At 33.4% G+C, this 72,089-nt stretch overlaps 1 long non-coding RNA gene across 1 annotated transcript; it reads left to right on the forward strand.

Moving 5' to 3' along the window:
* The first annotated feature begins 3,320 nt into the window (after window positions 1–3,320).
* LOC136034203 (uncharacterized) lies at window positions 3,321–58,408 on the forward strand. The gene is made up of 3 exons (XR_010619140.1): window positions 3,321–3,411; window positions 13,590–13,669; window positions 58,238–58,408. It is a non-coding gene; the product is annotated as an uncharacterized LOC136034203 (long non-coding RNA).
* Window positions 58,409–72,089: the final 13,681 nt, after the last annotated feature.

Genomic DNA, 72,089 nt, shown 5'->3' on the forward strand with positions numbered 1-72,089 from the left:
AGATGCACGAAGGATGATAATCTTTGTGTGGTAAACATAACATTTCTAGGGAAAAAATCCTGTTTTGATGAAACATTTTTAATTTTTTTTTCTTAGACAAGAGTGATGTTTTCCGCTTCCGAACTAAGTTGAAACTGCTGAATGATGAGGTGCTTCTTGTCCTATTTAAACCTTTTCTGCTTTGTCGTGATTTCAGTCGCTCATTGGGAGATCGCGCCCAACACGAGATTTTGTGAAACTCTTTCTTTAAAATCTTTCCCAGAGAACCAATCGTGTAATTTAGAGGACGCAAAATCCGTGGCCACCGATGCAATATATTTTTTAGTCAGAGGTAAGGCAGGGTGAAACAACTTAGCAGACTAATTGCCATTATTGGAACCGGACATTGACGAGTGACACCATGTAATCACAGCCAAACCTTTTTTTATTGCTATTGTATAGCCCAATTCATTTTTTGATGTTAATTGACAGGGCTCAAAATACGAAATGTTGACTGGAATATATTGAAGTTGCTTTATATTCCAGCGGTAAATTTGCTCTTCAGTGGTTTTTTATCCAAAAAACACCTTGGAGAGGCACATTTCTATTGCCAAGTCTCGATGTTTCGACGAAAATAACACGAACCATACCACTGGTGCTTCGAGTGCTTTGACTATTGATCTTCTTCCGTTTAAAACCGATAACATCTCTCAGATAATCGTTGAGAATAACCTTCTTATCGTCAATTGGAGAATTAATGCAAATTTTACCGTGTTCTATTGAAGAGTAAAAGTGGAATGCACCGTTGTTATGAGTGGAGATTTTTCTATTAATAGCCCAACACATATCACTCATACTACCCAATTCCTTGTATGGTAATGTGATAAATGGATGCTCACACGAGTTCACTGATTCCATCCATGCCTCACTAACGAGTGGCTTATCCTGAGATCTTACTTTAGTCTCATAAGTACGATCCTTTTCCAGGATATCGTATTTATTTTAAGAATACCATCAAAAAGAGGAACTTCATACCTACCTTCGAATTTGATGGCGGCGGAGAGTTCTATTCAGAAATAACTTGTTTTATTCAAATCATTGTAGAGGGGGTCAAAAACATTGGATAAGAATGTCGCATAAAAATCATAAGGCGTTATTAACGTCTTCAGCGGAAATCCAATTATCAAAATCAGAGTTGTATCCTAGTGAACAAATAAGCAAGTGCCTCTCACCCTTACGAGAAGAACTTTTTAATATCTTTTCAATTTGTTACATTCTAGTGGTTTTAATTTTTGTAATCCATAGTAAAAAAAAGAATCTCTTCATCTTTCATATCATGTGGACTATGCATTACAGGTTTAGTGTCTAATACTTTTGACACTTAAAAAATTTAGTGGACCATAATAGATCTTATTTTCAAAAATATTAGTAGTTCAATTCATTCGAACTGTATCAACAATATTACAGTTTTCCAAAACCTTTTCATTAGAATTTTGTTTAAGAAAATTCTCAAGTTTATTGTTACTGTGATAAACTTCAAGACAACTATGATTGTCTTTATGGATGGAAGAGGGTTTTGATTATAAATTCTCATGATTTTATATAAATTTTGAAAAAAAGCAGCAGTGTTTTTCAATGTACAATATCTCGAGACTAATAGTGGAATTGTTCTTATGAAAAGTTTAGCCAATGTCGCCTTTATGAGACTTTGATTATGATTGATTATTGTATCATGTTTCAATAAAACCTTTTTACATGTGGATTAGCAAATCAACTATCTCGATTCGTTTGAAGATTTCAATCTTGTCCAAAGATACATTCATGGGCTCCAGCAATCATCACCTCTCTTTGAACTCAATAGAAGAGAATATTCATAGCAACTAAAAACACTGATTGCAAGTAAAATATACTTGTGTGGGTTATTATAACCTGTTCGAGTCTCGTCTAGAGTCAAAAGATCTGCTTGTCATATATACAACAGGGAAAAGGTTTTAGTTTTTTCGATAATGATTACTGTAAACTCTTTGATTTCGCCGAAGAGTATAGCTGGGTTTATTCTGTAAATGCTTGGCTGCCAACTTCTTTTCAACTCTATCGACTGGAGGATGTGTGGTGGAGGAGCTTAAGCTTCTCGCTTCACCAAGATTTTCATAATGTTTCAAAGCCTGAGCCATTTTGAACGTAAACGCAGTGCGAAGTGTCCGCTACTCTTTTGCATATTAAATGTAGGGGAAAGACGCCTTCGTTTAATATCCTTTGAATCATCAGCCCCACTTGGCATACTATCTGAAAAAGATATGTCTTTTGATATTTCTCCCTCTTCTCTTAATCGATTTAAATATGTTTATTTCCAATAAGACGTTTTGGAAAATTTGATGACTATGAAAATTCACATAAGTGAATATCGAATGACTCAAGTCTATTACGATTTGCAATCAAATCTGATATCAAATCAATTGAATTTTAACTTTTACCATGAATTATGGTAAAATATATACCAGTTTTTGCAAGTTTAATTTTCAGCGACATAAGTCAAGAGTCTTTTACTTTGCTTACGATATGATTGAGGCATTAAGTATACAACGCTTTCCAAACGTTTAGATAAATCTTCTTCTTGTTTTGGTGGTGATGGCGGTTATGTTTAATTTTTATAGCTTTTGAAGTTGAAGGTTAATCAATGACATTTACTTTGAGTGGTCTTTCACGGCAAATTTTACGCTTGTCGACATGTAAGCGCATTTTAAAGGAAATTTAATTTTTAATTATCAGCAATTGTTTCATTGTTAATATATTTATCAAGATTATTTTCAAAGTACTCTTTGGTAAAGAGCGAGTTCTATTGGTGTAAAATTATACGGCTTAGCTATTTCTAAAGGAAAGTCAATACAATTCCTGAGAATATCGGTATAAACGATGAAAATAAAACTACCACCCCCTTGAATAAGTCGTTTTCTTTTAAAATCTTATCCTTTATTTTTGCACCATAGGACGCGTACAAATAAACTATGTTGCTTTGTCTGTTTCCCAACATCTTTTGGCAGTTGGACATTGCCTTCAGCTAAACTAAAACGAAGCTCAGATAGGAGATAAATGAATTCACTTTTATTACCGTATTTGAGCATAGCCTTTATTTTGAAATACCCAGAAAGGAAATTAAATATCTGTTTTTATTTAGTTTCTTCAGTCTCTTGATGACGACTAATGACCCTTTTTAGTATTCACGGGTAGACATATGGTAATTCAGTAACCAAAAATACCCGTGACCACATGTAACACTTTGGGTGTGTTTTGATTGATATCCTATAGAACGTATCCATAGAGTTTATTAGTAGCTTTATTGTGTGCAGAGAGTAAAAAATGTTCACCGTGATATATTTGCTTGCTTAAATTTATTAGGAAACTTAAATCGCGAGCAACTATATAAGTGATATAGTAAGTAAAATTCATTGTGAGTGTTTTCATTCATTTGCTTCGATGAAATAGATTATGGAGAACAACATTTACGGAATTTTTTCATGATTAGACTGGACGTGAATAACTAACACCTCCTGAGACCATTCTTCAATGTATTCAACTAAATCATCAATGCTAAACCACGAGTTTGGTTCAATAATATTAAGCACATCAAGTCCGTGTATGAATTTTATGTCTGGTGCAATAGTCTTTATTGCATCAAGTGCTCTTGCATCACACAATAGTAGTAAAAGATATTTTTAGTATTTTCTAAACAAAAACATTTTATTATGATTTTTAATTATTTTGTTAAAAGTGTAGTCTTGCCTGACATTGATGGTCTACAAAGAAATGATCTGAATGAAGTTTTAATTTGATGCATACTCTTCTCACTGTCAAAATACAACTAAACTAACCTCAATCTGTCTTTTATATATTCAAGGAAATAGAATGCATGGTTTCTTTTACACATAAATAAATGCATAATAAATTAAAAGAAACTGCAACAAATTTACACAAAATAGACACTTGAATATATGTACATAGACATTTAAAAACACTTAGGAATTAAAAAAGAAACCACTTGGACATGTCGTTGGGTGAGGCGGCCGGTGAGGCACGGACGGAAGGCTTGACTGTTTGTTAGTACCTTCCCACTCCTGAAGCATGCTTAGACTTTATCCAATATGGCCGACATGTCATTTGTTTGGGACTCGAATTGTACAAATCTTATATTTTAAAGAGTGAATTGCCATGACACTCGCTCTTGGAACTAAATTGTTTTCTACGCAGTTCCTATTAACACTTATATCGAAATTTTCCCTTCACATAGCGTTATAGCACCCCTTTGCAGACTTTTTGATATACTCATTGTGTGTTTGCACACAGTACACCTTCAAACCTTCAAGCAATCCTATGGATTGAAGTTCCTCCCCGTCTCAGATTTTCAAAATGACAACTTATTAGGGGCCTGGCCCTTCACTAGCTCCGGATAAATGGACTCGTCCCTGTTGTTGTAGTCCATTCGAGAGCTCATGTGGTTACCATTTTCCAAATAATCAAATAAATGTTCAGTTTTGACCTTCAACAACAGTGAATCTGTATCCCCATAATAAATTTGTATATTCTCCCTCCCCTGGCCATTAGAGCTTACACATATTGTAATAATATTCCAACTCGAGTTTTTTTGAAATTTCTAAAATTGTCGTGCCGACGGTAATGTTTTTATTTAATATTACGCTCCTTTTTTTCTATATAAAACCATATATTTGAGTCTATGATCGTGAAGGATGGGAAATTCAATTCTGCAATGATTCAGGTTATTCTATTAGGTTGGTAACAACATCACAATTGCTCCTATTGCGCAAACTCTCACACAGCTTGTGGAAGGCTGTATTTATGATGATTTTAAAGATTTCTTTTTCAGCCTTCCTTTTTGCCTCAGATGGTTTACTTACAAAAGTGTTAATAAAAGTCATTTTTATCTGGCTTTTGATCGAACTGGCGGACTCTGCGAATCCTAGTAACCTCGAAACTATTGGCTACCATCCACCAGAAAACAATGTGAAGTACAATAATATTCTGTTTCGGGTGAAGGTTGGCAGTAAGCTTTTGTTTCGAAGGTGTGTGCTTACCTGGATTTTCTACCAAAGATAAATTACAAGAAATCGATGAATCAGTAGGCACCAGTCTTTTTACGCACAAGAAAACAAAGTTCTTTACTGAGTTATGAAGCTCCATTGGAATTTCACCATGAAGTTCGAAAAACCATCTTCGTTGTCATTCTTATCAACAGCGTAAATGTTAGTGAAATTTGGAGCAGAAGCATTGTACAGCCATGTTTAATTCCCACGCGGTAAAGAGAAGTGAGAAATAACCAAGGGATAAAGAAAGTTCATATCCAAGAATTTTTCATTCAACTTTTCACCGGTTTGTCTACGTATTACGATTAGGTGCTGATCCACGTCAGTCATCAGACCTTTTTTTTCATTGCTGATTTTAAGAATTAAATCCATCACTAGATGAGAAGTTGAAATAAAATACCAAAAATCTAACCCAAATTCTTCTAAAATTTTGTCCATTTTTTACTGACAATATCCAACAAGGTCAATACACCATTTGCCAGGTACATTTTACAATCATCCTCCCCGTTTACACCCTCCCTTTGCCCATATTTTTTAAGCAATTCCTTAGTCATGTTCATTGGTGATCGTGAAGTGAATCATAAAATGTTTTCATGAATTTTTCCTCACGTAGCCTCAAGAAAGAGTTGCAGTACTCATATAGGTAAATTACTTTACATGTTAATAGCCCAAATTTTTTCAGCCAATTTATAGTCGGCAGCGGTTCATTGACAATCGTGAGCTGAATCATAAGAATCATGGATCAGTGGCAATTTTTTCTCAAGTAAACTCGAGGTGGGGCTTTAGTGCTCATGCGGATATATACCGTTACAAGTTAATCAATCCTACATTTCATCACTTCGAACGTGCTGTTTGAGGAGGGAAAAACTATTAAAATCGTCATTTTTTGTACTTGAATAAGCTAACTAAGGGACTTGGGTAAAAAACTATAGGAATCTAGTAAACGTATTTTATTAAATTACACATAATTATATTCATGTTTTTCCTTTTGAATTCTAAGAGCAGCAACTCTCAGATTATTTGGGTATTATGCTATAAGAGCTAGGCCCATTTACCCATGCAATATCCACAACTTCACCTTTCTGCAAACGTGCAAGAGCTGGTAATATGAATTTCAAGTCATAGTTGGAATTGTACAAGTAAGCCACTAGAAAGTATTGCTGTCCAACATTTACATTAAAAGAATTTTTGTCACCCCCTGACAGTTACTCCCTCCCGATAAAGTAAGATTGCTTAAGTGATCATGGTCGTATACTACAAAATTTACACTACCTTCAACAAATTTTTTCCAGCATACCCAATACATATCTTTATTTTCAATTACCAACTCGTCTTCTGGTGATAGAGTCTTTGGATATTTTTTATTGAGCAGCAAAGAAATTGACTTAAGGGCTGTTTTGATCAATACAACCATAGCTGCACCTAAGCAACCTTCCCCGAACCATATCTCAAATTTATCTTCCAATTACATGATATTACTCGAGTCTCTTTGTGAGCGGGCATAAGAGACTGCAATGTATTCGTGTTCCTTAACACGATTCGAATTTGATGGACGTACACATCTATGAGTTTTGTCTCGATTTCTTTTTATGTTTAAGTTCACCCTCTTAATATGTATTATAGTATATATAATTACTTTACCCCCTTCCACCCCTTAAAGCATTTTTTTAATTTTTTAGCTTTTCCACCTAAATCTTCTATATACAAAACTACTGACCCGCTTCCATTATAATTGTGATTTTTGACCCTATTAAAATAACTCCCATCCAATCCGAAAAAACCTCAAAATTGTTTAAGTCTGGGTGACTTAAACATTTTTTGAGCGATGGATGCTTTCACGCTGCCTCGTCTTCCTGCTTCCCGAATTCGTTTTTCAAGAAGTGCCCGAATCTCGCTGACATAGGAGTGTTCTATGTCTACTGGATCCGTATTGATACTACCACCTATAATAGTGTGAAGGTGTTCTCAAAACTCAGCTCTAGAAACAAAAAAAAATTACACAAAATGGAGTTTGCTAAAAAGAAGTCAGGTAATACAGGGGTTGAGCTGGCACATCTTTGTTTTGGTTCCCCCGTATTGTTGTGAGCCACAGGCTCCTTTTCATCTTGCACCCTCTTGACCTCGCCAGATGGCACTTGTTTAACAAATTATCTAAAAGCTCCGCGTCGAGACCAAAATTCCTCACGAAATTGCCTACATCAAAATTTGAGCTGAGGATACTAATAGGGCTCATCCTCAAACTGTAAAACCCCTCACATTCACTTTCCACTTGGGCCCTATATAAACTTTCACGAAATTGCATTGGTGAAATTGCATTACTAATCTGAAAAAATGTCTTTTATAGCTATTTTCCTCTTAGGACCACCAAGAGCAACATTGACAGGGGCTCTTTATTAACCCAAAAAGAATGCCTTACATTCTAAAGATGCAAATAATATCATCAATATTCTTATTCTCGATAGTTCCCATAAAAATTTAGTTTTAGTGAAAAGCCCTTCAAAGGTGGAATAGAATGGATTTTTTTTTTTTAGGATAGGGTAATACCATTTAACCCCCCTCTCAGAGTCATCGAACAAAGGCTCTTTTATTTTACAAATACCTCAGGTTTTTTCCTTGCGTTAGATCCTAATATTGAAGCATTCGTTTGAACAAGAATATACATTAGTTCTTGGTCTTGCATATTGGGCAAAGAGGCCCTTACGTCATGGCCTTGCATTGGGAGCCTAGAAGTCTTTGAGAGCTTCACTATCATCTGGCGTAGGCCTTGAAATCCCAGCGACTTCACCATCTTGCATGTGGAACAGACATGGGCCAGCATTCTTGCCTTGGGGTTGGGAGTTGAAGAATGAACTGAAAAACTAAATCTTATTTTCAACACGACACCCCCACTTAAATTTAACTCGCCCCTATCGAAACCTGCACCCCTTCTATACCGATGCATGAAAATCATACTTTTAACACCCCTGCGGTGATAGGGAATAAACTTTTCCAAAAAACTAGCTTTTTAACGAAAAATAAGGGATTCAACTAACCAAAATTAGTATAAGAAAATCTATACAAGTATTTTTTATATCTCAATGAAAATTTTGCCTTTATTATCTCTGTAACATAGTAAAGGAAATTATTTGTGCCATAAAAGTTTTATACAAGGGCCTTTAAATACTATAGAAGAACATTCTGAAAAATGCCCTAGTGCCTATATACTTTCCCCCTTCTTTAACATTGTCAGAAATCTTCCCTTTCCAACGTAAATTGTCAACTTTATGTGCAGGTTTTTAAGTATAATAGTAGTTATCACGTGAAACGTAAATCACGTTATGTGAAGCAAGTTATGTCACGTTATGACTTACGTGAAACGTAAAACACATCACGCTATGAAAAGTAAAAGCTTTAAAAATTTGCCAATAATCAGCCGTCTGAGAATGTTGTGCTTCAATTCCAGCTTAAGAACCGGAAATTAAGGGCAGAATGGAATAATCAATTGAAAATAGAGAGTTTTTTGGATCCAAGTACAATGATTTACAGTTATTTTCTCAAAGAGCGATAAAAAAAGCCCGGTACATGGCTCAAAATACCTTCTTAGGACAAGTTTGTAGCACTATCCCTTCCGTAACCTAATCCCCTTTTTCGAGATAGAAAAAGTTACTAAAATTGAATTTTATAAGGAATATGTAAAATATGTGTATAAGAATACTATTTTCTCCTTTCATTTAATGCCAAAGTAAAAAATATATTCATATAAACGTTTTTCGCTAAAATCAAGGATTATGTTTAACCATGAAACCCCAATTTGCAATACACGTATAATAACATAGTGCTCAAACTTTGCCGGCTTGTGAGAAATTCTTTCACAATATTATCAGAAAATAAGCTGTTTGCTATAAATTTGAAGCTACAAGCTTCAAGTATTTTAGTAGAAGTCTTTACATTATTAACGGTTTAACATATGTTGGTGCATATGTCTTTTTTAGCAACTTGCTTGAAAGCAGTTTAATAGCGTTTTAATGAGTTTTGCAGGAAAACATGATTATTCTATCACTGAGATAACCACACAATAGTAGAAGGGAGGAGGTTTGAGATGTTTATCTAATAGAGTGAATAATAGTAGGTTAACTTTGGGTATACACTCCTTATTCTTTGGTGGGGGAGGGGGTATATAGGCTTACCAGCATATAAGAAGAGGTTTAATCTTTCTTCAAATTTTCACAGGAATCCATTTTTAGAAGGAAGTGACACATTCAAGATTTTATGTAAGACTAATGCCATTTTCGTTCTAATGACCGTTTCTATAGCCTCCAGGAGACAATAGAAAATTTCTCAATTCTCGCTAGATGAACAGCAGATGATGCTTCTGTTTTTCTAGAAATAGCAGTACGTCAGCAAGCCTTTGTTTATAGGAAAATGAATAGTTTAACTAACTTTTCTAGTCATAGGAAATGGTAGCAAAAACCGATGTTTACTAACACAAAATGGTGGAAAAGCATGAAAATATTAAAATGTTGTAAGAACCATATCTTATTTGAGGGAGGACCCTTACGGGTTTCTTTAAAGGAAATCCTGATTTGATGGGGTCTCGTAGGTATTTGAAAGAATCATTGAAACTGTTAGGTATGAATCTTATAAGTCCTGATTCGCTGGGGTTTCGTGGGTTTCAATTAAAGAATCAAAGAAACTATTAGATAAAATCCATAGAAATCGTGATTTTGCGGTGGCCCTAAAAGTTTTTTAAATATCAGAGAAAGTACTATGTAACATCCAAAGAAATCCTTGTTTTACGGGTACCTAAGGGTTGTCTCCACCTTGCTTTCGTAGGTATTGTAAGTAATTGTGTAATAATCAAGGAAAACATTTCTTATTATATAACAAACACCTGCATCTTGTGTAAAACATTTGCTTAGGTAAACAAAAAACTCCAATTACGTAACAGATACCTGCATCTGATAGGAAACATTCCGATGTTCCAGAAACTTGTATCTCTTGGAAAATTAGTAACACCTGGGTCTTGATAAAATCGCTTTTTAACTTAAATCATTAAAGGAAGAAAGGAGTAGTGGCTATGGCTCATTTTAAAGTAATTAAGGGGATACTACTGTCACCGAATCAAAACTTTTTAGATAGCCACTCTGTTCAGCGTAGTTGAAGAAACCTATAACTATGTCTTTGAGGATAAATTCAATTCCACACACTCCATAGGAGAAGGGCTGCTAGTTATGGACTTTGCCCATTGTTTACATATAGGCTAGTATTGGCTATTGGGAAGTATACAGACGTTTTCAGGATGAATTTCCTCTGTTGGTGGTATGGGGGGAAGGGGCTACGTGGGACAATTTTTCATGGAGGATTTTTCCATGGAGGAAGGGAATTTTCCGTGAAGGGGGTGCCGGATTTCCCAGCAGTATTTAAAAAATGAACAGAAATTAAAAAATAAAACAATTTTTCAAATGAATGTAAGGAGCAGTATTAAAACTTACAATGAACATGAATTATTATGTTTATGGGGGGGGGAGTTCAGCCCCTTATCAATACCTTGTTCTTTACGCTTAATGGTGTTGCGGAGAAACACTACTGCTTTCGTAGTTTGTTTTTTTTTTACCGTGATCAGCGACCTGTAGCTCCGAAGTGGTAAGAGTTAAAAACTTGAGATTTTTCAGAGGGAAGGGAAACGTGAAACAGAGTAAAAAAGTTCCAGAGAAGTTCCTAAAATTTCTAAGAGTTTTCCATAAAAAAAAATAAAACGGTTTTTTTCTTAGAAACTGTGCGTTCGATGTTTGGCGTCAAGTTAAGATGACTTTAGCTTCGGAAATAAACTTGTTAGAAATAGAGTTATGCTGAACTCATGTAGAACTTTCATTTGTCTCTTCGAGAACCGGAGCACAAAATTTCGTAGCTCTTACAGATTTTCCGGAAATAATTCCGGGAAAGTCCATCTCGTTCCGATTTTCTTTGGAATTTTCTCAAATTTTCGATTTTGATGTTTCTTATATTTTTATCGAGTAGTGCTATGAAAAGTATGCAAGAAAAAGTGAAGTGTTCTATATACCAAGTTGCTTCGTTCTCTAAGAAATAATTTCCGAAGTTTCGACGTTCTAGAGGTAACTTCTGTTCTGGACCAGCTAGATTTTTTTTTCCAACGCGGTTCGACAGGTCTCGATCTCCTAACAACTGGAGCTTACAATAGTTTCTCCGAAATAAAGTTCCTTCTTTGGGTTTTTCTATTTGGAAGTTTTGTCATGCCCTCGGGGCAATTTAAATTTTTTGGTGAATTTGGTTTGTTTTATATTTTCCTAGTTTAGACCATCAAAAGTTAATCAGAAAACTATAAGACGTTATTTCCGTATCTCTTTCAGATTTCCCGAAAATAGCAACTGTGTCCCGTAGGGCACAGTTGTACGTGTTGCTCCGCAACTGTGCCCTAAGGAACAGGGCACAGTTGCTGCAAAACTTCCCGTTGCACAGGCAACGGAGGTCTAGTTTTCTTAGTATTTTTTAAAGAGATGTTTAGCTAATTAAAAAGTCTTTGTGATTCAGGGTCATTCTTAAATAATTGGAACAAAACACGAACTTTAGTGTAAAGAGCGAGGTATTGACGATTGGAAAACCCCTTCATATACGTAATAATTTCTATTCATTCTAACTTTTACTTTTGCTCCTTACTTTTAGTTGAAAAACCTTTTCTTATTTAATTTTACACAGCAACAACTTGTGTAGTATAGTGTTTTTTTTCTTGGATGCACAGACCTCATTCTAACTAAAGTATTCATGCATTGCCTGTGTTACAATTTTGTTTTAAAAAACCCTTTAATATAATTTTTCAAGGTCTTTACATTATAGCTAGTTCATTCTTACTTCATCTTATTCTTTCCTTGTATACCTGATCATTGAATAAAACAAAACGAAGTACTTTTCTTTTCTTAGTGCCACAATGGCAGATATAATTATTAGGGATGTTTTCCACGTGCTGCTTAAACAACTATACATATAAAAAGATGCTTAGTTTTGACTCTATCTAGAATAATTTACACGTATTTCAGAGTAAGAAAACATTAGTTTCAAAATGAAGAAACTTCTTGATTTAAAAAAAAAGAAAGTAATATAAAAGTGAGGTTTTCAGGATCGTAGCGTAAATAGTAGATTAATATTCAAACCATAACAATAATATTGTAACCTCCTTGTCAACCCTTAGTCTGACTTGTATTAGTGACCTATAGGAAATACATACAATTAGTAACTCCGAAAGTCAAATCTTAAAGTCTAAAAAAAGAAAACGTAGTTCACAAATACGAAGATGAAAGTTGAAAGTTTTGAGAATTGAAAATCCGTTATGTAACATTTTCCTTATACCAACCTTCACCCTTTCTCTAAAACTTTATAAGCTTACTAAACTTACCTTGCTGCTACAATCTTTGCCACCAAATGGAAAAATTGATGTAAAGACCGTGGTTGCCAACCACTGACGTCTTTTTGCTCAAAAGAGCGAAAGTCAAAAAATTTGCACGCGCACGACTGCCACGGTTTGCGTATCACCTTTAAAGTATAAAAGAATGAATTTCAAGTCAGAAGTGTGTGAGTTGATAACCATTTCCCTTGGGTAAACTACACTTCTGACAAAGTTACCGAAGTCAGTAGTTACGAATTTCACAGTGAATGAAAATTAACACCCAAAAGAGTTATTTTCACGCTTCTTCTTCCCCTATAAGGTAAAAAAGAGTACATTTCACGCGAAAAGTGTGCAAGTTGGCAAAACTGATAGGAACTGACAAATTTGCTTATTTACTACGGTGCCTTATTTGGTTACCAAGATACTCCGTTAATTATAGCTGGTCGAAAATGTTTTAGCTTTTGGATTAAAATAAATGCAATGGTATTGACGAATATTAAATTAATAATGATAGTTAATTATGCGTAAAAAACTATAATAGTTAATGATTAATCATATTTACATATTTTTAAATGAAACGCAATAAGCAAAATTATTTTTCTTGGCTTGTAGAATTTAAGCTTTTAAAAAGTTTTTTTTTTTATCTTGGTTTGCCGCTTTAATTTCCTCAACTTATCGCTATATGACTAATTTGTAACCAGCTTTGTTGAATGTATAGTTTATATTTGACGCCACCATAAGAAAGAACCAATAATTTTTAGGACGGTGAATAAAAATACAGATGTTTACCGTTAGAGAAGTTAACTGAAAAGTAGCCTAAGGGAAGTATCTGAGTATTAGTAACCCTAACTCTAACCCTCATAGAATCCCTGAGAAACTATGGGAATCCATAGAAAGTAGTAGGTTCGTACGAGTTCGGAGAAAAAGAAATTCAATTTGTACATATTCCTATGATTCAAATTTGATTTTCATTTTCAAAATTGTTTTGAGTCTTTTTTCTGAAGTTTGGTGCATTCTTGTCAGGAATCAGGAGCGAAAATACCGCCTAATACAATGTAAATAAAGCATTTTGGGGGAACACGGTGCGCTGTCAGAACAAGGAAGATCGTAAATATTTATAAATAATTTATTTTTAGTAAATATGTTACAATGTTCCGAGTATGCTTCAAGCTGCGCTGAAAAGGTGGTTGACACAACTGGAGGACTTTTTCTAACGGTTAGTGCATGCTTAGGTATATATTTTTTTTTTTTTACATAAATTTGATGTTATTAAATCATAACTATGCCAATTTCAGGTGATAGAAAATCAGGAGCATATGGACATACAGAATCTACTAAAAGTTACATGTATATTATTCGGAATAAATTAAGTTTTTATTTCAATTAACTTAATTGGTTCCATTCCTTGCGATTGAATTAAGCAGTTTTACAAATTCTGTTTTTATCTTTTTTGCTGTAGATTAGGTATTCATTTTGTGAGTAAGCTTATCTCTAATCCAACTAAAAGTTGTCAGCAGAGGTTATATAAAAAAAATTACTCCAAAACTTTTTTGTCATGGATTTTTCGTTATCGTTAAAATTTTGTTGCAAATAGTATTAGCCTTCTTCTGTCATTTGTCGAAGTGTCATCGTTTTCTCTATCATCAAGCAAAGTGTCTCTACCCTTTTTTATTTTTTTTTTATTGTATTTAAAAAAACAAAAAAAAACGTAAATGTCTTGTTTCCTGTCGTGGTAGATACTGAAATTATTTTGATGTCTTTGTAATTCTTTTTTGTCACCGGATATGAGTTTCTACGTTCTATTAAAAACGTTGCCATTTCCATGTGCACTCATTTTTCTGATCATGTGACGTTTGTGCAGATGTGATTTTTCGTTGCCGGAGTTTTCAATGGATATATTCTTTCATGGGTTCAATCTTCCTGGCTGCAACGGTCCTTGGAACCACGAAAACGGTTCCCTGGTTGAACAAAAGTTTGCGATGAAGTGACATTTTTCTTGATTATGGGTGGGGAGGGTATCGGTTGTAACTTTACACACAAGTGGATTTTGTATTAAAGGATTTAATTTATACAAGACATAAAAGAAGAATTGCTCTTCGTCTCTTGTATAAAAAAAAAAAATTGCATTCCTTGTAAAGACAAATAAATTTTTTCTACGATATTTAAGGTATCTTTACGGTTAAAAACAACTACAAAACAAGGCCGTATCCAGGGAGGGGTTAGTGGTATTTAAACCCCTCCCTCTCCTCCGAAACGTTTGTTTTATTCGTAAAAATATCAAAAATACAAACTAACTAATTTTTTATCCGGTTTCTCAAAGTTTTTTATTGCAGTCCCATTCTCCCGAATAATGATTGTTCTAAATAATGACATTAAATATTGACACTTTGTCCTCTGTAGTTTACTTATTCTTTCTTTGATTGACTGTTAGATAAACAAATTTACTTCTAAAACCCTTTCAGGGAAAGAAAAGGATTTGTAAAGAAATACCAAGAACTTTGTGGAAAAATTACTTTAACCCAATATCAAACCTTAATTTTACTCCTATTAAAAAAAATGTCACGTTCAAATGAAATGTTATCTTAAATAACAAGCCACAAAACGACCCCATCCCAAGCATTGGTCATGCGTCAATCAGAATTTGTATGGTAGTTATGAATGGTATTCAACAATAACAATGCCACAGAGATTTCAGACATAGATTCAGAATCGTAAATCAAAGTTTTAAACGGCAGCTGCTCTACTTAAAGTCTACTCTGCTCAGGCATGTGGCTGCTCTGTGACTAATTTTTTGCCTAAGCGTGAAACACATTTACAAAGTTGTTCCGGGATCTATTGGGGTTCTCTTGTGGGGTTGTCATAGATAAAAATTTGTTTACGATGTCCTAAGCTGCTATCGTAAACCTTTTAACTATGAGATAAAATGACCTTTAATTTGAATTTTGTGGCTGACCGTAACATTTTAAGAAGCAATAAAAGGCATCATTTATGCTATTTTTTGGTGTAGTTTGATTTTATCGCCTCTATAAATACGCCTGAACCTATCAGAAAAAGATATTTGTCAATTAGCTAACTTGAAAATGCTCGATTTACATCTGTGTCTGCCATCTATGATTTACAATTTGTGACCTAATATCCAAAAAGTTGTGGGCCCAACCTTTTAATACCTAGGAATAAAAAACAAATTCTCAGAATTAAAATCAGTCGAGGATAGGGGGTTCCATGTATTCCTCAAAATCTGAAAAGGAAACAAAATACACGCTTATGTTATGCTTTGGAACAATATTTCCGAAGTAGGCTGACCCCTTTCCTCAATTAAAAATTAGTACTACCGACTTGAATCAACTTCCAAATAACAGTAACTCATATGGAGACCAGAGAGAAAAAAAGTCTATTTGCGAAAAATATTTAAGTCAAAACATTTCTTTTTATGTAAGTTTTTCATAAGAATAACAGGTAAACACTACATTGGTTAATAATCTAGATTTGTTTTGTTTCCCTTTCTAACATACGATTAAGCAACAATATGGATGGCTAAAACCAATATGAAGATAGGCATCATTAAAATAAACCAATGGCATACTAAGGTTTGCTTTTTAAGTCGAAAATATACAACATCAATTTCTATTTTTCTCTTTCTGGACACTAACATAGCTGGCTTCTGGACGTCCGTTTGAAATTTTGTGGCAACACTTATGAAAATGATTGGATAACGTAATTTGTCACTTACATGTCTTTGAAGTATAAAAATCTTTTGTATGGATGCACCTCCTTTCAATTTCCCCTCCTGTGATGACGCTTACAGTTATTTTACCTAAGAAATTGCACATGCTATAAAAAAAAAACAGATCTATCATCATTATTTTATTAATTAACAAACTTTATGAGTCATGCAATTTAAAATTGAGCCAAGAACTAAGATGGGCAGGCGATTTTAGTGCAGAATTTCCTTTTTAAATTAGACATTAAAATTTTCGGATTGTTTAACATAATTTGCCGCTCGCTCATCTTCGAACTACAAATATCATTCATATAGCTTCGAGCACCTCTCCCCGTATTTTTCTTAGGGTGGCTCTGTCGAACCTGTGGTTATTTCTTATTTGTTTTTTTTTTTTTCTTTTCGATAAAGGGCTCCATATGCTTTCGGGAACATTGGCATTTTTGGATTTGATGGCTTAAAAAAACAATCTTTATAGGTCAAAAGTTTGAGAAAACATGTTAAAAGCCATAATTTTGGGAAAAAAAAACTCATTTAGGTGACCTCATATTTATGAATACATCCGAAAAGCATGCAAACGTCATATTTGCCTCAGTAGTGGTTGTATTATTTTCAGTGTCTGTGATGCAGACAAAATTAAATAAGAAACAGGATTGGAAAAAAAAAAAATTATGGTTGTCCTCATATCTAGTAAAGGCAAATTGAACCTAATAAAAAGAAACATTTTGACTCAAAATGTGTTTTAAGCAGTTTCATAATCACTAGAGGGTAATTAAACAACCTAGACCATCAAACATGACAAGAGTAATCTGAGCAAAAAATGAAGAACAAATATATGTATAGTCAGAAGAGTTGCGTCAGCAACAATTACAACAAGTCAAAACCAAAAGTGAAGGACAAATACACTTACGGTTCAGCCATGAGGGGGCTGAACCGTCGATCTTTTTGGCCACAAAAACGATCTGAAAAGGTCATAACTTTAATAAAGAATTCGTATTTTTCCCAGGGTGGCTGTACCAAACCTATAGTGACGTCATGACATCAAGAAAAGGCTAAAATTGTCTGCTGTTGGATAAAGAGTAATAATGAGAATCCATATGGAGAAGATTGCCGAATGCAGGCGCGTGGCAGCGAAGCCACCAGTCTCCCGAAATTAAATTTTTTTTTATATCTTTTTTCTCGATAACGGCTCCATATTTTTTCCGGGAAAATCTTTATAATTGAGCAATAATTGAGTATTTATCAATTTTTTCTCAAAATGGCTCCATTTTTTTCTGGGAAATAGGCATCCCGGTATATTTTGGCATAAAAAAAAAACGAATTGGATAGGTTAAAATTTTGAGAAAATTTGTTTAGAGCTTAATTTCGAAAAAAAAACGTTTATCTGAGTGACCACATTTTTATATACATGAGCATTGAAATGACGTTATTATATGCTTTAAAAGCAAAAACTGGTAATTGTAAAGATATTTGTATATATCTTGAAAAAGAATTAAAACAATTCCAAAATCTTAAAAAATGAAACCAAGAGTTGGATGCTTTTCAGAAATTGTTAGAAATTGGATTTTCTTTAATAATTTTCTTTAATAATCAAAGATCTTTTAATAGACCTCATTATGAAAAGATATTCAAATTCAGAAAAACCAAAAAACGAGTAATTAGAAAAAAATTGTGCATATTTAACAAGGGACTGCTACAATTCAAAAACCTTAAAAAAGAAAACCAAATCTATATATAAATAAAATGTAGTGTCTGTCCGTCTCTGCTCTAACCAAAAAAAAAACAGACAAAAAACTAAACAGAAGAAAAGAAAAATAGGAAAAAATAAACTAATAATAAACTAAAAAGAAAAAAAAGAAAAAACTAAAAAAGGAAAAAATGAAAAAACTAAAAAGAAAATAAGAGAGAAGGAAAAAAACTAAAAAACTAAAAAAAGAAATAAAAAACTAATAAAGAAAAGAAACTAATAAAAATGTACTGTCCATCTGTCCGTCTGATACACTATTTTCTTTAAGAAAAAGGGAAAAAACAAACTAAAAAAAAATGGGAAAAACTGAAAAAAAGAAAAACAAAAAAAATAACAAAAACAGAAAAAAAGAAAGAAAAACTAAAAATAAAGAAGAAAAAGAAAACTAAAAAAGACAAACCAAAACAAAAAGTAAAAATAAAAAAAGTAAAGAAAAGAAAAACTGAAAAAGAAAAAAGCCAAAAAAAAGAAATTAAAAAAGAAAAAAGAAAAAAGAAAAAAACAAAAAAAAAATTAAAAAGAAAAAAAAGACAAAACTAAAAAAGGAAAAAAAGAAAAAGAAAAAAACTGAAAAAAAGAAAGAAAAAACAAAAAAAGAAAAGAAAAAAGACAAAAACCAAAAAAAAATGAAAACAAAAAAAGGAAAAACTAAAAAAAGAAAAACTAAAAAAAGAAGAAAGAAAAAAACAAAACAGAAAAACTAAAAAAAGGAAAAAAATAAAAAAAAAATGAAAAATGTATATATATAAAAACATAGTGTCTGCCCATCTGTCCGTCCGTCTGTCTGACCGTCTTTGCTCTAACCAAAAAAAGACAAAACACTAAAAAGAAAAAAAAGAAAAAAACTAAAAAGAAAACAAAGAAAAAACTAAAAAAGAAAAAGAGAAAAATTAAAAAGAAAATAAAGAAAAAGACTAAAAAACTAAAGAACTAAAAAAGAAGGAAAAACTAAAAACGAAAAAATACATAAATATAAAGAAGAAAAAGAAAACTAAGAAAAGAAGAAGGATAAACAAAAGAAGATAATAGGTAAAAAAATAAGTTATAATAGATAAAAAAATAGATAAAGAAGATAAAAAAGATAAATAAAAAAGGAAAGGGATAAACAAATAAAGTCTCAAACTCTTTAACTAACAGCTTTGACAAAACAATGTGTAAGCTAAAATAATGCTAATGTGGTTGATTTCTACTGTTTACCTCTATCAACGTCTTAATGCATATCGTACAAGAATATTTTAAAGAAAAATAATCAAAATTGACACACACGATTAGTCAGTCTTTTGAGATTTCCAAATAAGGGACCGCAGTTCGACTGGGTAGTTAAGACAAAAGAAAGTAACAGACCGTTCGTTTTTGTTCCAACAATCTACCTTTTTAGCGATTCTTATATGTTAGTTGCCATTAACCTCCACCAAAAAAGCTTTTTTTCATGAGAATAAATTAATTTGGAAGCTAAGAACAGAAATTAGAATTTTTCTTTGGTTTTTAGTTTGCATATTTTGTGCAATTCTGAATATGTTATCTAGTATATTCTGTACATTAATTCATTCATAATCTCGTTTTAAATAAAATTTAACAGTTTAAAAAATTAAATCATTTTAGCTAAATGAATATGTTTTATTTAGAATATGTATAACTTCTAGAAGAGCTCAGCAGACACGAGGCATATACATAAAAAAAAACCTTAGCGTATGCTTTTCTGTGAGGACCAGGACAAAAATTATTATAATTTGAATTCCTCTTATCCTCTCTCCCCTCTCAAAACAATTACCTTTCCTTCAAAGTATATACTCGATTCTCCGATCCTAAGAAAACACATGGCAGCTGATCAAAACTACATGGACATGCAGTTATTATAACCCTGTACTTGCGTGTTTTGTTTGTGATCTTTGAATACAGAAAAGTACAACATAGATTTGTGGCCTTTGAGTTACATGCACAGCAAAGTTTGCATGTCATAAAAAAAAGAAAATTTTCAAAACAATTTGGCCTTTCCGGAAGAAAAGGTAAAGGCAAATAACCATTGAATACTAGCAAGATTTTATTGGGAGGGGGATTATGGGGCTGGTTAAAGGGAAATGGTAACCATAAATTGACATACTGTGTACTCACATATTCACAAGTTCTTTTTTTGTGAGAACTAGTAGGGAATGGGAACTCCAATAAACTATTTTTATATTGCATGACCATTTTAGAATATTTTGCTACCTTGGAATCATCTACAGTCGCAATTAAACCACTCGGTTATTATTTTTTTTTTTCTTGCCAGACCATGCTTTCGCCATTGATAGCTTTAAATCATATCAGTGTGCTTTGAAAGACAGCTTAACTTGAATGTTACATTTTATAAACAGTATAAGACTTATACCGTCGAATTTTACTACAAACTGAAAGTCAAAAATCTAGCCCCTTGACAGATTAAATAAAAAAAACTAGTTTTTTAACTGAAAGTAAGGAGCGACATTAAAACTTAAAACGAACAGAAATTACTCCGTATATGAAATGGGTTGTCCCCTCCGCAGTCCCACGCTCTTTACGCTAAAGTTTGACTCTTTGCCACAATTCTACTTTTTAAAACAACTAAAACTTTAGCGTAAAGAGCGTGGGACTGCGGAGGGGACAACCCATTTCATATACGGAGTAATTTCTGTTCGTTTTAAGTTTTAATGTCGCTCCTTACTTTCAGTTAAAAAACTAGTTTTTTTTATTTAATTTCTGAACGTTTTTGAATTAATGCATGTTTGATTTTGGCTCTCCGCACATAAATTATTGAAATGAAATTAGTATATTAATTTTTTTTTGGCTAAATGGCTTTCTCTTAGTTTTGATCAGACGATTTTGAGAAATAAGGGGTGGGGAAGGAGGCCTAGCTGCCCTCCAATTTCTCGGTTACTTAAAAAGGCTACTATAACTTTTAATATTCAATGAACGTTTTTATTAGTAAAAAATATACGTAACTTAAGAATTAACTTACGTAACAAACTTTTATATTCTTATATTTTTATTATGTGTACGAGGGGGTTTGTACCCTCGTTAATACCTCGCTCTTTACACTAAATCGTAAGTTTTGTTCCAATTCTTTAAGAATGACCCCTGAATCAAATAGGCCGTTGAATAAATAGTTGAAATCACTAAAAATATTTTAGCATAAAGAGCGAGGTATTTATCTCCTCCTAAATACCTCGCTCTTTATGCAAAAGTATTTTTAGAGCCCTTCATATGCGTAATAATCTCTGTTTGTTTTAAATTTCAATGCTATTCCTTACTTTCATTTGAAAAAACGTTTTCATGTTTCTTTTTTCATTGTTTTTTTTTATAGTAATGCTAGAAAATCCTGCGCCCTTTTCATTGAATTTTTTTCAACCATGGCATATTTCTCCAAGGAAAGATCCTCCCACATAGCCCCCTCCCTCAACCCTACCCCCAAAACCAAAAAAATCCCCCTGAAAACGTCTGTACACTTCCCAATAACCATTATTATATGTAAACACTGGTTGAAGTTTGTAACTTGCAACCCCTCCCCCATGGACTGTGGGGGAGTAAGTCATCCCCAAAAACATAGTTATTAAAATTTTCGACTATGCCAAACAAAATGGCTATCTCAAAATTTTGATCCGTTGACTTTGGGAAAAAAATGAGCGTGGGAGGGGGCCTCGATGCCCTCCAATTTTTTTGGTCACTTAAAAAGGGCACTAGAACTTTTCATTTCCGTTAGAATGAGCCCTCTTGAGACATTCTAGGACCACTTGGTCGATACGATGACCCCTGGGAAAAAAAAAAAAAAAAAAAAAAAAAAAAAAACAAACAAATAAACACAAATAGGCACATACCAACACCATATACCTCTTTCATAGGGTATTTCATTGAGCCTATGTTTGCCGCGCTTAGAGCACGAATCCTTAAAGCCGTCAATGGTTAGACCATTGCTCAAGTGGTAGTAACCATCCGCTTCACACATACCAACAATATACTCATTCTCATTTGGGGTTCCCATCTAGCCCATGTCTAGTCGACGTTTTGTAGTCAATTACAGACAGTTGAAATTTTTGTTTCTCGCCCAAATTCTTTGGCTTATAAATGCAAGTTCACTTGCATAAGAGTCGAGGCAGATTGCAGGAGGCCCTTGTAGGCCTTGAATTGGACTCGTTATTTCCATTTGTCAATATGCTGCTTCCCCCTTTCTGCGATCGTGAATTAACCTGAGAGAGAACCTCCAACAGGTTGGAACCCAACTCACCGTGAATTAGCATGAGAGGGTTGACTCTAGTTCAGCGTTGTCGAGTGATAGCCATGAGAGGGAAAATTTTCAAGTAATTTAACCCGTAGTCAACCGGCGTGTGTTCCCCAGCGAGAACCTCCAACAGGTACAACTCTAGTTTGACATTTGTGAAGGGACACACATGCACGGAAAGGTGTAGCATAAAATGGCAGACAGTAACAACGGCAATCCAACGGATAAAATTAACCCTTGACTGGGCTGCCCACTTAATTCAACAATCTGTCTTGGCTTTTTTCTACAATGGGCCATGACTTCCACTTTTCGCACAACTATTCCCTCGATTGTTAAATTCAAAAAGACAATCTGTCTTGGCTTTTTTCTACAATGGGCCATGACTTCCACTTTTCGCACAACTATTTAACAATCGAGGGAATAGTTGTGCGAAAAGTGGAAGTCATGGCCCATTGTAGAAAAAAGCCAAGACAGATTGTTGAATTAAGTGGGCAGCCCAGTCAAGGGTTAATTTTATTAACCTTAATTAATTTTATTCCCTCTTTTGTTAAATTCAAAAATCAACGGATCTTTTGTCTTCTGGCAAAAAATGCAAAATTCCAAATTTTTGTAGATAGGAGCTTGAAACTTCTACAGTAGGGTTCTCTGATACGCTGAATCTGATGGTGTCATTTTCGTTAAGGTCCTACGACTTTTAGGGGGTGTTTCCCCCTATTTTCCTAAATAAGGCAAATTTTCTCAGGCTCGTAACTTTTGATGGCTAAGACTAAACTTGATGAAACTTATATATTTAAAATCAGCATTAAAATGCGATTCTTTTGATGTAGCTATTTATATCAAAATTCAATTTTTTAGAGTTTTGGTTACTATTGAGCCGGATCGCTCCTTACTACAGTTCGTTACCACGAACTGTTTGATTATATTTAGAGCAATTCGAGTGTTAAAATAAACCCACAAAATTGCTTATATTATATACTAGCTGTTGGGGTGGCACTTCGCGCCACCCCAACACCTAGCTGGTGGGGCGCTTCGCACCTCCCCAAGCCCCCCCGCGCGCGTAAGTCGTTACGCGCCATATCAGTTACGCGCCATTGTAGTTGTGTCCCTGTGTCCCACCTGTGAATATAGATAGATTTATATATGTCCCTATGTCCCACCTGTGAATATAGATAGATATATATATATATATATATATATATATATATATATATATATATATATATATATATATATATATATATATATATATATATATATATATATATATATATATATATATATATATATATATATATATATATATATATATATATATATATATATATATATATATATATATATATATATATATATATGGTTTTAACTACGTAAAACTTGCGAATATACAACATTCTTTGCTGTCCCATTGTCTTTGCATATAAATAGATTGTCAGGTTTACCGACTCTTGAACATGCAACATATAATGGTCCATGGGAAAACAATCTGTATTCAGATCTATACCTCATGATTCTAATGATTGCCCTTGAGCTCTGTTGATGGTGATTGCTAATCGACCATTCCCTGTCCCGGTGTCCCGGTCGTCATTTACATCCCCCTGTTTCCCCCGGTGTCCCCGTTGTAGTTGTGTCCCTGTGTCCCGGTCGTCATTTATATTCCCTGTGTCCCGGTCGTCATTTGTATCCCGGTGTACCGGTCTGTATATACATTCGTTTTTTAGTTTTGTTTTTCTCCTTTATTTTTTTCCTTTTTTTTTTCTTTTTTAGTTTATTTAGATTTTTAGATTTTTTAGTTTTTTTTATTAGTTTTTAGTTTTTTTTCTTTTTAGTTTTTTTGTAGTTTTTACCTTCTTTTTAATTTTGTTAATTTTTTTTTTTACTTATGTCCTGGTCGTCATTTATACTCCCTGTGTCCCGGTGCTTTGTTGATTGCTAATCGAACATTCCTTTTGTCCTGGTCGCTTTCTCTTTGAGTGTCGTCATTTATTTTTTTCTTTTTTAGTTCTTTTAGTTTTTACCTTTTTTAGTTTTTTTTAGTTTTTTAGATGAAAATTTTTTTTAGTTTTTTCCTTTTTTTCTTTTTAGTTTTTTATTGGTTTTTACCTTTATGTTAGCTTATTTTTCAGTTTTTTCCTTTTTTTTAGTTTTTTTTTATTTTTTATTTTTTTTAGTTTTTTACCTTTTTTTAGTTTTTTTAGTTTTTTTAGTTTTTTTAGTTTTTTTAGCTTTTTTACTTTTTTTATTAGTTTTTAGTTTTTTTGTAGTTTTTGCCTTTTTTTAGTTTTTTCAGTTTTTTTTTAGTTTTTTATTGGTTTTTACCTTTATTTTAGCTTATTTTTCAGTTTTTTCCTTTTTTAGTTTTTTTTAGTTTTTAGTTTTTTCAGTTTTTTTCCTTTTTTTAGTTTTTTTAGTTTTTTTAGTTTTTTAGCTTTTTTATTTTTTTTATTAGTTTTTATTTTTTTTTGTAGTTTTTGCCTTTTTTTTAGTTTTTTTAGTTTTTTAGCTTTTTTATTAGTTTTTAGTTTTTTTTGTAGTTTTTGCCTTTTTTTAGTTTTTTTAGTTTTTTAGCTTTTTTATTTTTTTTATTAGTTTTTAGTTTTTTTTGTAGTTTTTGCCTTTTTTTAGTTTTTTCAGTTTTGACGTTTTTCAGGTGACGTCACCTGATCCACGATCCACAGATCCACAGACAACTTATTTTTATATATATAGATAGTTTTTTTTTTTACTTATGTACTGGTCGTCATTTATACTCCCTGTGTCCCGGTGCTTTGTTGATTGCTAATCGAACATTACTTTTGTCCTGGTCGCTTTCTCTTTGAGTTTTGTCATTTATTTTTTTCTTTTTTAGTTCTTTTAGTTTTTACCTTTTTTAGTTTTTTTTAGTTTTTTAGATGAAATTTTTTTTTAGTTTTTTCCTTTTTTTCTTTTTAGTTTTTTATTGGTTTTTACCTTTATTTTAGCTTATTTTTCAGTTTTTTCCTTTTTTTTATTTTTTTTTTTATTTTTTATTTTTTTTAGTTTTTTACCTTTTTTTAGTTTTTTTAGTTTTTTTAGTTTTTTAGCTTTTTTACTTTTTTTATTAGTTTTTAGTTTTTTTTGTAGTTTTTGCCTTTTTTTAGTTTTTTCAGTTTTTTTTTTTAGTTTTTTATTGGTTTTTACCTTTATTTTAGCTTATTTTTCAGTTTTTTCCTTTTTTTTAGTTTTTTTTTAGTTTTTAGTTTTTTTAGTTTTTTACCTTTTTTTAGTTTTTTTAGTTTTTTTAGTTTTTTAGCTTTTTTATTTTTTTTATTAGTTTTTAGTTTTTTTTGTAGTTTTTGCCTTTTTTTTAGTTTTTTTAGTTTTTTAGCTTTTTTATTAGTTTTTAGTTTTTTTTGTAGTTTTTGCCTTTTTTTAGTTTTTTTAGTTTTTTAGCTTTTTTATTTTTTCTATTAGTTTTTAGTTTTTTTTGTAGTTTTTGCCTTTTTTTAGTTTTTTCAGTTTTGACGTCACCTGATCCAGTTTTTTCAGGTGACGTCACCTGATCCATCCACAGACAGACAGACAACTTATTTTTATATATATAGACTAGCTGTTGGGGTGGCGCTTCGCGCCACCCCAACACCTAGTTGGTGGGGGCGCTTCGCGCCCCCCCAAGCCCCCCCGCGCGCGTAAGTCGTTACGCGCCATAATAGTTACGCGCCATTGTAGTTGTGTCCCTATGTCCCACCTGTGAATATAGATAGATATATATACTACTACTACTAATAACTCACTGCAGCACCAAGCCGCCTGAGGCCAACACAGCTACGCACGCTCCTCCTCCAACCTAATCTATTTAAAGCCTCCCTCTTTACACCCTCCCAGGAAGTTCCCATTTCCTTTAAATCCTTATTTATGACATCCTCCCAACCCAGACAAGGACGACCTGCTTTCCGTGTAGCCCCAGACGGTTGGCCAAAAAGGACAATCTTCGGTAATCTGTCATCCTTCATCCGTAGAACGTGGCCTAGCCATCTCAACCTTTCTTTCATTATAGCCCCAGAAAGCGGGATTGAACCACACTTTTCGTACAACCTACTGTTTGAAATACGGTCAGTCAGCCGGGTACCCAGAACAATCCGTAGGCAATTTCTCTGGAAAACATCTAGTAAATTTTCATCTGCTTTTCGGAGTGTCCATGCTTCAGAGCCATATTTGACCACTGTCATCACTGTAGCTTCCAATATTCTAATCTTGGTTTGTAGGCTTATCTTTCTATTCTTCCAAACTTTTTTTAACTGTGAAAAAACACCCTGAGCTTTAGCTATTCTACTTTTAACATCTTCACTGCTCCCACCATCTTTACTAATAATACTACCAAGGTAACTGAAGCTCCCAACCTGATCAATCTTTTCGTTACCTAAGGTCACCTGCTCATCTTCACTTATTCCTAACCTTAGTGACTTGGTCTTCTTAACATTAATTTTCAAGCCTATTTTAGCACCCTGAACTCGTAAAACCTCTAAAAATTCATTCATTTTGCTCACACTTTCATCTAATATGCTTAAATCATCAGCATAATCTAAGTCCAGGAGCGTTCTTCCTCCCCATTTGATTCCATGGTCTCCAATTGCCTTTCCTGTGCTCCTTAAGACGAAGTCCATCAAAATGATCCATATAAAGGGGGATAGAACACAACCCTGCTTAACTCCTGATTTAATACAAAACCAGTTGCTAACCTCATTTCCTACCTTAACCGCAGCAGTATTATTCTCGTACATAGCGCAAATCACTTTAATGTATTTTTCTGGTATACCATATAACGATAAGACCTTTGTTAACGCTGTTCTATCAACAGAATCGAAAGCTTGCTCATAATCGATAAAACTAAGGACCAAAGGTGTTTGACAACGAAGGGACTTCTCAATTATTAACCTAAGAGTGAAAACATGGTCGACACATCCTCTACCTTTTCTAAAACCGCATTGTTCTTCCCTTAAAACTTTGTCTATATAGATATATATATATATATATATATATATATATATATATATATATATATATATATATATATATATATATATATATATATATATATATGGTTTTAACTACGTAAAACTTGCGAATATACAACATTCTTTGCTGTCCCATTGTCTTTGCATATAAAAAAATTGTCAGGTTTACCGACTCTTGAACATGCAACATATAATGGTCCATGGGAAAACAATCTGTATTCAGATCTATACCTCATGATTCTAATGATTGCCCTTGAGCTTTGTTGATGGTGATTGCTAATCGACCATTCCCTGTCCCGGTGTCCCGGTCGTCATTTACATCCCCCTGTTTCCCCCGGTGTCCCCGTTGTAGTTGTGTCCCTGTGTCCCGGTCGTCATTTATATTCCCTGTGTCCCGGTCGTCATTTGTATCCCGGTGTCCCGGTCTGTATATACATTCGTTTTTTAGTTTTGTTTTTCTCCTTTATTTTTTTCCTTTTTTTTCTTTTTTTAGCTTATTTAGATTTTTAGATTTTTTAGTTTTTTTATTAGTTTTTAGTTTTTTTTTCTTTTTAGTTTTTTTGTCCCGGTCGTCATTTATATCCCCCTGTTTCCCCCGGTGTCCCCGTTGTAGTTGTGTCCCTGTGTCCCGGTCGTCATTTATATTCCCTGTGTCCCGGTCGTCATTTGTATCCCGGTGTACCGGTCTGTATATACATTCGTTTTTTAGTTTTGTTTTTCTCCTTTATTTTTTTCCTTTTTTTTTCTTTTTTAGTTTATTTAGATTTTTAGATTTTTTAGTTTTTTTATTAGTTTTTAGTTTTTTTTTTTCTTTTTAGTTTTTTTGTAGTTTTTACCTTCTTTTTAGTTTTGTTAATTTTTTTTTTTTACTTATGTCCTGGTCGTCATTTATACTCCCTGTGTCCCGGTGCTTTGTTGATTGCTAATCGAACATTCCTTTTGTCCTGGTCGCTTTCTCTTTGAGTGTCGTCATTTATTTTTTTCTTTTTTAGTTCTTTTAGTTTTTGCCTTTTTTAGTTTTTTTTAGTTTTTTAGATGAAAATTTTTTTTAGTTTTTTCCTTTTTTTCTTTTTAGTTTTTTATTGGTTTTTACCTTTATGTTAGCTTATTTTTCAGTTTTTTCCTTTTTTTTAGTTTTTTTTTATTTTTTATTTTTTTTAGTTTTTTACCTTTTTTTAGTTTTTTTAGTTTTTTTAGTTTTTTTAGTTTTTTAGCTTTTTTACTTTTTTTATTAGTTTTTAGTTTTTTTGTAGTTTTTGCCTTTTTTTAGTTTTTTCAGTTTTTTTTTTTAGTTTTTTATTGGTTTTTACCTTTATTTTAGCTTATTTTTCAGTTTTTTCCTTTTTTTTAGTTTTTTTTAGTTTTTAGTTTTTTTAGTTTTTTACCTTTTTTTAGTTTTTTTAGTTTTTTTAGTTTTTTAGCTTTTTTATTTTTTTATTAGTTTTTAGTTTTTTTTGTAGTTTTTGCCTTTTTTTTTAGTTTTTTTAGTTTTTTAGCTTTTTTATTAGTTTTTAGTTTTTTTTGTAGTTTTTGCCTTTTTTTTAGTTTTTTTAGTTTTTTAGCTTTTTTATTTTTTTATTAGTTTTTAGTTTTTTTTGTAGTTTTTGCCTTTTTTTAGTTTTTTCAGTTTTGACGTCACCTGATCCAGTTTTTTCAGGTGACGTCACCTGATCCACGATCCACAGATCCACAGACAACTTATTTTTATATATATAGATAGTTTTTTTTTTACTTATGTCCTGGTCGTCATTTATACTCCCTGTGTCCCGGTGCTTTGTTGATTGCTAATCGAACATTCCTTTTGTCCTGGTCGCTTTCTGTTTGAGTTTCGTCATTTATTTTTTTCTTTTTTAGTTCTTTTAGTTTTTACCTTTTTTAGTTTTTTTTAGTTTTTTAGATGAAAATTTTTTTTTAGTTTTTTCCTTTTTTTCTTTTTAGTTTTTTATTGGTTTTTACCTTTATTTTAGCTTATTTTTCAGTTTTTTCCTTTTTTTTAGTTTTTTTTATTTTTTATTTTTTTTAGTATTTTACCTTTTTTTAGTTTTTTTAGTTTTTTTAGTTTTTTAGCTTTTTTACTTTTTTTATTAGTTTTTAGTTTTTTTTTTTAGTTTTATACCAACAGCTAGTATATATATATATATATATATATATATATATATATATATATATATAGTATATATATATATATATAGTATATATATATATATATATATATATATATATATATATATATATATATATAGTATATATATATATAGTATATATATATATATATATATATATATATATATATATATATATATAGTATATATATATATATAGTATATATATATATATATATATATATATATATATATATATATATATATATATATATATATATATATATATATATATATATATATATTATTTAATATTTATTTTATTTCTAACCCGTCATACAATACAAAGTAAACAGAGACGGAGTATACAGGCAAAACGACAAAAAAAAAGGAATATGAGAAAAAAAAAAGAAACATCACAACAATGGAATAATTTATAAAGAACATTCGATGAAGCACTGGACCGCTTTTGCATACATACAACTTTAAATATCACTGTACAGGAATACATTCATACTTGCATATTGAATTCCCCCCCCCAAAAAAAAAAAAAACTCACTACAAAAGAATACACAACACACAAGAAAAATTAAGAACACATGAGTATCTAACTACAAAAAATAAAAAACCTATTGCCTCAAAATAATTGCCCAAGGATGAGTAACAATATTAGAGTTATATCTGGCAATCTGGGCTAATATTGCTTCATTAGGGTTGATGATCCCATACCGACTTGTCACAATACGGTGACAATATATATATATATATATATATATATATATATATATATATATATATATATATATATATATATATATATATATATATATATATATATATATATATATATATATATATATATATATATATATATATATATATATATATATATATATATATATATATATATATATATATTAGCTGTTAAGGTGGCGTGAAGCGCCACCCCAACACCTAGTTGGTGGGGGCGCTTCGCGCCCCAACACCCAAGCCCCCCCGCGCGTAAGTTGTTACGCGCCATATTAGTTAAGCGCCATTGTAGTTGTGTCCCTGTGTCCCACTTGTGAATATATATATATATATATATATATATATATATATATATATATATATATATATATATATATATATATATATATATATATATATATATATATATTATATATATATATATATATATATATATATTTATATTTATATGTTTTTAACTACGTAGAACTTGCGAATATAAAACATTCTTCGCTGTCCCATTGTCCGTGCATATAAATAGATTGTCAGGCTTACCGACTCTTGAACATGCAACATATAATTGTCCAAGGGAAAAACGATCCGTATTCAGATCTATACCTCATTATTCTAATGATTGCCCTTGAGCTTTGTTGATGGTGATTGCTAATCGAACGTTCCCTATGTCCCCGTCGTCATCCCTCTGTGCCCCCCGGCGTCCCCGTTGTAGCCGTGTCCCTGTGTCCCGGTCGTCATTTATATTCCTTGTGTCCCGGTCGTCATTTGTGTCCCGGTGTCCCAGTCTGTAATTTCTCTTTGAGTGTCCCAGTCGTCATTTATATTCCCTGTGTCCTGGTGTCCCAGTCTGTAATTTCTCTTTGAGTGTCCCGGTCGTCATTTATATTCCCTGTGTCCCGGTCGTCATTTTTGTCCCGGTGTCCCGGTCTGTAATTTCATCAGTTGACACTATGACGTCAGTCGACAAACAACTTCATGACGACATACAGCTCAATTTTTATAATGACGTCAGTCGACAAACATGACATCAGTTGAAACACAAATATGACGTCACTCGACAGACAGAGAGACAGACAGACAGACAGACAACTTATATATATATATATATATATATATATATATATATATATATATATATATATATATATATATATATATATATATATATATATATATATATATATATAAATATATATATATATATATATATATATATATATATATATATATATATATATATATATATATATATACGTATATATATATATATATACTAGCTGTTGGGGTGGCGCTTCGCGCCACCCCAACACCTAGTTGGTGGGGCGCTTCGCGCCCCCCCAAGCCCCCCCGCGCGCGTAAGTCGTTACGCGCCATATTAGTTACGCTCCATAGTAGTTACGCGCCATTGTAGTTATGTCCCTGTGTCCCACCTGTGAATATAGATAGATTTATATATGTGTTTCAAACTACGTAAAAATTGCGAATATACAACATTCTTGGCTTTCCCATTGTCTGTCCATATACAAAGCCGTATGTACTAATAATGACGTCACATGCAAACGCTCTTTTTACAAACAAACAAACATGCATACACACAACTCGTTTTTATATAGATAGATAGATAGATAGATACAATACAAATTAACTACGTAAAACTTGTGAATATACAACAGTCTTCGCTGTCCCATTGTCTGTGCGTATAAATAGATTGTCAGGTTTACCGACCCTCAAAGATGCAACATACAATTGTACATTGGTAAAGCAATCTGTATTAAGATCTATACCGCATTTTTCTAGTGATTGCCCTTGAGCTTTGTTGATGGTGGTTGCAAATGCTAATCGAATTGGGAATTGCAATCTTTTAAATTGAAAAAGCAGATCCGTTGGAATCATGGGAATGCGAGGAATAAGAACAGCCTCACCCTCATAAGGCCCTGTCAAGATTGTGGCATCTATTAGGTTTTCCATTGTTTTTTTTACGGCAAGTCGCGTGCCATTGCAAAGCTTTGGTGGGTTGATATTTCTTAAAAGTATTATTGGTACGCCTATTTTTAGTTGTAGCAGGTGTGGTGGACACCCTGAAGGATCTATGGAATTTAAAAATTCAGATGGATAATTAACCGCTTCATTTGGTTCCGAAATACAAATTAACTGCGTAAAACTTGCGAATATACAACATTCTTCGATGTCCAATTCTCGCTGCATATAAATAGATTGTCAGGTTTACCGACCCTCGAACATGCAACGTACAATTGTCCATGGGAAAAACAATCAGTATTAAGATCAATACCACGTTTTTCTAATGATTGACCTTGAGCTTTGTTAATGGTGATTGCAAATGCTAATCGAATTGGGAATTGCAATCTTTTAAATTGAAAAGGCAGATCTGTTGGAATCATGGGAATGCGAGGAATAAGAACAGCCTCACCCTCAAAAGGCCCTGTCAGGATTGTAGCCTCTATTAGGTTTTCCATTGTTTTTTTTTTTACGGCAAGTCGAGTGCCATTGCAAAGCTTTGGTGGGTTTATATTTCTTAAAAGTATTATTGGTACGCCTATTTTTAGTTGTAGCACGTGTGGTGGAAACCCTGAAAGATCTATGGAATTTAAAAATTCAGATGGATAATTAACCGCTTCATTTGGTTCCAAAACTGTGTCGACTGACTTGTAAAGGACTGTCTGGTCTTGAATCTTGGTCAAAACAATATTGTTGATTTCGTGGACGTCTATATTTTTGGGTGCGAGAATCGCCCTTTCACTTAGCCATTTATTATTTTTATAATTTTTTAGAATATTCGGAAATACTTTTTCAATCAATTCATTTTTGGACGTCACTAAATTACAGAAATCAGCAGGTAGTTGTATACGTCCTTAAATTGAGTCTACTGGGAGCTTTCCGTTTCCCATTGCCAGCAATTGATCTGAAAATGTTTGACCAGAGTCATCGTTTTGCAATCGGACACGCATATTTGTAGTTAATTTTAATGTTTTTACGTGTGCCCATAAATTAGAATTTTTCAGGCAAGCATTCATTTCGTCTGCAGGAGTTGATCTAGGTATTATAGGTAATGTAAGCCTGTTTCCCTGCTGGTCTTTTGATTCCTCGGCACGCCTTCTTTTTTCACTTTCTCTTTTAGCAGCAAGTCTGCTTCTGCGTTGCTCTGGTAGTTCCTCGGCATGCTTTCTGTTCTTTCTTTCTCTATCAGCCTCAAGCCTGTTTCCCTGCTGGTCTTTTGATTCCTCGGCACGCCTTCTTTTTTCACTTTCTCTTTTAGCAGCAAGTCTGCTTCTGCGTTGCTCTGGTAGTTCCTCGGCATGCTTTCTGTTCTTTCTTTCTCTATCAGCCTCAAGCCTGTTTCCCTGCTGGTCTTTTGATTCCTCGGCACGCCTTCTTTTTTCACTTTCTCTGTTAGCAGCAAGTCTGCTTTCGCGTTGCTCTGGTAGTTCCTCGGCACGCTTTCTTTTCTGACTTTCTCTATCAGCAGCAAGTTTTTTGGCATAGACTCTTTGAGCATCTTCATCAGTCATTGTAAACTTAAACATTAATAGAATTCTACGCGAACATGTGTCTTATATAACTTGAATGACGTCACCTTCAAAGCAAAAATGATGGCAACTAATTTCATGACGTCAGCCGAAACATGACGTCACCTGATCCACAGATCCACAGATCCACAGACAACTTATTTATATATATATACTAGCTGTTGGGGTGGCGCTTCGCGCCACCCCAACACCTAGTTGGTGGGGGCGCTTCGCGCCCCCCCCAAGCCCCCCGCGCGCGTAAGTCGTTACGCGCCATAATAGTTACGCGCCATTGTAGTTGTGTCCCTATGTCCCACCTGTGAATATAGATAGATATATATATATGGTTTTAACTACGTAAAACTTGCGAATATACAACATTCTTTGCTGTCCCATTGTCTTTGCATATAAATAGATTGTCAGGTTTACCGACTCTTGAACATGCAACATATAATGGTCCATGGGAAAACAATCTGTATTCAGATCTATACCTCATGATTCTAATGATTGCCCTTGAGCTTTGTTGATGGTGATTGCTAATCGACCATTCCCTGTCCCGGTGTCCCGGTCGTCATTTACATCCCCCTGTTTCCCCCGGTGTCCCCGTTGTAGTTGTGTCCCTGTGTCCCGGTCGTCATTTATATTCCCTGTGTCCCGGGTCCCGGTCGTCATTTGTATCCCGGTGTCCCGGTCTGTATATACATTCGTTTTTTAGTTTTGTTTTTCTCCTTTATTTTTTTCCTTTTTTTTTCTTTTTTAGCTTATTTAGATTTTTAGATTTTTTAGTTTTTTTATTAGTTTTTAGTTTTTTTTTCTTTTTAGTTTTTTTGTCCCGGTCGTCATTTATATCCCCCTGTTTCCCCCGGTGTCCCCGTTGTAGTTGTGTCCCTGTGTCCCGGTCGTCATTTATATTCCCTGTGTCCCGGTCGTCATTTGTATCCCGGTGTACCGGTCTGTATATACATTCGTTTTTTAGTTTTGTTTTTCTCCTTTATTTTTTTCCTTTTTTTTTTCTTTTTTAGTTTATTTAGATTTTTAGATTTTTTAGTTTTTTTATTAGTTTTTAGTTTTTTTTCTTTTTAGTTTTTTTGTAGTTTTTACCTTCTTTTTAGTTTTGTTAATTTTTTTTTTTACTTGTGTCCTGGTCGTCATTTATACTCCCTGTGTCCCGGTGCTTTGTTGATTGCTAATCGAACATTCCTTTTGTCCTGGTCGCTTTCTCTTTGAGTGTCGTCATTTATTTTTTTCTTTTTTAGTTCTTTTAGTTTTTACCTTTTTTAGTTTTTTTTTAGTTTTTAGTTTTTTTAGTTTTTTACCTTTTTTTAGTTTTTTTAGTTTTTTTAGTTTTTTAGCTTTTTTATTTTTTTATTAGTTTTTAGTTTTTTTGTAGTTTTTGCCTTTTTTTTAGTTTTTTTAGTTTTTTAGCTTTTTTATTAGTTTTTAGTTTTTTTTGTAGTTTTTGCCTTTTTTAGTTTATTTAGTTTTTTAGCTTTTTTATTTTTTTTATTAGTTTTTAGTTTTTTTTGTAGTTTTTGCCTTTTTTTAGTTTTTTCAGTTTTGACGTCACCTGATCCAGTTTTTTCAGGTGACGTCACCTGATCCACGATCCACAGATCCACAGACAACTTATTTTTATATATATAGATAGTTTTTTTTTTTTTACTTATGTCCTGGTCGTCATTTATACTCCCTGTGTCCCGGTGCTTTGTTGATTGCTAATCGAACATTCCTTTTGTCCTGGTCGCTTTCTCTTTGAGTGTCGTCATTTATTAGTTTTTTCCTTTTTTTTTAGTTTTTTATTGGTTTTTACCTTTATTTTAGCTTATTTTTCAGTTTTTTCCTTTTTTTTAGTTTTTTTTTATTTTTTATTTTTTTAGTTTTTTACCTTTTTTTAGTTTTTTTAGTTTTTTTAGTTTTTTAGCTTTTTTACTTTTTTTATTAGTTTTTAGTTTTTTTTTGTAGTTTTTGCCTTTTTTTAGTTTTTTCAGTTTTTTTTTAGTTTTTTATTGGTTTTTACCTTTATAGTTTTTTTAGTTTTTTAGCTTTTTTATTTTTTTTTATTAGTTTTTAGTTTTTTTTGTAGTTTTTGCCTTTTTTAGTTTTTTCAGTTTTGACGTCACCTAATCCAGTTTTTTCAGGTGACGTCACCTGACACATCCATCCATCCATCCACAGACAGACAACTATATATATATATATATATATATATATATATATATATATATATATATATATATATATATATATATATATATATATATATATATATATATATATATATATATATATATATATATATATATATATATATATATATATATATATATATATATATATATATATATATATATATATATATATATATATATATATATATATATATATATATATATATATATATAATATATATATATATATATATATATATATATATATATATATATATATATATATATATATATATATATATATATATATATATATATATATATATATATATATATATATATATATATATATATATATATATATATATATATATATATATATATATATATATATATATATATATATATATATATATATATGTTTTTAACTACGTGAAACTTGCGAATATACAACACTCTTCGCTGTCCCATTGTCTTTGCATATAAATAGATTGTCAGGTTTACCTTCTCTTGAACATGCAACATATAATTTTCCATTGGAAAAACAATCCGTATTCAGATCTATACCGCATTTTTATAATGATTGCTCTTGAGCTTTGTTGATGGTGATTGTTAATCAAATATTCCCTGTGTCCCCGTCGTCATTTATATATCCTCCTGTGCCCCTTCCCCCCGGCGACCCCGTTGAGTTATGTCCCTGTCGTCATTTATATTCCCTGTGTCCCGGTCGTCATTTGTGTCCCGGTGTCTCGGTCTGTAATTTCTCGTCATTTATATTCCCTGTGTCCCGGTATCCCGGTCGTTATTTTCTCTTTGAGACGCAAGCATGTTTTCACATTGTTCTGGTGATTCCTCGGCAGGCTTTCTTTTCTTACTTTCTCTATTAGCCGCAAGCCTTTTTGGCATTAAATCTTTGAGCAGCTTCCTCGGCTGTTTTTTTTGCCATTGTAGGATTTATAATAATATTTCTCTTTGAATTAACTCTTTGAGCTTCTTCCTCAGCTGTTTTTTCTGCCATTGTAGGATTTATACTGAAATTTCTCTTTGAATCACCCCCTTATATACTTGTAATGATGTCATATACAAAGCCTTATAAGGTAAAATAGTTAATATTCCAACGTTAGTGGTATTACCGTCATTTACAACTGCATCTCGCAAATGAATGTATTTTTCAGAGCGGAAACTTGGTCTGATTTAGACGGATAAATAGCAAACGTTCTGATTCATTCTTTGCATACATATCAATGATGTATTGGTGAAACAATTGACGGCATTTTTAAATATAATTATCTTCATTGTGATGAATCATTAGTCTATAGGAATATAAATTGATTTTGCTGCACTTCTTATCCGTTTGTTTGTTAGTGGATGGATCTGTCAATATATTATTAAAGTGGTAAAAAACGATAGGATATTGTAGGGCATCGTAGCATCGATGAGTTTCAGCAATTATTACAAACTGAGCGTTTCGCTTTTGAAGAATAATATCTCGAGGTAAAAACTGATCACCGACCATAACGATTGCCACTTCGTCGATAGTTGGAGCATTGTATCTACGCACATGTTGGCCAATAGGCTTTTTTCAGTGGAAATAACAATTTTATGCGTATCATTAGGCATCAAATCGATTGCTTTTTTGAAAAGGCGCACTAAATCATTAATTTTGGGGAAAAGATGTTGCAATTGGGAAACGATAGTCCTTTCAACGTCGGGAGAAATTTTGCAACCAGCATTCAGTTAAGAATTGCTATCACTGATGAAGTACAGTTGTAAAAATTTATGATTCTTACCTGAGAATGGTAGAAGGGATCCTGCTCTATGATAAATTTGCCCTTTTACTTTGAAAGTATGCATAAATTGATCTTGATTTTCGATTTGGGCACCAAATGACGTCATTTGGAAACATGAGTTATATTTTCTGATGTTTAACAAAAAACGCTTAGATTCCGACGTAGTTCAAGTAAGCAAAGTCTTCAGTGGCTCTGGTGGTGCAGCCAGTTGAGGAAGTTTAACAATTCCTGAGGCGCAACACATTCCCATTGTTTCACCATTAAATTTCAAGACCTTGCAATAGGGACAAATATTAGACATAGTCCCGGTTTGAACACGTCTACTCAAGCTATAATCATCGACTGGGCTGTACCTGAATGCCAGGCGATAATTTTCAAGTTGTTCTTGTGATTCCTCGGTACGCTTTCTTTTGGTCATTTCTCTTTGAGCCGCGAGCCTGTTTTCACGTTGTTCTTGTGATTTCTCGACACGATTTTTTTGGTAATTTCTCTTTTAGCCGCTAGCCAGTTTTCACGTTGTTCTTGTGATTCCGCGGCACGATTTTTTTTGGTAATTTCTCTTTGAGACTCAAGCCTGTTTTCACGCTGTTCCCTCGGCACGCTTTCTTTTTTTACTTTCTCTATTAGTCGCAAGCCTTTTGGCATTAATTCTTTGAGCAGCTTCCTCGGCTGTTTTTTCTGCCATTGTAGGATTTATGCTAAAATTTCTCTTTGAGCAGCTTCCTCGGCACGCTTTCTTTTGGTAATTTCTCTTTGAGCCGCGAGCCTGTTTTCACGTTGCTCTTATGATTCCTCGGCAGGATTTTTTTTCTGTAATTTCTCTTTGAGACGCAAGCCTGTTTTCATGCTGTTCTTGTGATTCCTCGGCACGCTTTCTTTTCTTACTTTCTCTATTAGCCGCAAGTCTTTTGGCATTAACTCTTTGAGCAGCTTCCTTGGCTGTTTCTTCTGTCACTTTAAGATCTATACTAAAATTTATCTTTGAATCGCCCTCTTATATACTTATAATGACGTCAAATGTGGACAAACCCACAAACATGGACAAACACACAAACATACAACTTATTTTTATATATATAGATTACTGGGAAGCAAACTGAAATTTTTAGAGAGGGGGGAAATGGTACTCAGGATAAGTTTCCATGGGGATAACGTTCCATATGTAGGGAAATTTCCGGGATTAACTTTCCACGGGAAATATCACACTGGGTGGATTTGACAAAATTTCCTGTACGAAATTTTTTCTATTTGTCTTACTTTCTCTTTCTTTTAAATCGGTTTCGCATATGGGAATATTCTGGGGGAACTATCCGGAGACACTGTCAGCGTGTTTGGATTTCCGGGAAATAATTTCCACGGAAGAAGCGATTTCTGGAGTGATCGGAAAACAATAAAACTTAAAGCCTTTTTCTAGTAAAAGTATGCTAAGGAGAATTATTCAGGTTGAATCTTCTGTAAGAAATTTTAGGGGAGGAGAAAATTTTCAGCAAGGATAGAGTTGTCCGGAAGGAATTTTACGGGAAAGAGTGCATTTTGCGTGAGAAGAAATTTCCAAGTAGGATTTCACACTGAGGGGAGGGATTTTTCATTGAGAACGGACCAGGTTTACTGGCATTATTTGAAAAACAATCAGAAATTAAATAACAAAAATTTTAAATTAAAAGGTTTTTTTTCAATTGAAAGTTAAGAGTAACACTAAAGCTCAAACAGAAAAACTATTCAGTATATGAAAAAGTAGTTTCCTCCTCCATATTTTGCGCTTTACACTAAAGTCTGCTTGTTTGTCCCAACTTTGTAAGAACGACTGCTGAAACACAACTGCGGTTTAATTAGAATAGGAATCTTTTTTAAAGGCGCTAAAAACTTTAACACGAAGAGCGGTCTATTGATGAGGGTACAACCCTTTCATATACGGAATAATTTCTATTCGTTTTGATTTTTAATGTAGGAACTCACTTTCAATTGAATTTTTTTTTTTTTTATTTAATTAACAGCAGAGCTTGCCTGATACAAGGCATAAAATTGTGATTAAAATTGCCAAAAGGCCAAACAGTTCAATATTGCCTTCAAAATACAATGAAAGCATTACCTTGATACTCTAAGCCGTTCGTTAGATATTGCTGATACACCCTTTTGACAAATACTAAGTACATAGTGTGTTTTGATTTAGCTAAATACCACCCTCAACGTTCCATGAAAGTCTCATCTAATAACTTTAGCATTAGGAGAAGTAGCAGTTTAAGTAGTAGAAGTAGTAGTTGGAACACTGGAATAGTAGTAGCGATAGGAGCAGTAGCGTTATTAGTAGTAGTAGTGGTAGTATCCAGATTGTGCCATTTTCGCTAATGAAATATCTCTTCATCACAACCAGAATGTTTCAACTTAGTGCTTTAAACCGTTTCTGAGATACAGCTAATACGCCCTTTTGATGGGCTGCATACACTTTCTAGCTTCAATTCAATATCAATAACTCAATTCAATTCAATAACACAACCCTCAATAATCCCTAAAAGTGTCCACCTTAATACTATTATCCAAGTAGTAATTTCCAAGTAGGATTTCACACTGAGGGGAGGGATTTTTCATTGAGAACGGACCAGGTTTACTGGCATTATTTGAAAAACAATCAGAAATTAAATAACAAAAATTTTAAATTAAAAGGTTTTTTTTCAATTGAAAGTTAAGAGTAACACTAAAGCTCAAACAGAAAAACTATTCAGTATATGAAAAAGTAGTTTCCTCCTCCATATTTTGCGCTTTACACTAAAGTCTGCTTGTTTGTCCCAACTTTGTAAGAACGACTGCTGAAACACAACTGCGGTTTAATTAGAATAGGAATCTTTTTTAAAGGCGCTAAAAACTTTAACACGAAGAGCGGTCTATTGATGAGGGTACAACCCTTTCATATACGGAATAATTTCTATTCGTTTTGATTTTTAATGTAGGAACTCACTTTCAATTGAATTTTTTTTTTTATTTAATTAACAGCAGAGCTTGCCTGATACAAGGCATAAAATTGTGATTAAAATTGCCAAAAGGCCAAACAGTTCAATATTGCCTTCAAAATACAATGAAAGCATTACCTTGATACTCTAAGCCGTTCGTTAGATATTGCTGATACACCCTTTTGACAAGTACTAAGCACATAGTGTGTTTTGATTTAGCTGAATACCACCCTCACCGTTCCATGAAAGTCTCATCTAATAACTTTAGCATTAGGAGAAGTAGCAGTTTAAGTAGTAGAAGTAGTAGTTGGAACACTGGAATAGTAGTAGCGATAGGAGCAGTAGCGTTATTAGTAGTAGTAGTGGTAGTATCCAGATTGTGCCATTTTCGCTAATGAAATATCTCTTCATCACAACCAGAATGTTTCAACTTAGTGCTTTAAACCGTTTCTGAGATACAGCTAATACGCCCTTTTGATGGGCTGCATACACTTTCTAGCTTCAATTCAATATCAATAACTCAATTCAATTCAATAACACAACCCTCAATAATCCCTAAAAGTGTCCACCTTAATACTATTATCCATAGTAGCAGTAGTACTCGTAGCAGCAGCAGTAGTAGTGCTGCTAGTAGTACATGATGTTAACAGCATGCACATAGTGCCTTTTTAATAGCTCTCAATTCCCCTCAATAACCTAAGCCCTAGTAGGGGTCACAGTAGAAGCATTTGCTGTAGTACTAGTGGTAAGAGTAGTAGTAGTAATATTTTTAGTAGCCGTTGTCGTAGTAGCAGGCACGTATCTTATTTTTGTCATTTAATGATCACTCTCGTGATTTTTTAACAATTCTAGCTTATTTCCCTAAGCTACATCTGAGATACACCGTTTTGACAACCTGTATGGACATCGTATTTTAATTCAATTCATCACCTCTCCTCATCATTTTTTGAAAGCTTCATCTGAATGTCCTTAATCTTATTGGACACCAAAGGTCAAATCTGCCCCCTTTCAGAATAATAAATACTATGTATGAACCATGGGCACACTTTTGTGATTTACAGTCATTGCCCAAAGGGTTTTGCTGGGGGGGGGGTTATTATTCCCAGAGCAATAATTATTGAACCTTTCAACTATGCTGACTAAAATGGACATCTCAAATTATTCGTCGGATGTCTTTGGGTGGAACAGTCGTGGGAGGGCGGATGATTACCAGCCAATCCCCTTTTATTCTTAAAAATGACACTTAAATGGGCCTTAAATTTTTGATTTAATGGGTTCCTTCCAAAGTTTCTACGACCACCTCTTCCATACAAAATGCCTTGATGAAAGGAAATAAAATAAGTAATAAATTGCGTCCGCTTTACTCTTTACTTGGACAGCACTATTGCGCTGCCTTTAATTTGAAAAAGATCGTTGATCTCCACTATTACGTAAGATTATACTTATTTAATTTAAGACTACTTAAAATCTACTTAAGACTTAATTATCAAACAGTTCGTGGTAACGAAGTGTAGTAAGGAGCGAACCGGCTCAATAGTAAACGAAAATCTAAAAAACGGAATTTCGATGCTAAAAGATATATCATAAGAATTAGATTTTTATGCTGATTTTAAATATATAAGTTTCATCAAATTTAGTCTTCGTCATCAAAAGTTACGAGCCTGAGAAAATTTGCCTTATTTTAGAAAATAGGGGGCAACACCCCCTAAAAGTCACAGAATCTTAACCAAAATCGCACCATCGGATTCAGCGTATCAGAGAACCCTATAGAAAAAATTTCAAGGTCTAATCTACAAAAATTTGGAATTTCGTATTTTTTGCCAGAAGACAAATCACGGGTGCGTGTTTATTTGTTTTTTTGTTTTTTTGTTTTTTTTTCCCAGGGGTCATCGTATCGACCAAGTGGTCCTAGAGTGTTGCAAGAGGGCTCATTCTAACGGAAATGAAAAGTTCTAGTGCCCTTTTTAAGTGACCAAAAATATTGGAGGGCACCTAGGCCCCCTCCCACGCTTATTTTTTACCAAAGTCAACGGATCAAAATTTTGAGATAGCCATTTTGCTCCGCATAGTCTAAAACCATAATAACTATGTCTTTGGGGATGAATTACCCCCCCCACAGTCCCTGGGAGAGGGGCTGCAAGTTACAAACTTTGGCCAATGTTTACATACAGTAATGGTTACTGGGAAGTGTACCGACGTTATCAGGGGGATTTTTTTGGTTTGGGTGTGGGGTTCAGGGGAGGGGGCTATATGGGAGGATCTTTTCTTGGAGGAATATTTCATGGGGGAAGAGATATTCAATCAAAAGGGTCCAGGACTTTCTAGCATTACTATAAAAAAACAAACAATGAAAATATAAATATGAAAAAGGTTTTTCAATTGAAAGTAACGAGAAGCATCAAAACTTAAAACGAACAGAGATTATTACGCATATGAGGGGTTCTAAAAATACTTTAGCATAAAGAGCGAGGTATTTAGGAGAAGATAAATACTTCACTCTTTATGCTAAAAATTTTTTAAGTAATTTCGACTATTTATTCTACGGCCTTTCTGATTCAGGGGTCATTCTTAAAGAATTGGGACAAAACAAGATTTAGTGTGAAGAGCGAGGTATTAACGAGGGGACCAATCCCCTCATATATATAATCAAAAATATAAGAACATAAATGTTTGTTACGTAAGTTAATTCTTAAGTTGCGTATTTTTTTACAAATAAAAATGTTCGTTAAAAATTAAAAGATCTAGTTGCCTTTTTAAGTAACCGAAAAATTGGAGGACAACTAGAACTCCTTCCCCACCCCTTATTTCTCAAAATCGTCTGATCAAAACTAAGAGAAAGCCATTTAGCCAAAAAAAGAATTAATATGCAAATTTCATTTTAATAATTTATGTACGGAGAGCCAAAATCAGACATGCATTAATTCAAAAACTTTCAGAAATTAGTTTGATTCTTTCTCGCAACTCTACTTTTTAAAACAATAAAAAACTTTAGCGTAATGAGCGGGGCGTCAAGGAGGAAAACCCCCTTTCATATAAGGAGTAATTTCTGTTCGTTTTAAGTTTTAATGTCGCTCCTTACTTTCATTTAAAAAAACTTGTTTTTTATTTAATTTCTGAAGACGCAAAAAGACACACTTGGCGCTATTTCGAAAGAGTCAAGTTTGTAAGCAGCAGTGTGGTGAATCCCTAAATTTATTCGAAATCAATTTTTAAACAAGAAATCTTAATTATGGCTGCTTTTAAGCTCAGTTTATGAAATTCGGCTAATTGGGTATAACTCAGTTTATCAGCGAGAACTTGCAATGTTTACTTGCTTTTTATAGGCTAAAAAATTAGTACTACCAAGCAATAAAACATGTGATTCTTGCTACCAAGTGATTCTTGGAACTTTTTTCTACTTTCATAAACTTTCCGTCATAGTTATTGATAACAGAAGCTACAGTTCGTCTGAAGTGCAAGTTTGTACAGAAAGTTTTATAATTTACACCAAGACGAATATAAAAAGTTAATTCTTTGAAAAAAAAAAAGTAAAAGAGCTCCAGAAACAATTTTTCTTGTTCAATCCTTGTTGAATCAACAACAAATTACATCTGATTTCATCTCCCATATGGTATTTTTTTATTCAACAAACTCGAACAATTTAATTTATTTATTCTCAACTGTAAAAACTTTAAAAAGTAAACTAAACTTTTTTTTTGCACTTTAACCTGTTTACTTTGTTATAGCTAAAAACCAATGCACGGCTGTTATTCGCGACTTCCTGGTATAGAGTATAGCATAGACTTCGTATAGTATATTACAGACTAGTATAGACTTGGTATAGACTTTTTGGTATCAGTCTATATTTTTACAAAATTACTGTGATTACTCTTAAAACCTCTCAAGAGCGGCGTGCTTGACCAAACGCAAAGTTGAAACCTCATCGTCACGTGGACTTTATGCTTGGAGTAATGCGAATGTAAAAAAAAAATTCTATCGACCAAAAATATGTAATTTTTAACCTGATCTTTCCAGATTCTTTGATCTAATATACTCTTTTCCACCTGGTCTCGCCTAAGTCGTCTTATATGATTCCTTTTTAAATTGAGCTTTTTTTATGTTTACATTTAGTCTTTGTATAGCATTTTGTTGCATAGCTACAGATTGCTTGAAAGTATAATATTTTTCACACGTCTAATCTAGATTTTCCCCTTTTTTCTAGTGTTTGATAAAAGAATAAATTTCCGTGAGAAATTTCAATGTCCTTGAGTTCCAAGTTTATTCCCTCTTCGGTAGAATATGCTTAACATATTTTAAATAAAAAAGTACTTTTTCTATTCAAAAAGAATATCTATTAAAACAGGTCTTATTTCCCACTTTAAAGATAATGTATACCATAAGGAGCGTGCCCTGTCTAGCGGAAGTGTGTCTGTGTGTTGCACAAGTATATTTGTTTGGCGTTCACAATAAGTGTAGTGGAAGTTTGTGACGCACAGCGCAAGGAGGCACAGCTCAGCTCGGCAAAGGCATCCTTATTCACGAAGCAGAGCGCACTGGGGGTAGAAGAAGAACTGGTGCACTAAGATACACATAAAGTAATGGAGAGTAGGAAGTCATTCAATTTTATGCTGCCATCGAATGTTTACCAATTAAATGGCTAGTTAGTCATTTTATTCAGACAAGAATTTTCGAGATACATCGTTTCGTTATTGACAGATAAAATTCGTGCCATTTTATTCATCGTAATAAAATACACCCGAAACCCCCAAAATACATCGACAGAGGTTCCTAGTGCCACATACACAATGCAGTAATTAATTGAGCGGGCTAATGTGATGAGGGGAGTTGAACATATTTTCGATAAATAAAAAAAAACATTGGTGGATTACAAGGAAATGTAGGAGAATATTTGGAATTATCGAAGAAATATCGATATTTTTTGGGTAAGGTCTAAATGTCCCTGTTAGCGTACGTACTAGCTGTGGCACCTATTAAACTTAAGCTCAGTCAGTCAAAACCCCTAAGCTATGGCAAGTTCAATCTGGCACTTTTGCATTATTTAGATTTAAAGCCCATCTTTTATAACTAAGTACTTGTTACCGATTATTCTATTTCCAGTTCTTTTTTTTTTGTTCTAAAGGTATTAGAAACTTCTATTCGTTTTCAAACTGGTTTTCGCCCTATTTTCATACTTGCAGAAATACTTGGGGAATAGATATTCGTTTGCATCGAATATGTCTTGTTTTATCCTCAATTACTTGGGAGGATTCTTCCATAGAGGAATTTTCCATGGGGAAAGAGAATTTTCCAAGAAGGAGTTGCCGTATTTCCCAGCATTGCTTCAAAAACGATCAGAAATTAAATATAAAAACGAGTTTTTTTTTCAAATGAAAGTAAGGAGCAATATTAAAACTTAAAACAAGCAGATATTATTACGTATATGTGAGGGTTTTACCCCTCGTCAATACCTCGCTCTTCACATTAAAGTTTTTTAGTACTTTCAAACGAGCTTTTCATTCTAATTAAACGGCCTTTGTTTTTCAGGGGTCTTTCTTAAAGGATCGGAACAAAATTCGAACTTTAGTGTAAAGAGTGAGGTATTAACGAGACTTTGAACCCTTTCATATACGTAAAAATTTCTGTTCGTTTTAAGTTTTAATGTTGCTCCATACTTTCAGTTAATAAAACTTGTTTTTTTTTTTTTTTGGTTAATTTAAAAAAAGATCGGCTATATTCTGCACTTAGCCTACTTAGCATATGCATTTTTCGAGTTTTTGGGAAAATCACAAAATAAGGATTTCGTTTTCTTTTTTGAGCGGGAGAAATAGGCACCAATTTTGCTGAAAAATGTGGCACGATCTGTTTTGTCACTTAAAAAGGTAAATACATGTTTCTGTTGATAGATCTCCCAACATTTTATAAATAGTGATTCTGTACAAGCACCCCTGGAAAAAAGTGTATATCAGTGCTACTCATGCAAAAAAGTTATTACCCTTGTTGCTAAATGTGGGGGACTGTAATTCTCCTGTACAGTATTTTTGAGTATTTTGATACCACTAGCACGCTTTTCATTTTGATCTGAGACCATTTTTGAAGGGGTTGAGTTTCTTTTTTGAAATTTACCCAATGTTTTCATAATTTACTTTTACTATTAACATTAACCTAAATAATAATTAATATTCTTAAATCAGTATCTAATGGTAAGTTTATCACACTAGATGCTTTTCTTTTCACAGTGAGTTTTTAAACCTTTGGTTATACGGGATGTGGTTCACTCTTTACCGGTTGTAGCTATTGCTGCAACCATGATATGTCTATGCTATATTTTGGCTGAAGAAAATCGATTAAGTAGTAATTTATAGGTAGTACTTGGTATTTTAGAGAATATAGCTGATAGAAGAATGTTGACCTGATCATTGAACATATTTGAGATTAGAAGGAGGTCCATCCTTGACTCAAAATCAAATTTTTCGGGTAGACACCTGGTTTTAGCAGTGGAAAACTGAAATTCTGTAGCACAATGGAATTGAAGGATTTCGCAATGCCACAAGGATGGAGTGGCTGATTGATAAGTATTTTCTTAACACAAAAAAATACAATTCCTAGTTCAAATATGTAAAATGGCAAAAATTGTTTCAGTAAAGCATTGTTATAATTTTACTGTCAAGAGTGTGTATGTGGGGGGTGGGGGGTATATCCTGCACCAGTAAAACAAGATAATTCACAATTTGTTTTGATTTTGAAGTTGCTCTTTTCTTTGGTTTGAGGAAAGGGTTGATGTTAAAAGTAAAATGGCTAGAAATGAATGCACCACTGGACACCCAAATGAGGAGTGAGACTTTGGGGTCCTTCATTTGCCCTTCGATAGCTTCATGCCAATTGTCTGTCTCATAATTTTTGATTGACAGCATAATGGTCATATGCAGGCCAAAACTTTAGTTTTGTAGACCAATATGGCAAGAATTGACACTTTTCTGTGGTTGGATCTAGTTTATCAGTGCCACTGTAGTCACGTAGAATAGAATAGTACTTTATTAACAATCAAACTCTCACAACATAAGAAACTGGCGAACTTGTTGCTTTCTGTCAGCTAGCCTACATTGTATATAAAAAAAAAAAAACATAAATACAATATATAAACATAGCCTACAGCAACGAGCCCAACTGTCAAATCAAAATGAGTAGAATGAATAAAATAAATAAAAATGAGTACATAAATACAAAAACATAAGTACATAAGCTAAAAGTAAGTAACATAAGTAAAATGAATAAAAATAGGGATAGAATAGTACTTTATTAACAATCAAACTCTCACAACATAAGAAACTGGCGAACTTGTTGCTTTCTGTCAGCTAGCCTACATTGTATATATAAAAAAAAAAACATAAATACAATATATAAACATAGCCTACAGCAACGAGCCCAACTGTCAAATCAAAATGAGTAGAATGAATAAAATAAATAAAAATGAGTACATAAATACAAAAACATAAGTACATAAGCTAAAAGTAAGTAACATAAGTAAAATGAATAAAAATAGGGATAGAATAGTAGTACTTTATTATCTAGCAAACTCTCCCAACATAAGAAACTGGCGAACTTGTTGCTTTCTGTCAGCTAGCCTACATTGTATATATAAAAAAAAAAAAAACATAAATACAATATATAAACATAGCCTACAGCAACGAGCCCAACTGTCAAATCAAAATGAGTAGAATGAATAAAATAAATAAAAATGAGTAAATAAATACAAAAACATAAGTACATAAGCTAAAAGTAAGTAACATAAGTAAAATGAATAAAAATAGGGATAGAATAGTAGTACTTTATTATCTAGCAAACTCTCCCAACATAAGAAACTGGCGAACTTGTTGCTTTCTGTCAGCTAGCCTACATTGTATATAAAAAAAAAAAAAACATAAATACAATATATAAACATAGCCTACAGCAGCGAGCCCAACTGTCAAATCAAAATGAGTAGAATGAATAAAATAAATAAAAATGAGTAAATAAATACAAAAACATAAGTACATAAGCTAAAAGTAAGTAACATAAGTAAAATGAATAAAAATAGGGATAGAATAGTAGTACTTTATTATCTAGCAAACTCTCCCAACATAAGAAACTGGCGAACTTGTTGCTTTCTGTCAGCTAGCCTACATTGTATATAAAAAAAAAAAAACATAAATACAATATATAAACATAGCCTACAGCAACGAGCCCAACTGTCAAATCAAAATGAGTAGAATGAATAAAATAAATAAAAATGAGTAAATAAATACAAAAACATAAGTACATAAGCTAAAAGTAAGTAACATAAGTAAAATGAATAAAAATAGGGATAGAATAGTAGTACTTTATTATCTAGCAAACTCTCCCAACATAAGAAACTGGCGAACTTGTTGCTTTCTGTCAGCTAGCCTACATTGTATATAAAAAAAAAAACATAAATACAATATATAAACATAGCCTACAGCAACGAGCCCAACTGTCAAATCAAAATGAGTAGAATGAATAAAATAAATAAAAATGAGTAAATAAATACAAAAACATAAGTACATAAGCTAAAAGTAAGTAACATAAGTAAAATGAATAAAAATAGGGATAGAATAGTAGTACTTTATTATCTAGCAAACTCTCCCAACATAAGAAACTGGCGAACTTGTTGCTTTCTGTCAGCTAGCCTACATTGTATATAAAAAAAAAAAAAAAACATAAATACAATATATAAACATAGCCTACAGCAACGAGCCCAACTGTCAAATCAAAATGAGTAGAATGAATAAAATAAATAAAAATGAGTAAATAAATACAAAAACATAAGTACATAAGCTAAAAGTAAGTAACATAAGTAAAATGAATAAAAATAGGGATAGAATAGTAGTACTTTATTATCTAGCAAACTCTCCCAACATAAGAAACTGGCGAACTTGTTGCTTTCTGTCAGCTAGCCTACATTGTATATAAAAAAAAAAACATAAATACAATATATAAACATAGCCTACAGCAACGAGCCCAACTGTCAAATCAAAATGAGTAGAATGAATAAAATAAATAAAAATGAGTAAATAAATACAAAAACATAAGTACATAAGCTAAAAGTAAGTAACATAAGTAAAATGAATAAAAATAGGGATAGAATAGTAGTACTTTATTATCTAGCAAACTCTCCCAACATAAGAAACTGGCGAACTTGTTGCTTTCTGTCAGCTAGCCTACATTGTATATAAAAAAAAAAAACATAAATACAATATATAAACATAGCCTACAGCAACGAGCCCAACTGTCAAATCAAAATGAGTAGAATGAATAAAATAAATAAAAATGAGTAAATAAATACAAAAACATAAGTGCATAAGCTAAAAGTAAGTAACATAAGTAAAATGAATAAAAATAGGGATAGAATAGTAGTACTTTATTATCTAGCAAACTCTCCCAACATAAGAAACTGGCGAACTTGTTGCTTTCTGTCAGCTAGCCTACATTGTATATAAAAAAAAAAAAAACATAAATACAATATATAAACATAGCCTACAGCAACGAGCCCAACTGTCAAATCAAAATGAGTAGAATGAATAAAATAAATAAAAATGAGTAAATAAATACAAAAACATAAGTACATAAGCTAAAAGTAAGTAACATAAGTAAAATGAATAAAAATAGGGATAGAATAGTAGTACTTTATTATCTAGCAAACTCTCCCAACATAAGAAACTGGCGAACTTGTTGCTTTCTGTCAGCTAGCCTACATTGTATAAAAAAAACAAAAACATAAATACAATATATAAACATAGCCTACAGCAACGAGCCCAACTGTCAAATCAAAATGAGTAGAATGAATAAAATAAATAAAAATGAGTAAATAAATACAAAAACATAAGTACATAAGCTAAAAGTAAGTAACATAAGTAAAATGAATAAAAATAGGGATAGAATAGTAGTACTTTATTATCTAGCAAACTCTCCCAACATAAGAAACTGGCGAACTTGTTGCTTTCTGTCAGCTAGCCTACATTGTATAAAAAAAAAAAAAAAACATAAATACAATATATAAACATAGCCTACAGCAACGAGCCCAACTGTCAAATCAAAATGAGTAGAATGAATAAAATAAATAAAAATGAGTAAATAAATACAAAAACATAAGTACATAAGCTAAAAGTAAGTAACATAAGTAAAATGAATAAAAATAGGGATAGAATAGTAGTACTTTATTATCTAGCAAACTCTCCCAACATAAGAAACTGGCGAACTTGTTGCTTTCTGTCAGCTAGCCTACATTGTATAAAAAAAAAAAAAAAAACATAAATACAATATATAAACATAGCCTACAGCAACGAGCCCAACTGTCAAATCAAAATGAGTAGAATGAATAAAATAAATAAAAATGAGTAAATAAATACAAAAACATAAGTACATAAGCTAAAAGTAAGTAACATAAGTAAAATGAATAAAAATAGGGATAGAATAGTAGTACTTTATTATCTAGCAAACTCTCCCAACATAAGAAACTGGCGAACTTGTTGCTTTCTGTCAGCTAGCCTACATTGTATATAAAAAAAAAAAACATAAATACAATATATAAACATAGCCTACAGCAACGAGCCCAACTGTCAAATCAAAATGAGTAGAATGAATAAAATAAATAAAAATGAGTAAATAAATACAAAAACATAAGTACATAAGCTAAAAGTAAGTAACATAAGTAAAATGAATAAAAATAGGGATAGAATAGTAGTACTTTATTATCTAGCAAACTCTCCCAACATAAGAAACTGGCGAACTTGTTGCTTTCTGTCAGCTAGCCTACATTGTATATAAAAAAAAAAAAAAACATAAATACAATATATAAACATAGCCTACAGCAACAAGCCCAACTGTCAAATCAAAATGAGTAGAATGAATAAAATAAATAAAAATGAGTAAATAAATACAAAAACATAAGTACATAAGCTAAAAGTAAGTAACATAAGTAAAATGAATAAAAATAGGGATAGAATAGTAGTACTTTATTATCTAGCAAACTCTCCCAACATAAGAAACTGGCGAACTTGTTGCTTTCTGTCAGCTAGCCTACATTGTATATAAAAAAAAAAAACATAAATACAATATATAAACATAGCCTACAGCAACGAGCCCAACTGTCAAATCAAAATGAGTAGAATGAATAAAATAAATAAAAATGAGTAAATAAATACAAAAACATAAGTACATAAGCTAAAAGTAAGTAACATAAGTAAAATGAATAAAAATAGGGATAGAATAGTAGTACTTTATTATCTAGCAAACTCTCCCAACATAAGAAACTGGCGAACTTGTTGCTTTCTGTCAGCTAGCCTACATTGTATATAAAAAAAAAAAACATAAATACAATATATAAACATAGCCTACAGCAACGAGCCCAACTGTCAAATCAAAATGAGTAGAATGAATAAAATAAATAAAAATGAGTAAATAAATACAAAAACATAAGTACATAAGCTAAAAGTAAGTAACATAAGTAAAATGAATAAAAATAGGGATAGAATAGTAGTACTTTATTATCTAGCAAACTCTCCCAACATAAGACTGTCGAACTTGTTGCCTTCAGTCAGCTAGCCTACATAAGCACATAAATAAGTAATGTTGCCAGAAGTTTAGATATATATTTGACTGAAGACTCAAATGTTTGTAGAATTACCCCTATCACCCTCTATTGTCAAACTTTTAGTAGGTTTTTTTAAATAGAAATACTGTCGCAGACGCCTGCGTGTTCATTTATTCCAATGAAACGGCGCTTTAGCGGCGCCTTTCTAAGGGTCAGAAGTGACTAGAGAGTAGCGAACCCCCTCCATGGCCTTTTTTTATACTGTTAGGCACTCACATATGCCTCAGTGTTATCAAGTCAAAATTTTGGGATACATATATCCCTCAAAATAATGAAAGGGACTGAAATACTGCATTCAAGGACTCGACCCATGCATTATCAGGGGAAAGATCCCCAAGTTCTGAAAACGCCCATTCCTTAAAATTACATTTTAGTAGAAAAACTAGACTTGTCATATACTGGTAAATACCAAATGTTGGTAGAAGTTTAGATATGTATATGATTGAAGACTCAAATGTTTATAGAATGACCCCGATCACCCTCAATTGTCAAACTTTTAGTAGATTTGTAGCCCTAATACTCCTGGTTCGAATCGACATCCTGCAAAGATTCAATATCTTGATGTAGAAATTAGCCAGAGACTAACTTAGTGTTGCATGGACAAGTAACTGACTTGGTACAAAAAGACGCAAGTTCTGACTAAATCCAGAAACAATCAGGGTCTAGACTACAAAAGTTCCACAAAGCAGGGCAAAAGCTAGAAAAGTCCTTATTCGGCCAAAAACAGCCTAATTTGCTCCAAAAAATGGCTCAATGATCACACGAGATAATATCTGATTCGATGATAAAACGGACTATGTAAAACTTCCAGCTGTGGGAATTTGGTGATTCGGTATAAAACAACACGAGGTTTTTCGATGTAAATAGTTCTGATTCGCGTCTAACTCACTGTAATACTGAACCAAGTCTTGATTTGGTTCAAAAAGGTAAGTCTGCATCAAGAAACTAGGTCCTAATCCAGTGCATAAAGGTTCTAACTCAGTAAAAAACAGGCAAAAAAAGTCTAAGCTGTAGAATTTTCATAATTTGGCAAAACTGAGTTCAATTCAATAAAACAGTCCTGTAAGGAATTACATAAAAAAAACTAGTTTTTTTTAACTGAAAGCAAGGAGCGACATTAAAACTTAAAACGAACAGAAATTCCTCCGAATATGAAATGGGTTGTCCCCTCCACAATCCCTCGCTCTTTCCGCTAAAGCTTTTAATTGTTTTAAAAAGCGGAATTGTGGCAAAGAGTCAAACTTTAGCGTAAAGAGCGAGGGATTGCCGAGGGGATTTGTCTTCTGGCAAAAAATACGAATTTCTACATTTTTGTAGATAGGAGTTTGAAATTTTTGCTATAGGGTTTTCTGATACGCCGAATGAAACGATGTGATTTTCGTTAAGTTTCTATGACTTTTAGGGGGTGTTTCCCCCTATTTTCCAAAATAAGGCAAATTTTCTCAGGCTCGTTACTTTTGATGACAAAGAATAAATTTGATGAAACTTATATATTTAAAATCAACATGAAAATCCGATTCTTTTGATGTATATCTTAGCATCAAAATTCCGTTTTTTAGAGTTTCGTTTACTATTAAGCCGGGTCGCTCCTTGCTACAGTTCGTTACCAGGAACTGTTTGAAAGATTTGGCTCAAAAATAAAAAAAGTCCTGAGTTAGGGTCAAAACTACCTCGTTTTTTTCACCCAAGGAAAAAATTGTTATTAATGTTATTAAGAGTTATAAAATAGCATTAACCATTAACTCGTTAAAGGTTATGCCCAAAACAGGTAACTTTTCAGGTAACTTTTTTAAATAAGAAAATCCTCTCGAATATGCAGGAGACTAATTCGATTTTCCTGAACTTGAAGTCATAATTATGAGTGGCTTATGAAAAAAGTATTTGCCTACTCTGTGTATTAATACAATAGAAAGACATTTTACTTTGAGAGCAACAACCTAAATGTAACCAAAATTCGCTCAACAACAAAAAAATGAACAATAGAATTATACTGTTTTCAGTTTTCTTTTTTCTAATAGACTGGCTTTGTTCTTCCTATTAGCTTTCAATAGTCTTTTGAAATACTTTTCAGCTGCATACAAGGTTAATCAGCTTAAATGGAAACCTTTTATTTTAATTTCTCTTCAAAATTCTCTTCCCTAATGAGAAGAGTTGGAAATCCTAAAGAATTTTAAATGACTTGGCGTATTTTGTACTGCAAGAGGAATGAGAACGAATTCGATATTTAAGGGAGTAGACATTTAAGGAAAACTTTAGTATTTCACAAAGCTTATATATATATATATATATATATATATATATATATATATATATATATATATATATATATATATATATATATATATATATATATATATATATATATATATATATATATATATATATATATATATATATATATATATATATATATATATATATATATATATATATATATATATATATATATATATATATATATATATATATATATATATATATATATATATATATCTGTTCTCTTTAAACGATTACTGTGTATGTATGTATGTATTTCTTCCTGAAAACGAATCCATGTATTTTTTTGAATGGGAACCTAGGTTTTCTAGTCTGAAAAAATGATCAAGAGCTATAATGGTCACGAGCTCAAAAAATTCTTCTTGGGCAGTAATTTTGGAGATACGCTGTTTATGTAAAGCATATAAAATTTAAATAGGAACTGTAACATATTCAGAAGTCTCTTTATCGTTTTCTCACTGTTAATTGTGTATAATAATAAAAAAGTGCCTATAGGACGGCCCAAAAAGGCAAATATGGAATTTATTAAAAATAGTAACTCGTCCAAACAGGAAGAAATTTTTTTGTAAAATTTTTGCTTGCAAATCAGTGTGATTTTTGCTGTTGCTTGTTCCATGTCTTTTTCTTTAGCTGTTCGGAGTCGTCCGTCATCTTCTATAATTTCGAATGCGTAATAAAAACCGAAAACTATTCCAGCTCTGGGAAAAACTGATGTAGTTTTCAAACAGTTCGTGGTAACGAACTGTAGTAAGGAGCGACCCGGCTCAATAGTAACCAAAACTCTAAAAAATTGAATTTTGATATCAATAGCTACATCAAAAGAATCGCATTTTAATGCTGATTTTAAATATATAAGTTTAATCAAGTTTAATCTTACCCATCAAAAGTTACGAGCCTGAGAAAATTTGCCTTATTTAAGAAAATAGGGAGAAACACCCCCTAAAAGTCGTAGGATCTTAACGAAAATGACACCATCAGATTCAGCGTATCAGAGAACCCTACTATAAAAGTTTCAAGCTCCTATCTACAAAAATGTGGAATTTTGTATTTTTTGCCAGAAGACAAATCACGGGTGCGTGTTTATTTGTTTGTTTTTTTTTTGTTTTTTTTTTTCTTTTCCCCAGGGGTCATCGTATCGACCAAGTGGTCCTAGAATGTCGCAAGAGGGCTCATTCTAACGGAAATGAAAAGTTCTAGTGCCCTTTTTAAGTGACCAAAAAAATTGGAGGGCATCTAGGCCCCCTCCCACGCTCATTTTTTTCCCAAAGTCAACGGATCAAAATTTTGAGATAGCCATTTTGTTCAGCATAGTCGAAAACCATAATAACTATGTCTTTGGGGATGACTTACTCCCCCACAATCCCTGGGGGAGGGGCTGCAAGTTACAAACTTTGACCAGTGTTTACATATAGTAATGGTTATTGGGAAGTGTACAGACGTTTTCAGGGGGATTTTATTTTGTTTGGGGGTGGGGCTGAGGAGAGGGGGCTATGTTGGACGATCTTTCCTTGGAGGAATCTGTCATGAGGGAAGAAAAATTCAATGAAAAGGGCGCAGGGTTCTCTAGCACTACTATAAGAAAACAATGAAAAATAAACATGAAAACGTTTTTTCAAATGAAAGGAAGAAGTAGCATTGAAACCTAAAACGAACAGAGATAATTACGCATATGAGGGGTTCTAAAAATACTTTAGTATAAAGAGCGAGGTATTTAGGAGGAGATAAATACCTTGCTCTTTATGCTAAAGTATTTTTAGTAATTTCAACTATTTATTCTACGGCCTTTCTGATTCAGGGGTCATTCTTAAAGAATTGGGACAAAACTTACGATTTAGTGTAAAGAGCGAGGTATTAACGAGGGTAAAAACCCCCTCGTATACATAATAAAAATATAAGGTTATGAAAGTTTGTTATGTAAGTTAATTCTTAAGCTACGTGTATTTCTTACTAATAAAAACGTTCATTAAAAATTAAAAGTTCTAGTTGCCATCTTAAGTGACCGAAAAATTGGAGGGCAACTAGGCCTCCTTCTCCACCCCTTGTTTCTCAAAATCGTCTGATCAAAACTAAGAGAAAGCCATTTAGCCAAAAAAAGAATTAATATACAAGTTTCATTTTAATAATTTATGTGCGGAGAGCCAAAACCAAACATGCATTAATTCAAAAACGTTCAGAAATTAAATAAAAAAAACTAATTTTTTTAGCTGAAAGTAAGGAGCGACATTAAAACTTAAAACGAACAGAAATTACTCCGTATATGAAATGGGTTGTCCCCTCCGCAATCCCTCGCTCTTTACGCTGAAGTTTGACTCTTTGCCACAATTCTACTTTTTAAAACAATTAAAAGCTTTAGCGTAAAGAGCGAGGGACTGCGGAGGGGACAACCCATTTCATATACGGAGTAATTTCTGTTCGTTTTAAGTTTTAATGTCGCTCCTTACTTTCAGCTAAAAAAATTAGTTTTTTTATTTAATCTCTTTAAATGACAACACGAAGATTAACGAATGTGATGTAATTTGTTTGAAAAAGGTTTTTCCAAAGTTAAGGCTCTAAACGAATTTTCTTAAAAACTGATGAAAATTTGATACTGTTTTAAAACTTAATAATTTTTAAACAACCAAAAGAAAAGAAATATTAGATTTAATCTTAAATCGCCTAAACAGATTCTAGATTCTTAGAATCGCCTGACAGATTCTAGAATGCTATCTTGGGTAAGAGAAAAGTTGAAATTTCCCCCCTTATTTCTCCAAGAATAAGTATGACTGGGATCCTTTGATCTTGTTTGACGCATATTTTTGAGTATGTAGCACTATACCCGTGAGCAAGGAGATTCTGTATCCTCCATTTCATCCATAGTTCATATATAACACATAGTTATATATAAACATAGTTTATTATATTTTCTGTCTCCCATGTTGCGCCAATGCAACCTATACTACCCATAGGAAACAATAAAGACGGCAATGAGTAACTACTGGGGAAAAGGAAGTATATTACAGAACACCGAACTTTGGAATAAAAAAGGAAGATATAATGTTTTACTTTCTTACGACTTTCTTTTCAAGGTATGTTACCTGTTAATACTGTCTGCAACATTTTCCAGAAAGGTGACAAACTTCAGAGGTACAAGCAGCACTACAAACACATTTTATCTAAAAAAAAAACTATTTTAAATCACGCAATAGAAGAGGGAAGCAAAGACATACGGAAGCAAAGGAAAATACGGAAGCATTGGATAACAAATTTCCAAATAAAGGATTTGATAACTTACCTGGGGTGGAGTGGCAGGGGTTAATGAAGGTGCAAAGGACATAGATGTGTATGTTGTTGCTAGTGACAGAACTGATGTTATTGCAAGCGCTTCACTTAGTGCATGTGTAATAGCCAGAGGATTTAAAGTCGAAGGAGGCATACTAGGTGTGAATATCCAGGAGAAATATCTAACAACATTTATTACTAGCATTTCAGGCTCGATTGGTGGCCATTCTCTAAAGATCTTGCAATGCCTTTCATGATTGACTGGAGGAATTGCCTGTAATAAAAGCTAGTTGACAGGTGAGCTAAGTGGAATGTCTACAGAGTAAAACAAACGGTGCGTGATGGTCTGTCATTGACAAATCTGTCATCAACAAGACCGCGATGTTTTATAACAATTGACTAAAAGTCTGTCAAGATTAATTTTTCCAATATCTGTTTGGCTTTGTATAGAAAATTGTAATTAGTCTGCTAAGCAGATTGCAATTCAAATGACTGGCGTAAATAAATCTGAATCTGTTGTAGTGGTTGGAGGAAGAGTGAAAATTTTGAATATTTGTTTTTGGAATTTTCAAAAAAAAAATTCAGGTTCTCATGTTATTCTTGAAGCCAAATTAGAATACAAATTGAACCAAACAATTAAAATACTTTAAATTATTTGTGCTCTATCTTGTTTTTTTTTTTTAGCGTTCGTGTGCATTGAAAATTGAAACTTACCTACTTGAACTTGCTACAGGAGCAGAAGTGGACGCCTTACCATCTAGAAGACTCCATATGGTTAACTCCCGTTTCTTTATAGATATTAAATATAAAAAAAACTAGTTTTCAACTGAAAGTAAGGAGCGACATTAAAACTTAAAACGAACAGAAATTACTCCGTGTATGAAAGGGGCTGTTCCCTTCTCAACGCCCCGCTGTTTACGCTAAAGTTTGACTCTTTCTCTTAATTCTACTTTATTAGACAGTAAAAAACTTTAGCGTAAAGAGCAGGGCATTGAAAAAGGAAAAGCCCCTTTCATACACGGAGTAATTTCTGTTCGTTTTAAGTTTTAATGTCGCTCCTTACTTTCAATTAAAAAAACTCGTTTTTTGTTTAATTTCTGAACGTTTTTGAGTTAATGCATGTTCGATTTTGGCTCTCCGCACATAAATTATTAAAATGAAATTTGCATATTAATTCTTTTTTTTGGCTAAATGGCTTTCTGTTAGTTTTGATCAGACGATTCTGAGAAAAGGGTGGGGAGGAGGCCTAGTTGCCATCCAATTTTTCGGTTACTTAAAAAGGCAACTAGAACTTTTAATTTTTAACCAACGTTTTTATTAGTAAAAAATACACGTAACTTAAGAATTGACTTAAGTAACGAACTTCTATGTTCGTATATTTCTATTATGTATATTAGAGGTTTGTCCCCTCGTTAATATTTTGCTCTTTACATTAAAGCTTAAATTTTGTCCCAATTCTTTAAGAATGACCCCTAATCAGAAAGGCCACAGAATAAATAGTTCAAATTACTAAAAATACTTTAGCGTAAAGAGCGAGGTATTTAGGAGGAGAACAGCCCCTCATATGCGTAATAATCTCTGTTCGTTTAAGTTTTAATGCTGCTCCTTACTTCAGTTGAAAAAACTTCTTCATATTATTTGTTTCATTGTTTTTTTTTAAATAATGCTAGAAAATCTAGCGCTCCCCTTCATTGAATGTCTCTTCCCCCATGACAAATTGCTCCAAGGAAAGATCCTCCCACATATCCCCCTCCCCTCAGCCCCCCCTCCCCCCCCCCGAACTAAAAAAATCCCCCTGAAAACGTCTGTACACTTCCCAATAACCATTACTGTATGTAAACACTGGTCAAAACTTTGTAACTTGCAGCCCCTCCCCCGAGGACTGTGGGGGAGTATGTCATCCTCAGAGACAAAGTTATTATTTTTGTCGACTATGCTGAACAAAATGGCTATCTCAAAATTTTCATCCGTTGACTTTGGGAAAAAATGAGCGTGGGAGGGAGCCTTGGTGCCCTCAAATATTTTTGATCACTTAACAAGGGCACTATAACTTTTAATTTCCGTTAGAATGAGCCCTCTTGTGACGTTCTAAGACCACTTAGTCTATACGATGACCCCTGGAAAAAAAAACTAAAAACAAAGAAACACGCACTCGTGATCGGTCTTCTGGCAAAAAATACGAAGTTCCACATTTTTGTTGGAGGTTGAAACTTTTACAGTAGAGTTTTCTGATACGCTGAATGCAATGGTGTAATTTTGGTAGAAATGCTACGACTTTTAGGGGGTGTTTTCCCTATTTTCCAAAATAAGGCAAATTTTCTCAGGCTCGTAACTTTTGATGAGTGAGACTAAATTTGATGAAACTAATATATTTAAAATCAGCATAAAATTCAAATTCTTTTACTGTGCCTTTTAGTATCAAAATTACGCTTTTTAGAGTTTCCTTTACTATTGAGCCAGGTCGCTCCTTACTACAGTTCGTGACCACGAACTGTTTGATTTCATGGGCATTTTCTTGACCCAGGGTGTCCCAGACCCTTGGCACCGTGACACGGTCGAGGCAGCCCTTTGCAGAGGTCAGTGCTCATAAAAACCGGATCTTACACCCTGCAACTGTTGTGTTCCTATGGAGGATCCTGCCACGACGGTGTTTTGACAATCATCTGCCACTACATTCTAGGAACAAAATAATATAAAAATTACTGATGAAAGCAGGATAAAGTGGTAAGAAGAGGACATAGCAAGTACATATGTTAATATGGTTTTAATAATTCTTTTCTGGGCTTCAAAATTCATTAATCTTCATAAGCTACTTTGCAAAAGGCAAAGCAACTGAGGGAAAGGGCCTAAGCCCCAGTGACACGAGTGCTTAGCTACATTACTTTCTAGCCATCATCACTTTGCACCGATCAGGCATGTCTGTAAAAGAGGATACAACTTATGATTGGTAGATACTGATTATGCCTAGACAAGACGTATAGAAAGAGTATGTCTATCCGGGGGAGGATGGAATAAAAATTATTGAGTAATTCGAATAAGAAGTGAGTCAAAGTTAGAGAAAATTTATAATTTTAGTGGGGTCTGGGCTCAAGGCCCTTTGTGTGCATCCCTGTCCTAGAAATCCATGTCTAGCTAAGTATTAATGTGAATTTAAGTTCAAGAATATTCTTGAACTTTATCTTATGTCACTTCTGTGTTACAGACTTTTTATTTCTGCAATAGTGTTACTCAGCAATACAATATTAAAGGATTATATTATTCGTCAGTGTAAGAGAATTCAATTATCTCTTGCAAGACAATTGACCACATCTGGCAAAGAAAAAGCTGTTGTTTCATCGCGACGATGGACCAGGATTTGTATCATTGTCTTACCCAATCACCGATATTTTAGTTAAAACTGAAGTCGCTTGATCACCCGCCATGGTCTCTAAACAGGAGTGATCTCCCTTCGAACAAAAAAGAAAACAAATTAAGCTCAAAACGGGAGTAAGTAGCAGAAATAAAGAATCATTTCTAATGTTTGGAGCACCCTTATTTTGCTAACAGAACCAGGGGGTAACCAGCTCTCCACCTCCTGGGGCTCATCTTGCAGTGCCACTACTTCCGCTACTCCGGACAATCTTCAGCCATGCTGTGCCTGTCTTTATTACACATAGCACCCTTCTTACCAAACGTCATACGCTTATCCTGAGCAAGACGCGTGATATTGGTCGTCCACCATCTTTAAAGGAGGCAAACTGCTTAAAGATAAACCCTGGGAGACACAAGGCCAAGTATGTATACAAATGTGTACAAATAAACGTCAATCTACACAAAATATGAAATATTTTTGGCCAAAACGAAAATTTTGAACAATGAAATTTTGAAACATTGACCATTGAAACTTCAGAGGGGGCTCATTCTATTGGAAACTGTAAGTACGCCCCTTTTAGCTTTCCTTTCCTAAAAGGCAATAGATAAAAATTTCGAGATAGCCGTTTGTTCTAAATAGTTGAAATATCCAGTAAGTATGCCTCTAGGGATGGCATGTCCTTTCATTAAAAATGAAATAAGTTCTGTTTCTTGTAAGTTTAGTGTCCTCTTAACTTTCGTTTGAAAAAGCTTTTATTACTATTTAATTTCCGTTTCTTTCCAGTACCGAATCTAGGGTTTAAACGTAGATTCATGGTTTAAGTTTTGTGGAGTAACGCTTAGAGAAAAAGAACTTAACTTGGGCATTTGCTTTTTAAAATATAGCATAATTTTCAAAAATAAATTAATATGTCCACAAAAAGAGCGGAAGTGTCATCCCTAAGCATCCTGCACGTTTCATCGTTTGTGCTTAACTATGGATAGCCTATGTATTTTTACTTATGAAGGACGATCGGAGTTTAATTCTGTAATCATCTAAATGTTCATTCAATTCATCTCAAGTTTGAAAACTAGGGCCTATCCCCTGTCCATAAATCGGTCTATTGGCAAAGCCCTATAAATGGCGTGCAGCTATACGAGGCTCTAAACCCGTTAGTTTCAATGGATAAACAATCAACAATAACAGTTTGTTCTTTATAGAATATTAAATAAAAAAAGAAGTTTTTTTCAACTGAAAGTAATGAGCGACATTAATACTTAAAACGAACAGAAATTATTCTGTATATGAAAGGGGCCTTCCCCTCCTCAACGTTCTGCACTTTACGCCAAAGTTTGACTCTTTGTCACAGTTCTACTTTTCAAAACAATAAAAAAAAAACTTTAGCGTAAAGAGCGGGACTTTCAGGAGGGGACGGCCCCTTTCATATGGCCACATCTGGCAAAGAACAAGCTGTTGTTTCATCGCGACTATGCACCAGGATTTGTATCATTGTCTTACCCAATCACCGATATTTGAGTTAAAACTGAAGTCGCTTGATCACCCGCCATGGTTTCTAAGCAGAAGTGATCTCCCTTCAAACAAAAAAGAAAACAAATTAAGCCCAAAATGAGAGGAAGTAGCAGAAATAGAAAATCATTTCTAATGTTTCATATGACCACATCTGGCAAAGAAAAAGCTGTTGTTTCAAAGAATAAGCTTTCATATGCAGAATAACTTCTGTTCGTTTTAAGTTTTAATGTTGCTCCTTGCTTTCAGTTGAAAAAACATGTATTTTTATTTAATTTCTGAACATTTTTGAATTAATATATGTTTTGATTTGGCTGAAATATGAATTTTTAAAACGAAATTTGTATATTATTATTTTTTTTGGCTAAATGGCTTTCTCATAGTTTTGATCGGGCGATTTTGATTAAAAAAAAAGGTGAGGGAGGAGGTCTAGTTGCCCTCCAATTTTCGGTTACTTAAATATTTGCAACTAGAACTTTTTATTTTTTACGGACGTTTTTATTAGTGATAAATATACGTAACTTACGAATTAACTTGCGTAACGAACTTCTATATTGGTATATTTTTATTAAGTATATGAGGGGGCTCGCCCCCTCGTCAATACCTCAATGTTTACACTAAAACTTGAATTTTGTCCCAATTCTTTAAGAATGATCCCTGAATCACAAAGGACGTAGAATAAATAGTTGAAATTACTAAGAATGCTTTAGCGTAAAGAGCGAAGTATTGAGAAAACGATAAATGCCCTTATATACGTAATAATTTCTGTTTGTTTTAAGTTTCAATGCTGCTCCTTACTTCCAGTTGAAAAAACTGTTTTTATATGTATTTTCTCATTGTTTTTATTTTAAATAATGCTAGAAAATCTTGCGCCCCTTTCATGGAAATTCTTTTCCCTTATGATGAATTTCTCTATCGAAAGATCCTCTCAAGTAACCCTCTCCCCACAACGTGAAAAAGTCTCCCTGAAAACGTCTGTACACTTCCCAATAGTCATTACCATATGTAAACAATGGTCAAAGTTTGTAACTTGTAGCCCCAACCCAGGGGACTCTGGGAGATTAAGTCGTCCCGAAGACAGGGTTATTAGGTTTTTCGACTGTGCTGAACAAAATGGCTGTCTAGAAATTTTGAGCCGGTGACTTTGGGAACAAAGGAGCGTTGGAGGGGGCCTAGGTGCCCTTTGATTTTTTTTTGTCACTTAAAAAGGGCACTGGAATTTTTAATTTCTGTTAAAATGAACCCTCTTGTGACATTCTAGGGCACTGGGTCGATACAATCACCCATTGGGAAAAAAGCAAATAAACACACCTCCGTAATCTGTCTTCTGGCAGAGAATACAGAATTCCACATTTTTGTAGATAGGAGCTTGAAACTTCTACAGCAGGGTTCTCTGCTACGCTGAATCTGATGGTATGATTTTCATTAAAGATATTATGACTTTTAGGCGGTGTTTCCCCCTATTTTCTAAAGCAAATTTTGTGGGTAAGACTAAACTGGATGAAACTTATATATTTAAAATTGCCATAAAAATACACTCTTTTGATGTAGCTATTAATATCGAAATTCCGATTTTTAGAATTTCGGTTACCATTGAGCCAGGTTGCTCTTTACTACAGTTTGTTACCACGAACTTTTTGATATGAATATTTTGTGACAAATGGTATACCGCAAGCCAAGATGGCCTTTGAGACGGGGAGTCACTATATATATATATATATATATATATATATATATATATATATATATATATATAATTTCTTATATTCGCTGAATTTTTGATGGACAACATCATGCCTCTGTTCGGGCACAAACTCTGATATGCGACACTTTCTTGTTTTGAAGTTGTCTGTTCTATCAGAGGCAATGCCATAGCGGTGCATATACTAAAGAGCCATACATTTTTAATGTATTCTTATTATTATTATTTTTTAGCCTCTTCATATGGAAGTAGTGGTCATATAAACTTCGGAGAGGGCTTATTCGATTGGAAATTGTTTGTTTGTTCTAGTGCCCTTGTGAGAGTCAAAAGTGATTGGAGGCCAACCAGTTCACCTCCGTCCTCCTTTTCCCCAAAGAAATCTGATTCAAATTTTGAAACGGCAATTTCAGTGAATTTGTTCAAAATAGTCCGAATATCAAATAACTGTGTCTCCAGGGTTGAGATATCCCCCCATAACCAGGCAAGGACTCTAGAGTATGTAGGTTGCTCATTGTTTACATATATGGTTCTTTATTGGATAAAGGGGTCAAGTTTGGTCTTTAGCAAGTAAGTAAGTAAGTAAGACGGCGCTAGGCCCTTAAGGTCTAAACCAGTGGTGCGGATCTCCGTTTCGCTGCCCTTCAGCCAGGAAGTGCAATGGGGGGCTGGGGGCCAACCAACCTATGCTTTCGCACACCCTTCCTGCTTACCTTCCCAAGATTTCTCCAGATACCCCCTTAAAGCTGGGTTGACTCTGGTGGAGCTAACAGAGTCACGCCACTGACCTCCCGAACTAAGTAACTGACTACGCTTGGCATTGAACCCTTGCCCCATGGACAAAGATTTCTCAAGCGAGCGCGCCAGCCACTTAGCCAGGAAGTTTGATCCTTGGTTTCCATTTTTAAAGAAAGGGTTTTTTTTTCAACTAAAAGTAAGGAGCAAAATTAAAACTGAAAAAGGAACAGAAATTATTACGTACATGAAGGGGACTGACCCTCTTCAACACTCAGCTCTTTACGCTAAAAAAGCTTCTTATTGTTCTAATTAAACGGATATTGTGTATCACGAGTCATTCTTAAAGAATTGGGACAAAATTCAGAGTTTAGTTTAAAAAGCGAGTTGTTGAGGAGGGGGCAGCCTCTTCATATACTTAATAATTCCTGTTTGATTTAATTTTTAATGTTGCTCCTTACTTTTAGTTGAAAACACTTTTTTGTATTTGATTTCTGATCGTTTTTAAATGATACCAGGAAATATGGCCCCACCTCCATGGAGAGAATTCCCTCTTCATGGAAATATCATCTAGATAATTCAACCCAGGTGAAAATTTACCCCGAAAATTTACCCTTAATAACTCTACGCTTAAAATTGCGATAGAAAGGAGAAATTAAGACACATAAAAAAAATTTTGTATAGGAATTCTGGCAAATTCCCTTGGTGCATAATTTAACCTGAAAGTTTACCCTGTGGAAACTTCCCTCCCCTTGGAAAATTCCTCCATGGAAAAACCTCGATCAGAAAATTCGTCCCTTCACCCGAAAATTTATGCATACTTCCCAATAACAAATACTATGCGTAAATAATGGGCAAATTTTATAACTCAAAGACCTTTCCCCTGGAGCTGTGGGAGGGCCATGTTATATCAAAAGACATAGTTTTTGGGCATTTCAACTATGATGAACAAAATATCTATCTCAAAATTTTTATCGGATGATTTTGGGAAAAAACGGAGAGGGAGCCTAGTTGACCTAAATTTCTTTTGGTTACTAAAAAAGGAAACTATAAATTTTAATTTCCGTTTGAATGAAACCTCTCAACATATTCTCGGACCACTGGGTCGATACGATCACCCCTGGGAAAAAAAAATAAACATCTGTGTTCTTTCTTGTGGCAAAAAGTACAGAATTCCACATTTTCAATGAGTTCGTGTAAGGAACTGTAAATAAGGAGCGATGCGGCTCATTAGTAACCGAAACTCTAAAAAAAACAGAGCATTGATAACAATAAACACATAAAAATAATCAAATTTTGACGCTTATTCAAAACACACAAAATTCATCAAATTTAATGATACCCATCAAAAGTTAAGAGCCTGAGAAAATTTGCCCAATTTTCAGAAAATGAGGAAAATACCTCTAAAACATCAAGTGATCATAATCAAAATCGTACCATCAGATTCAGCCTGTCAGAGAACCTTACTGTAGAGGTTTTAATCTCATATATACATAAATGTGGAATTTCCCATTTTTGGAGAGAAGAATGATCACGGATGCGTGTTTATTTGTTTTGTTTCGTTTTTTTTTTCCGAATGACGATCATATCGAAAATTGTTCCCAGAGTTCCCAACACTGATCAAAATTTTGGAAAAAAACCTTTTTGTTCAAAATAATCAAAAGCACAAACAGCTATCCCCCCTCCGGGGAAGCCAAGCCCACCCAACTTTCTCAGCCCCCAGGGCTAGTGCTGTACATGATGCACTTAGCCTATTGTTTTCATTAACGATGTATCGTTTTGAAGGCGGTATGTTTGACCCTGGGTGTGTCTGAAAACCAAATGGTGTTAAGGTGAAACTTAAGGACATATCAAGGAGGATGGTGAACAAAATCGTGAACTTAATGATAGCTTGGATGCACACAGTGCATCTAGGCTAACAAAGGGTGGAATCTGCAATATCTTAGTAGTGGCTAAGGGTATTAATTAAAGGTATATTGTAAATTTCTGGGCCACAACTAGTACTACAACTTCTGTGGCTATAACTGCGACGAAATGCGACTGGAACTGTGACTACTTGCGCCTGCGACCCCTTCGACATGCAACTTCTTTCAGGGAATATCTAGGAGAATATTGAAAAAAGATCAAAACGCACTATGTGCATATAGGCCGTCAAAAGACTGCCACGGAAATATGTCAGGAACGGGTAGGGGTAATAAGCTGAAACTTTCAGGGTATGTTGAAAAGTGCTTGAAGGGCCAAAGATCTCCTTCTACGTTTTACATTACACGTCCCCTCAATACTGATCAAAATTCTGAAAAAGCTATTTTGTTTTAAATTGTCAAATGGTCTAATAATTATGCCTCAGGGGATTCCATCCACTTGACAGCCCACGGAAAAAGGGTTGTCAATAAAGGGCAGTCTGCCAATTGCTTGCACACGGGATTGATCTTTGTGAAATTTAAATAAAACTTCAGGGGGATGTCGAGGAGGATGATCAAAAGGGCGTATCAACAATATCTAAGGAGCAGCTAATAGCGTTAACTTGAAACGTTCAGTACAAGTATCGCTGCTACTACTGTGACAGCAACCGTGGCTACCTGCAACCATTACAGTAACTATTTGTGACTACAAATATGGCTACTTAGAATTACTTGCAAATGTGACTACTTGTTACTTTCACCACGATTTCTTTTGACTGGGACTGCGACTACTTGTGACTGGGACTCCTTGCGAAGGCTACTGTAACTGATACTGCTGGCGACCGTGATTACATTTGACTGTAGCTGTGACTACTTCATCTGCCACTGAGATTGCTTTCGAGTTAAACTACTCGTGACTATTACTACTAGTGGCTTTGAATATTATCGACTCTTTATTTTAGGATATTCGAGAAAACTGAGATTAATGGCTACCTCTTCCTCCTTCAAAGCTCCTCCTATATTTATTTATAGGTTAATCTGTTAGAAAGTGTGTGAATAAAAATGTACTTTTTGAGGCTTTACGCAAAATCCCCCACCCCACTTACACAAAAATCCGTCGATTCTCCTCCTTGATAGCTAAGGCGTAATTGTACAACACATCATATGATTTGTTCTAGCCTCAAATGAATCACCTTAGTTAAATGAGGCTTTAAAACAAACGCTTTTGTTGACGGTTTATTTTGTACGAGCAAAAAAGATAAACTTAACAATCTCTGAATTTCTATTCAACAGCTTTTAGGCCCTCTTTAGATCAAAAATGTTGCTTTGCGTAGCACAAAGGAAACGCGCCTTTATTCAGAACCATCGTCGATACATAGAGTTTGATATTGCAATGTTCCTGAAAATCGCTACCCTTTTCTGCAATTCGTACAAATTTTCTAAGACTTCCGGTGATTAGATTTCAACTTAATGAATTTTACACATTTGAAAGCAGCATAAGCCAATTCTTTTTACTTTAGAATTATTATCAAAACTCTTTTTTCAGAATGTGGTTACTACATTCCCTTGTTACTCCTTGTTTGTTGCTACAAACTGTTTGATTTATGTAGTTATTGATAGTTCTGTAATATACGACTCCAAAAGCCGGGAGCCAGATTGTCTAAGAGGATATCATAATAGATCTTTAAACTTTGACAGTTTTCTCATTCTTTATAACATCAATGAATTATTGTTTAGTTTAGCTACCTTTTCAGTGAATCATTTGTTAAAAAAGCACTTTCGGCGATAACCAGATGATCAAACAGCGCTATTGGGAAATAATTGGTAGTCCTCTTGTAATAATTTTTAGTATTGAATAATATATTAGTTCTCATTATAAGCTAGGCGTGTAAGCAGGTTTTATTTGGGGGAATTTTGCAAAAAAAACAGGTAAAGTATGCCAAATGCACAGGATATAATCAGATGATGGAACAGCGTTTTAAGGGAATAATTAACAGTCCAGCCCTTTTTAGTTCTGAATTATACTTTACTTTTTATTAAAAGAAATAGACGTAGGTTGGATTGATTGGGGGGGGGGTCGAGGACTGAAAAATATGAATATACAAAAATAATACACCTTCTCAGGGTCGAGGATCTCTCAGCCAATCGTAAACATTATAAGCTTTGACGAATTGTCAAATAAGTCTACTTTTTATCGGACCTTCTCTTAAAACAAAATTTTTGCCTAGACGCCTCACTGAAAGTATAAACGATTTTGCGGATAGTGTCTGGAACATTCCAATTCCAAAGTCTTCCCTTTGCGTGCAAATATAACAAAAATACAATTTTTTGACTAAGAAAATTAATTATACAACAATTTAAATATTAAGTGTAATTTCCCGTTGTTAATACGGTGATATCAGTTAGGCGCGTCGAGATTGTTCAACGCAGCCAAATATGTCAATTGAAAGGGATGAACAGAGAACCTCAAAGGGGAGCAAGTATGAGGAAATGTTTCTGTTTAAGGTTCCAGATAAGGAAAAACAGTTTAGAGATGTAAAGTCCTGAGTTCAAATTATTTCTAGGCTTTAAAAAGTTAATTTTGAGAAAAAAAACGGGACCAAAGAACACCCAGATTTGACCAACCAGATAGCCCTATTTCATTAAATGTGACCAATCAGTTTGGCAAATATGATAATCAGTGGGGTCTGTTAGATGACCAATCAGATTTAATTAAATGTGACGGATTGTAAAAGGTAAGATAAGATATATTTCAGCCAAAATACAAAAAAATTTGTTCAATTTTCTACAAAGGTTCACCGGTTTGCAAAAGGGTGGAGGATCATGAAACAAAACTATGAACATTAAATTACTAGAACATTGAACATTTAATAACCTAACCATATAATATTTTTAAAAAATCACTCATAAAAAAAGGATTAGCAAAATACAAAGAGAGAGAGAGAGAGAGAGAGAGAGAGAGAGAGAGAGAGAGAGAGCGTGTGTGTGTGTATGTGTGTGTGTTTATTTAAATATTAGAAAACATGAAACTTGGATCAGGCTGTAGGGGACTCTACAGGCCTAGTAAAAATAAATATTAAGACAGAGAGAGAGAGAGAAAGAGAGAGAGAGAGAGAGAGAAAGAGAGAGAGAGAGAGAGAGAGAGAGAGAGAGAGAGAGAGGGCTGATTTAAATATTAGAAAACCTGAAATTTACAGGCCTAGTAAGAATAAATATTAATAGTACATAAAAACAGATACACCTGTAACATTATACAGTTTCAAATTAACCTTTAAGCACCAGACGTTTGAAGGTGCAAAAGAAACTACAGCCCCGTGCCACAGCTGGAGACATATTCCATACTATTGAAGATACCACCAGAGAGCAAAATTTAGATCGAAAACAATGCTTGGCAGAGACTTCCGAATTGCAAGAACAACGTAGGTAATACGACAAACAGTAGAATACAAAAATAGGAGCTGGAAAACAATTGGAACTGTCCCATGTAGCCATGCAAAATTAAAAAGAATCACTTTGACATAAACTAACCGGAGGATTAAGAGAGGCTTAACAGCAGATGCATTTGCAATCTTTATAACTAGTCTAGCTTTCCCGTGAAAAGATGCCACCAGAGAGCAAAAATTTTATGGAACGCAAAGCCTAGCAGGGACTCTTATGTTGCAAGAACAATGAAGGAAATATGACAACCAGTAGGGTACAAAATAGGAGGCTGGAAAACAATTGGAAACGTCCCATGTAGTCGTGCAAAAAGTAAAAAAAAGCACATTGACATAAACTGTGGAAGTTTAAGAGAGGCTTAACAGAAGATTGATTTGCAACCTGTACAACTAGTAGAGCTTCCTCATGAAGAGACTTTATGGTCGACTAGACTTTAGGCATATGTATAGTAGGACAATGAAAATATACGATTGAGTGAAGGGAAAGAATAGAAAACATAAGACAGATCAATGAATGTCTACATCAGCTTACGTAAGATGCCCAGATTCCCGGTAATCTTAACATGTAATGTATTAATGCGGATTTTGTACGACCAATTCTCATCCAGAAGAATTTTAAAGAATCGAACGGAACCACTTTAAGATCTAAGAAGAGCATCACGTGACATATGAATTACATATAAAGCCAAGAAAGTTTGTAGAAATTCTAGAACAACCGAAAACTTGGACTTGAAAACATTAAGACACAAATAGTTCATATTAAACCGTTAAAAACTCTCTCGAATAAAGCAAAAATATTTTCTTTTACTGAAGCTTGATCAAATGCTACTATAGATAACGTTCTGTCATCAGTAAAAGTAACTAGACTGTCCTATGAATTTGACTGGAGCAAGGGCTCACTAGCAGAAATGGGGGAAAACAAACGGCAACAGAGCTTTGGAATACACACTTTTACCATAAATCAAATTCATATAAATCAAAAATATCTTGGGTCCAGGATAGAACCTTGTAGGACAACAGTATCAACTTAAAAGTCAATTGAAGGGTTCTTGCAAATAAAGATCTTCTTATCAAGTATACACGAATAGAATCAAGAGTGAGCGGTTCCACGCATTCCGATGTGGCAAAGGGTTCCTAAAAGGTAGTTATGTGTTGAATCTTTTCTTTATATCCAAAAATAAAGCTGATACGAATATCATCCAATAAACTATTAAAATCATCAGTTTTGCAGTGTATAATTTACATATTTATACATTAATTACTACTACTACTACTACTACTACTAGTAACAGCTCACCTAAGCACCAAATTGCCTGAGGATATCACAGCTACGCGTGCTCATTCTAAAATGTTCCGTAGGCAATTTTTCTGGAAAAGATCTAGCAAATCTCCCCGTGGTTTTCGTAGCGCGCATGCCTTGGAACCGTGGTAGACTAGTGCTATGCACTCTAGCTTCTTTTATTTCAATCCTGCTTCGCAGACTTATCTTCATTTTCTTCCGAACTGTTTTTAATTGTGAAAAAAACATAGGCCTAGGCTAATCTACTTTTAACATTTTCCCTGCCCTGTATCTGCCGTCTTTACTAATAATTCTACCTAGCTAAGTGAAGCTATCCACTTGATCAATATTTTTGGTACCCAGCGTCACCTTTTCGTCTTCACTTATTCCTAGCCTTAGGGACGTTAATTTCAAAACAGAAATATACGAATAACAGCAAAAACAACAGGAGAGAGAGGGAGGATAAATAACACTTGATAACACTCTGTGATAACACTATCACAGAAAAAAAGAAGCCAAATTTGCACTCTAGTCAAACACGTTAAAATCAATAATGGCAACACTATTACATGCTTAAAGAAGAAAAAAAGCTGTATATGCATTTTGAATCAAAACACATTAAAATCA

The sequence above is a fragment of the Artemia franciscana genome, chromosome 2 (genome assembly GCF_032884065.1).
Source record: "Artemia franciscana chromosome 2, ASM3288406v1, whole genome shotgun sequence".
NCBI lineage: Eukaryota > Metazoa > Arthropoda > Branchiopoda > Anostraca > Artemiidae > Artemia > Artemia franciscana.